The sequence below is a fragment of the Carya illinoinensis genome, chromosome 14, assembly GCF_018687715.1.
Source record: "Carya illinoinensis cultivar Pawnee chromosome 14, C.illinoinensisPawnee_v1, whole genome shotgun sequence".
Lineage (NCBI taxonomy): Eukaryota > Viridiplantae > Streptophyta > Magnoliopsida > Fagales > Juglandaceae > Carya > Carya illinoinensis.
This window is the reverse complement of record NC_056765.1, coordinates 8088080-8139840: the sequence shown is the minus strand read 5'-3', so window position 1 is coordinate 8139840 and position 51761 is coordinate 8088080. Positions and strand designations below refer to the sequence as shown.

General features: G+C 34.6%; 1 protein-coding gene across 1 annotated transcript; it reads left to right on the top strand.

The window, feature by feature from the left end:
• Positions 1-23248: 23248 nt before the first annotated feature.
• LOC122294420 (peroxidase 4-like) lies at positions 23249-25830 on the top strand. Its single transcript, XM_043103152.1, has 4 exons — positions 23249-23536; positions 24231-24422; positions 24817-24982; positions 25171-25830. Exons 1-4 carry the CDS (start codon positions 23306-23308, stop codon positions 25557-25559), a joined length of 978 nt encoding a protein of 325 aa, XP_042959086.1. The 5' UTR covers positions 23249-23305; the 3' UTR covers positions 25560-25830.
• The last annotated feature ends 25931 nt before the right edge of the window (positions 25831-51761 follow it).

Sequence of the window (51761 nt, the reverse complement as noted above, 5' to 3'; positions counted from 1 at the left end):
ATGGGTATATTTTTGTTCGAATGGGAATTTATTGGTTCGAATGGATATGTTTTTGTTCGAATGTATGCAGAAATGGTAATTTACCATTCAAACGGCATTGATCAAACAAAATGAAATTGATACTAATACAAATTGTAATCTATATACATCAATTGTTCAAATGTTTACAAACATCGTAAATATTAAAGGCTATTAAAAAAAAACAAATGAATTATGATTGTGGTGGTGGTGGTGGTATAAGGTTTTGGGACATCATTAATTGAAATTGTTCAAACATTTTTTGATTATTTAATTGTAGCCTCTCTTCTAATCTTGCTTCTAAATCTGCTGCTTGATCTAATCGGGTCAACAACTCTTTTTCCTTCGATCTCAATCGTTCTATCTCAAGTGCAGCTTCCTCTAATTTTTTAGTGTTGTCGTCATTCAATCTGGCTTTAGAAGATGATGAAGATGTTGAGGATGGCTTCACGCAACGTCCTAAGCCCCTCAAATATCCAGAACGTGATCCAAGAACTTGAGAAAAGATTTGAGCATCGTTGACAGATGATTCATCAGATGAATCCGCAACATTGTCTTTAAGAGATATCATCTTGTCCTGGAAAAAGAAAAACATTAAAATTAGTATATGTAACAAAAATATATTTAGACAATGAAATTAAATAAACTTAAACTTACATAATTTGTCTCTGCCTTAGGATTGCTCCAAACACCATCACGATTTTTATGTGCTTTAGCATACAATTGGGTCAGATCATAATCAGTAGGATTTTCTTCTTACTGCAAAATGAAAATTAATATCATAATTTATACGAAAAAAGTGTATATATTAAGATTTATTGGAGACAATAAGAACTAACCATTTTTTTTTACAAGCGATGAAAAGATCGAGAACCCGCGTGATGGTGTATCGTTAAATTTGATCTATTTGTTTTGTTCACTGTACTCCATTTCTAAAAAAAAGAAGTATAATTTTTATTTAATACATCTATTATATATTATTAAAAAAAAGATAGTAGTGAAATTACCTGATAAGCAGAATTTTCAAACAGATCACAAACTTTCTCCCATTCGTTTGGTGGCATTGCTTGGAATGGATTTTGGTGCGCCTCTGTCGTAGTACTGAACTTCTGGTAGTGTGCATGGCATCGACCTTTGTACCTCCGAAATGCATTCGACATGAGTTCTTCAATCGTTAGTCGATCCTCCCGCCGACCAAAATTTAATTCAAACTCGTCCTTCAAAGAATTATAAACAATTAGTATAATTTCAAACATTCGCATTTAAATAAAAATGTTATACAAAGTAACTTATTACCAGACATCGATTTTTGATGTGGTCTTTCACATCTTGGGGAACTTTAGCCCAGGATGATGTAGCCATCGGTGCATACGTGCGAGTAAGTGTACCAACATAAGAAGCAGACCAAGCTGCCGATTTCCCAGAGCCACCGATGTGATCATCAGATATATCAACTTTAATTTTACCCACTTTCCTTACTTTTTCTATGCAGACACCCCTCGTAATGCCTCTAACTCGGCGCTGGTTTATAACAGCTATATATACAAATGGCTTAGAATATATTTTAATTAAATTAATCCTATTTGAAAGATATACATTGAAAAAATACCTTGTTCTGGTTCTAGTGACGATGGCCCACCATTGTTGGCAGGTGAAGCACACGGGGATTCGCTAAGTGGTGGGGATGGCTCACGTGTTCTTTTGCGTTTAGGAGGCATATCTGTTTGAAATTATAATTAATTATTATTCGAACAAAATATATGAAATATTTTTATAAGAATTTTACCTACACGCATATCTGTTTGAAAATCATTCGGTATCAGTATTGCTGGACCAATCGCTCTCATCCTCAGTAGACATTTCAGTTGATTCATGTTCTTTCGACATTTCACCTTCAATTACTTCGGGTTGAACATCTTCTCTGCGCAATGGGACCATGTCATAATGGCTTAGATCAACAAATAGATTGATGCCTGATTCATTTTCTTGATATGTTTCTTCATGGTCTGGACTATCAACTTCTTCATGTGGTTTGTCTAGCTCTGGAATATAATCATACACATTTCTTGGCGCAAATTTCTCGACTATTCTCCATGGATTTCCGAACTCCGGATCATCTAAATAAAAAACTTGATTTGCTTGGCATGCGAGAACAAATGGGTCGTCCTCATACCATTTGCGAGATGTATTGACACTTACAAAATATTTATCCTTACGCACTCCCAATCTAGGATTCGAGACATCCCACCAATTATATTTAAATAACCAGACCATATATCCCCCCACATACTTTAATGCTATGATATTCTCCACAATTCCGTAAAAATCAATATTTTCATCCCCATGGCTTCCTTCGACAACAATCCCATAATTTTGAGTTTTCCTATATCGTTCTGTCTGCTGTGTGAAATCTATATCCACGCACCAAACATCCTAAATATTGGATAGCCCGCTTAGACGGACCACATGCCAAAGCATATACTTCTGGTGAGATTTCACCTGAATGTTCATTATATTTCGATGCAACCTACATAAATAAATTTTATTCTACTTATATCAATATCATATATAAATATGATGACACCTACAAATTAAATAAAGTTTAAAATACTTTCAAGTATAATTTTTTTCCGAATAATACCGTATGTTCAAACCATGAGGCAAATTCTTCTTCATGCGTCTTTTCTACGTCAGTCACACCATTCGTGCGAAGTAGTTGTATATATTCGTTGCATATGTTAATGTGAGTTATTAATTTGTATCAATATATACTATATTATTAGAAATGCACTTAATACTACTACCAAATTAGATGATCATCACGAACCTCAAATACTGTTCAATCTCTTCACAATTATTTAAGACATACCATCGAGCTCTTTCAACTCTCGCCCACATAGGTCATAGCCCCCTTGTGCACCTATATGTCGTACTTTCTGGGAAAACACGGTAAATGCTGACGAAACTCCCATTTGTCCACCTTCATAATTTCGATCCGGTCTCGTAAATCTAGTATCAACCCCACGAAAATACATTGAACAAAATGTATGCCACTCATTATGAATATATGACTCTGCAATCGATCCTTCCGAACGAGCCTTATTCCCCACAGATCGCTTAAGTTTTCCCAAAAACCGTTCAATAGGATACATCCATATATACTGAACGGGACCAGCAACTAAAGCCTCACGAGGGAGATACACAGCCAAATGAACCATTATATCAAAGAATGAAGGCGGGTACAAACTCTCCAATTTACACAATATCAATGCAATGTCAGCTTCCATTTTTAATAAGGCATCAACTTTCAACGTTCTGCTGCAAATATTTCTGAAAAATCGCCCTAATTCTGTGATAGCTGTACGAACATCTGGAGTAAGCTTTCCGCGCACACCAACTGGCAACAATCGCTGTAAAAATATATGGCAGTCGTGACTTTTTAGGCCAGTTATCTTCCAATCATGAGGTCGGACACATCTTGACATGTTCGAAGCATAACCATCGGGTAATTTGATTGTCATAAACCAATCACAGAATTTCTTTCTCTCATCACTTGAAAGTGTATACCATCCAATGGGCATATAAGCTGATGATCCAGTATCTTGCAAATGCAACTCTGATCTGATTCCCAACTCTTTCAAATCTTTACGAGAGTTGACTGTATCTTTTGTTTTTCCTTGTATTGACATCAGGGTACCCAAAATATTCTCACATATATTTTTTTCAATGTCCATTACGTCTAGATTGTGACGCAGTGTTAAGGTAGACCAGTATGGCAACTCAAAAAAAAAATACTTTTTTTGGTCCAATTCAATTCCACTGCTTGTCTTTTCCTCATTCGGCATCTTGCATTCTTTCCAAATCTATTGTCTGAGACATCTGCCAATTGAGTGAGAATATCACTGCCAGAATACTCTGGCGATGATGACCTACGATCAACCGTTCCATCAAACATTACCTTATTGTTTTGCCATCTATGATCATGAGGTAGATATCGACGGTGTCCCATGAAACATAATTTCCGGCCATTCACTAACCACTGAGACTGTGTATCTTTGTTACAAACAGGACAAACCATTTTTCCCTTTGTGCTCCACCCAGACAAGTTCCCATATGCCGGAAAATCATTAATTGTCCAAAGTATTGCAGCATGCATTTTGAATTCACCCCTTGCGACCACATCATATGTATTGACACCCTGTTCCCACAACTCTTTCAACTCTTCCATCATTGGCTGCAAATATACATCTATTTCATTTCCTGGTGACCTTGGCCCTGGAATCAATAGAGTCATCATAAAATAAGGATCCTTCATACACTTCCATGGTGGCAAATTATAAGGCATTACTATGACAGGCCAAGTGCTATGAGAAGTGCTCATGTTGCCAAATGGATTAAGCCCATCAGTTGCTAAACCAAAACGTACATTGCGAGGTTCTTCAGCAAACCATGGATACTCGTCATCAAATTTCTTCCATTGTAAGGAATCTGCAGGATGAGTGAGAAATTGATCATTTTGAACTCTTTCTGTGTGATGCCAAGTCATATCTTTCGCAGTCATCCGGGAAGTAAATAATCTTTGAAGTCGAGGAATAAGCGGAAAATATCTTAACACTTTCTGGGGTACATTACGCTTATCTAATGTCCATCTTGACTCAAGACACACTGGACATGATTCACATTCTGCATATTGCTTCCAGAAGAGAACACAATCATTCTTACATGCATGGATGATATTATAATCAAATCCTAACCCTCGCTTCAATTTCTTCGCTTCATAAAAATTTCGAGGTACTACGTTATCCTCTGGCAGAGCCTCTTTAAATAATTCAAGCAGCATATCGATAGCCTTTGCAGAAATACGACAAATAGACTTTATATGGAGCAACCTGACAGTGAATGACAACTTGCTATGACGGGTGCACCCTTCGTACAATTCTCGTTGTGCATCCTCCCACAATGATCCAAAGTCTTCATTTCCCCCAAATGACTGGGTAGATGTTCCTTCTCCAACCCTGACACCAAATATGCCTGCACCAAGATCTCCTAACATTTCAGTCATATCTTCTCCATTATCATAACCATCATCAGAAATATCAACATTTATGTCCTCCGTGTCGATCTCGTTACATTCATCCATCTGGTTGGTGTGACTGCCAAATCTAACTCCTTGGGGAAATGGTTCTCCATGTAAAACCCAATGTGAATATTTACCATCAATTCCATTTACGAATAAATGATCCTCCACAGCCGTCATATTATAAGAACTAAGGTTTTTGCACTTCTTACATGGGCATCTTATAAATCCTCGACTATCAACACTCCCACAAGCAAATTCTAAGAAAGACTTCACCCCTTGTGCATATTGCTTATAGTCTCGACCAAGTCTATCTCCCAACAACATCCAACTTTTATCCATCTATAAAGGAAAACCACAATCATGAGATAAACACTATCATTCAACTATTACAATACATGTGTTTAATTACCCTGTACTTTTAAGGTAGTTGGTCTTATCCCATTTGAGAGACTATCATCTATATCGCATATATACTCAGTCTAAAACTCGTATGTTAGTAAAAATTTCGACAGCATTTCCCTACAATTCTCCAAGTATGCTAGTCATGATAAGCCGTCGACCCTATTCATGAGCCGAGAAACTTATGAACTACATACTCGAAGAATGTAGAAAAATGCTAAACCAAAATTTAAATTGACTAACACAGGAGTTATAACTAAGTATATATGCCATATAGATGATAGAATCCCAAACTGTCCACTTTGGACAATTCAAGAGTTATACCCAAATATTCTTTAAGAGAATATTTGGCCACAACTCTCGAACGGGTCTAAGGTTTAACTGCATGTAAAATAACTACAAAATCCAAACACTCAGTAGTAAACATAACAAGCATACATCACAAATACATGGGAAGATTACATTACAAGTATACATGATGGGCCATTAAAGATTTTGAAATATTTAATACTTGAGTACTTACTTATGTTCAAATATTTAATAATAATTTTTGCCATAAATATCTTATTATTATATTTGGAGTATTAAGCTATTTAATTAGTGTACTTAGATATAATTAATTATACATTATGTATTAATCATCTTATTAGTTGAGTACTTAAATATATTCACATATTTAATTATAATTTTTTAATTAAATATCTTATTATTATATTTGGAGTATTAAGCTATTTAATTAGTGTACTTAGATATAATTAATTATACATTATGTATTAATCATCTTATTACTTGAGTACTTAAATATCTTCACATATTTAATTATAATTTTTTAATTAAATATCTTATTATTATATTTGGAGTATTAAGCTATTTAATTAGTGTACTTAGATATAATTAATTATACATTATGTATTAATCATCATAATTAATACTTGAGTACTTACTTATGTTCAAATATTTAATTATAATTTTTTAATTAACTATCTTATTATTATATTTGGAGTATTAACTGCTATTTAATTATCACTGCAAATAATAAGTATTTAATTGATATTGTTCGAACAAACACTCTATAAGTTCAAATGGAACGCTGGTCGAGTTATATTCTGTTCGAACAAATAAAAATTAATTCGAACGGTATTCAGAGCGTTCGAATTAAACCAACCCAGAAACCAGTCACGAAACAGAGCACAAAACTGATAAACAAAACACAATTTTCACATTCATGATGTCATATTTCAATACAACACATTGAAAACTATATGAATATCTCTAAATATGATTATTAAACAACTTAGAAAACTAATAAAACTTACCTCTTGTACTAGCAATTCAAATTTCAGTCAATCCACAATACCTATATTGTGACTAAATATATTGTCAAAAGTTTTCTTAGTAAGCCAGCGAGATTAACTGTAGATTGTCCCTATTTTTCTAGTAAACGATGAACCTCTGCTGTTATCTGCCGATGTTGACCTTGTATCTGAACCCTTTCTCGTTCCAGCTCCTCTATTCGTGGTTGCATATCATGAGCATACCAATCTGTAAATTTTTTCAACTCTTGGTTTTCTTGCTTTAGCCTTTTATTCTCACTATCCTTATTAGCAAGCTTATGTCGTAACTCAAATATTTGTATATTAAGATGATCAATCTCACTCACCCTTGCCATTAACCTTCGAGACATGATCGTAACAGAGGCAGCATATTGACTACTGAGCATTCTTGATTCTGCAATAATCTCAGAATCAGCCTTACTAGAAAAACGGTTCACTGCTCCTATCATGGTATTGACGGCCTCAGGCAAGAAGATTGATGATTGATGCGTCAAGGGTTCCTGATTCAAGTCTGGAACATTAGTGGAAGAGAATTGCTCAGCCATTCTATCGTTGTGGAAAAACAGAACTCAGGTCAAGAAGCGATTATTTTTTTGGCATCCGATAGATGAAAATGATCATTTTTTATAGCAACTTAGAGCCTTCAATCATGTTTGTCAACAACATCAGGCGATTGTTTAAATCTCCAGCCGCACTAAATTCATAGAGTTAGGCCTCGAGACTTTGCAACATTTGTCGGGTTACGGACGGCTCCTTTTTCAACTATCTACAGTGACTATTAAACGCATCATTTTCTTCAGTCCATTTACTTGCTGCCGATCCTTTTTAATGATGCCAAAAGGGGGAGAAGTTTTAGACTAGAACATTAACATTGTTTAAATTGCTAAACTTGTTATATATGCTTGGAATTATATTTATACTTTTGCTTGAAAAACTAACGCATATTTTCAGGAGGAGCTTAAGTATTAATACAGGTTTCAAGTTCTATCAAGTATTTGTCATCATCAAGTATTTGTCTCTTACCCTTACTCTTTATATTTATTGTTATTTCATATTTTGTTTATATTTTATATTATATATTTGATTTATAATTGTTATTTTTTTAATACAACTCAATTCATCCCCCTCTTGTGTTAGTCATTTGAGCAACATAAACAATAAGTATTGCAAGACTCATTTTATTTATATGTCTGTCCCATTCAAGATTAACAAATTAAATATGAAAAAACCTTAATCATTGAGTATGATTAAATGAATCAATAATCCAAAGTTTAACTTTCACTCACTAATGAACAAAGTGCTTAAGATATTTGTACGAGACATGACGTCCCAACTTGTGCTCAACCAAATGGGGTTTGATTGGCCAATATTGCAGAGAATATATTCTTTTCTTCATCCAATTTTGTTGGAATCGCATCAAGTGGAATTAATGAGAGAGTTGGCAATTCAATAGACTTGCAGAGTTGGAAATCATTTGTTCTTTTCTTCTCAAGGCCATGGCGTACAACGCACTGCAGAAGGCCGACCTTCGTAAAAGCTATATTCGCGGCACATCAAGAAAGTAACTCAAATCGTCAAAAATCAAATAAAGACATTATATTACAATCTGAGATGCCTTGTTGCTATCATCTACATCATTCATTGTGTCAAATTGATGGTAATAGTTGAATATAATTATCTAATTATATTTTAAAGAGCAATTAATGTTATATACCATTTTTTTTATGTGAATCTCAAATTCGCTCATTTTTTTCAAAAGTAGTGCACGTCGATGCTTGATAATAACATTTCTCTATTCTAAAACTCCCTTCACATGTAGTCTAGACTCTCATTGATATGTGAACCTAACACATATAATGGGAGGCAAAATATAAAGTTAAACTCAAGATTTTTATTTTGACACTTTGGGGATTTAACCTAGGGAAGTGATAGCCTTACAATTCAACTACAATTTATTTACACCTTATTAATAAAAAAATATTTTTTAAAATTTCAAACACATCAAATCAAAATCAAAATCAAAATCAATTTTTTTAAAAATATTATTTTTTTGGAAGGTCGTAGAAAAATTGTAAATAAATAGTTATTTTATCATTTTCCTTTAACCTAATATGAAGATTGCCGAAGTTGTTTGAACTAGATGGCATAAGGTATGGTTTCTAAAAGAGAGAATCATGTTTAAACTCCTTCCACACCCTTTAAAAACCGTGTGTCAACTTTCTTAGTTTGGTTCCTAATTCTAGGACTACGTAGCAGGTCCCCCTGACCTAGCCCACCTATGACCTGTCCAAACTACTCGGCCCATTGGATAATAGGACAACAACCTGCCCAGTACCATGAATTTGGCGAATAAGCTAATATATTAAATTTTTTCAAGAAAATAAATTACTAAACATTTTTATTTTTATATCGCTTTAGATTTCATCATCCTCTTCTATATATTCGTTTCAGTATGCTCTAACCATGATTTTAGTATGGAATGTGATCAGTGGCATTTTTAATTGTAGGTTTTTTTAACCCCCAATGATCTTTTTGTACTTTTGAATCTGAATCGCATGATTCGATCTATAATATATATATATACATATATAAAATATATTAGGGGAAAGAAATATTTACTTTTTTGGTATTCCACAAAAGGAAGAAATAGGTGTTAGTGGTTAATTGGAGAAAAAACAATTATGCATTAATCTACACATCAATTTAATATAATTGGTCAAAAAGTAGATTTTATTGAAAATAATATTAATTTAAATTTTAAGTATGAAAGAATCAGTATTGATCTATAGATTAATATATAATTTTATTTATATGTAGCAAAACTCTTAAAATAAAATCACTAGCGTATCCCATCTGATTGTCGTTGTGGCCCTTCCACAGACTAGGTACTATTTGACCACGTGAAATTTTCATCTCAAATATAAAATTTTCATCTCATCATTATAACTTTTTAAAATCTTTATATAAAATATAATAAACAATTCAATTTTTTCTTAACTTTTTTAAATCTTAAAATAATAATAATATTAAAGTATAATATTTTAATATTTAATCTTAAAATTTAAAATTTTTATCTGAAAAATTTCAATGACCAAGCAGAAAATAAAGGTCGTTGGATGATGAAATCAACTCCGTGTGTCCCCAAACCAACTTCGTTTTCAACCAAATTAAGGACACTTCTCTTGTTGATAGATGAATGGTTAAAGGGTCGATTTCCTATTCCGTCAGCCAATATTGATGAACGGACGATATATAACCGAAGAAGTTAACCGATAAATGCAAATATTTTTTTTTATATATTTTTTTCTTCTTTTATTTTAATATTTGTTATATAGTTTTAAATATTTTTATAAATTTTTTAAAAAAATACTAATTTATTAATATTTACTTTTTTAATCATTAAATAAGAAATTAAAAATAAAAATAAAACATTTAATCGATCATTTTTATTAATTCAACTAATATTTTTCATTGATGATTCGCACCAAGAGAGAAAAAGTTAGGGACATTTTTCCTCTTCTGCATGTGAGTTTGGACATATCTAATTAAAAACTTTGGCAACTAAGGATTCTCGATCAATTGTTTCTTTATTTTATTCTTTAAAATATATCAATTTTTTTAATTTTATATAATAACTTTTACAATATATCATACATTAATGTATTTATTTTTTCTTCATATCATTTAAATTATTTTTATTAATTTTAAATATTTCCTTTCTACCAATAAATTTATATGTACAATATCCATATATTTTTTTATGGATATTAAAAATAAAATTAAAAGATATGAAAATTTTGGTTTAAAAATAATTACAAGATATTTTTTAGAAGAAAATGAAAAATATGTGGTTTTAAATAATGAATAATAAAAAGAAATTTACTTATATGGTAAAAATCAAAATAAAAGAAAATGAGGGAGTAATGAAACAAAAATAATAATAAAATTTTACAGGATGAACAGTACCCACTATATATAGCGGGTTACTGTAGCTAATTCATGTATTTTACAATTCCTTTTGCATAATCGGATAGAACTCATTTTTAGAACATTTTTTGAAATAATTTATATATTTTGTATAATATAAAAGTCATTGAGAATACTCTAAACAAAATGAGCCATTTTGAGTAATAGAATGCATGCAATTTTGTTATATTCATTTTGAGTAATATATGTTCTTGTTCGATAGTCTTATTATTGTCATGTTTAGTGGTATTAACAATGTGACATCTGTTAAATAAATATTATTTAAAGATAAATGCTTTAATTATAAAGAAATTGATCGATCTCATAAAATTAAATTTATAAATTAACGCAACTTGATGTAGTATGTTATATTATAAACTTATTTTTATTGTAAAATATAAAAACTTCTTATATTTTATCATTTGTTCTAATGATCTCCCTCGCAAATTTTTTAGTCCTCTCTAGTCTTAGTATTCAAGTTGTGGAATACTTGATTATTATTTTGGTCTTACCAAATAATACATTTCACAATCGATATGATGATTACGAATCAACAATAATTTTGAGAAATTTATCAAACAACTATATCAAATTTGAAATTTGCTAATTCATGTAAATAATTCTGTTATATATTCTAACATAAAATTTTTAACATAATATATTATATAAAATTATATTAATTTATAAATTTATTTTTACGAAATTTTAATAGTTAATTATGGGAGAGATACCTAGAAAATCTGTCGCATATCCCGATATGTGATTTATTTTGGTGGGGATATATAGGCTGACTTTTCAACTCGATCGTGCATGGTATAAATACACCACGTACGTTGCTTTCGAACCGAGATCGGAATCCTAAACCGGGGGACCGCCCTCCTTCCCATAATAATGTTCTAGTTTTCTGCAACTAAATAATGCATTAGAAAGTAGCTAGCCTCGATTAATGCATGGCTGGCCCCCTTTTTCTATAGGAAGAGTTTAATACTTTCTGTTGAACGCTACTGACATTAGGAGCCGAATGAATCTATCAACTTTTGACTATTCTTGATGAAAAAGTCTTCTTAATTAAAATGATAAAGTAGGAATATTTCTATAGAAAGAAATATATAGTACTTTGTGGTGGATAAAGCTTATCCTTTAGCAGCATATTCTCTTTTCGTGGAGGAAGCAAATTAATTAGTTAATTAGGAGGAAGCATTCTTGGCTGATTGCAATATTGTCTATATATCTTTGCTAGCTGGAGTGGGGACTACATATATATATATATATATGCGCAGCTAGCCGGCCCCATCCTATCTAGCTAGAGAAAAGTAGTACCGTGCGAGGAAAAGGCAAATTAAACTGATGGGAACCACAAAATAGCGATTCTAGCTACGTACGTACTCAACGGCCAAATGGATAATCATGTACTTCTTGGCATGGCCTAGAAACTAAAAGTTAAAAGAAAATCATGATGATTAATGGAAAATAATTAAGTTTTTTTTCTTTGTCACCACACTCATGGTAAACTTTGGTTAGCTAGCTCATCAATGAGTAAATGACCCAATAAAATAAAATAAGAGAAATCTCGTGCATATATATACATCATCTTTTAATCTGTATTAAATAATTAAAAAATTATTTATCATTTAATGATCATTAGATGCCATGTAAAAGAATGGCGAGAGATCAATGTAGATTAAAAGAATTGTAGATAGAATTAGGACTATTTATCCTGGTTTCAACTCTGAAAATATACATTAGCTGTCACATATAAAGAATAAAAAATATTCAATGTAACATTATAAATATTTTCAGTAACTCTACAAAAATCTGTATTTTTTTCAATCATCACTAGTGGGGTTCACGAATGCATTATCCACATACATATAATAACATTCAAAGGCTAATTTGTATTTTATAGCGGTGCTTAACATCAAATATGTAGAGTTTCATCTAGTAGAAACATTCAAGTAAAGCATCATTCCGTTAATATTTCCCTCTATTGCACAAGCCTTAAACTTGAAAAATCTTGATGGTGAAGACTTCATCTATTTGACTGCTTCTCTAATTGTTGATATTAACTGATTAACCTCTCTCAAACCATCATTAACAATCAAATTCAATATATTGGCACGCCGCATGTGACGGAACTCACCACCCAATATAGTACAATCACTATCATTTATCTTCCTCCTCATATAATCAACAACAACATCATTAGAGGAGGCGTTATCAACTATGATGGTCAAAATCTTATTAATCTCCCAATCATACAACCCCAAGTCTAACATCCTTCCAATAGTTTCGCCCCAGTATATGATTGGGAATTTGGCAAAATTTTATTATTTTCTTATGCAATCTCCAATTGCAATCAATAAAATATGCAGTAACGTACATGTAGTTCATGTTTTGCACCGATGTTCATGTATCAGTGGTTAGAAAATTTTTTTGACCATCTAATAATTTCTTTAGCTGTATCTTCTCTTCGTTATATAGCTTAATACAATCCATTGTTAGAGTGAGTCGGGATGACAATGTAAATCGAGGTTCTAAATTAGCCACATACTCAATAAGCCTGGCCCAAGTGCTCCACTAGCATAAAAGGCAATTCACACCTAATAAAAACTTAGCGATTGACACCCTAAATTTTTCAGCATCATACTTTACTACACCTTATGGGCTACATACTCTTTCATCCACATCCCTTTTACCATTAGAGGATTTACTTTTTCCAGCTCCTTTAATTCTGAGAGGAGAGTTTTCACATACATTATAAAGGTGGTGATTCATAGAAGAAGTTTCATTCCTATAGTGGCAGCTATACTACTTACCACAATGATTGCACTTAGCTTTTGAGCTATTGGAGTCAATACGCAGCACTTGCTCAAAATGTTCCCAAACCGCTGATTGGTTATTAGGTGTTTTCTTGGGTCTTTTAGGTAAAGGTGAGATAGAATGGATAGGCTGTTGTGTATATGTGGATAAAGGAGTTGGAAAATTTCTATACTCCTCCACATCAACTGAAAGAGAAAAGGAGTCACTACCAACCCCTTGAGTTGTACTGACATTACAACTCACAAAATCTTCTTCCATCTGTTATTGAGTAACAAACACAGTAGAATAAAAAATCAAACATAGCAAACAAATAACCAAACATATATATAAAAAAAGTTATAACATCATTAATTTAGAAACTTATTACATAATCAGCTATTACAAAAGATACTTTTAATTTGTTTCAAGCATTAATTATGAAATTTTCCACGCAATTTTACCTAATAAATAACCTCATCTTCCAACATATTAGCATTATATAGACTGACCCATTCTTCATTGAATTGGTAAATTGGTAATATATCATTGTATTGCAATGTTGCATTACCAAATAGAAGAAATAGATGTATAACATTAAAACGAAAGAAATAAAAAATGAGTACTTGATAAGAAAGCAAGCTGATCAAAACTAAGTCGATCAGCTAATTTTTTATTGGTACACATCATATATATCAAGATGCATATTTTACATATTTGTATTTTACATACTTTCACCAAGCCATAATAGGTAGTACTGATTCAAGTTCTTGGAGGTAGCTGGCAACGGCCAAATATGGTTTTTTTATCACACCTAATGGGTTTTTGCATGTAAAGATACTAATTAATTTTATAATATGGTTATGACTAATGGAAGGTTCCAAAGTGTAAGACACAGGGTTTTGGCAAACAGCTGCTGTTTAACAGCATGAAATCTAGAGTTTCAATGATATATTTTGGTGGACCACCTTAGAGTGAGAAAATAACTCCATTACCCTCACTCATGAAAGGAGAAAGAAGCTTATACAAAGAGTTTACATAAAAAAAATCTTCCATCTAATCTATTTCGAATGCAAAAACAACCCAAACAAACTAGAGCGATTCTGAACAAAGCACAGGTAACATAGTAGAAAAGTATTTAAGCAAGACCTAGAGAGAAGAGAAAAACTGATCGAATGGCACATGCACAAGAGGATGAAGACGACAGAGCAAAGTGATGAAGACGATGGCGCGACGTGGGGAAGAAGACTGCACTAGGATGATGACGAGGCATGCGGATGAAGATAATGGCTAGGGTTTCAGAGAGACTGAGAAAGGGTTTTCGACATAGTTTGTGTAGAGAGAGAGAGAGAGAGAGAGAGAGAGAGAGAGAGAGAAGCGGTTTATATATGTATACAAACCTAGTTAACCGGGTTATAATACGGAACTCAAGTTTCATACCGGGTCTGAACTGGGAATATGCAATTTAATAAATGCAGGTTTCGGCCCAGGTCAAACCCGGGCCGAAAACTACAACCGGAAACTCGGTTATCCAGGTTCCAGGCTAGGCTGGATAAAAGGGCCCAGATGAATAGTCCTAGATAGAATTCTTCATAAAATGATAAGGCATGTGCATCTGAGGCTATGAGCAAGCATCATCTATCGAAGGATATACTAGAAGGCTAGAGTATATTCCAAAAGCCTTATACATTGCCACCTAAGGGAATATTTTGTAATAGAAAAGATGAGTTGTCATGTGTATTTTGTTGAGGCAATATGCCTATAAATACTGATATACGTGTATGAGAAATCAATGAGAAACTGAGCTAAACATTCTCATTCCATATTTTCTTTTGTGCATTCTTTCTGTCATTTAGTGTTCTTCTACCTTTATCATGGTATCAAGAGCCTAACAAGACCTTCGTCCTTTTTTTTTTCTTCACTCAATTTCTCAACACCATTCCAATGGCGTCTGCAAAAACTCCTCCTACTCTTAATACCTCCATTGTATCCACTGCCCCGCAATTTGTTATAATCAAACTTAACATTGATAACTACTTGCTTTGGAATGCACAAATAGTGTCATTCCTACAGGGACATCACCTTCTTAGTTTGTCGATGGCTCATCTTCTCCTCCACCAAAACTGCTTAATGACAAACTCAATTTGTAGTACACTCATTGGTTACAACAAGATAGTCTAATTATCTTTACCCTGTATTCGTCCCTTTCGAAAAGTGTCTTAGCTCAGGTGCTTGATTTTACCTCCTCTGCCCAACTTTGGTCTACTCTTTAAAATTTATTTTCAGCCAAATCTAGCGCTCTTGTTGTCCATACACAGTTTCAATTAGCCACACTCAAAAAGGGTTCCGAGACCATTACTGAGTAGTTTGACAAATTTAAATCACTCGCATCCTCTCTTGGTGCCGCTGGACATCCTCTCTCTGACTTAGAGTTCCTGGTTTATCTTTTAGGTGGTCTCGGTACTGAATATAAGTCGTTGATCACATCTCTCACCACACGTCCCGGCCCAATTTCTCCTCATCAACTTTATAGCTTTTTTCTTAACCACGAGTCCCGACTCACTCATCAAAATCACTCCCTTCTCTCTAATGCTACTTTTGCTGCTAATAGCACTACTACTCCCCATTCTCCTTCTAATTTTTCAAATGGTCGTGGAAATTTTAGAGGTGGGCATGGGCGTAATAGTTCTCGTGGATCCTCCTCTGGTCCTCGTGGTCAACCTCCAAATTCATCTCGTCTTTTATGTTAAATCTGCAGGAAACCTGGGCATTATGTAACTATTTGCTATTATCAACTTGATCAATCGTATCAAGCTCCTCCCCCACCATTTTTTTTGGCAAATTATACCTCTATTCCACCCTCACCTCCCATCAACAATCTATGGTTTTCTGATATGGCAGCTATGCATCACTTTACCTCAGATTCCAATAATCTCAACCTGGATTCAATGTCATATCAAGGACCTGATCAAGTAAGCATCGGTGATGGCTCGACTTTGCCCATCCACAACAACGGCTTTGCTCAACTGAACACTTATTCTGGCAAATTCTTTCTCAACTCTATTCTCCATGTTCCATCAATTTCTTGTAATCTGCTATATGTTCATCAATTTTGTCATGACAATAATGTGTTTTTTGAATTTCATTCTACTTTTGTTCTTGTGAAGGATGCATTTTCCCAGGCAACTCTTCTTCAAGGTAGCATTAAAGATGGACTGTATGCCTTGCTGATTGCAACTCAGTCAGTTCCTTCCTCCACTCCTCAAGCTTTCATTGGCACCTGTACAACCCCTCAACTTTGGCACTCTCGACTAGGACACCAGTCGTTTCACACCACCAACTTGATTCTTTGTCATTTTCAATTACCTGTAGCGTCTCCTTCTTCGTTTCAACAATCCTCGGCCTGCTTACATTCCAAAGCCTATGTACTTCCCCACCCTATCTCTCCTTCTCATTCCCCAGGCCCATTTCATCTTCTGTTTTTGGATGTTTGGGGCCTAGCGCCTTTACTTTCCTCAAATAGTTCTAGATTTTACTTTTCTATAATGGATGATTACTTCAAGTATCTCTGGCTGTTTCCTATCTAATCTAAATCAAATGTTACCTCTCTTATGTTGGCTTTTATGCGGTTTGTTCAGAATACATTTTCTCAAAAAACTATTGTTGTGCAATCGGACTGGGGGGAGAATTTCGTCCCCTCCGTCTCATTTTTTAACAACAAGGCATTATGCGCGCATCGCATTACTTATCCTTATTCTCATCCCCAAAATGGAAGCATTGAGCATCATTATCGACACATTATCGAGATTGGTCTCTCCCTTTTGTCCCATGCTTCGGTTCCTCAAAAGTACTGGGCCGAAGCTTTCCAAGTTGCCACATATCTCATAAATCGAATGCTACTCCCATCTTATAAGATAAATCACCATTTGAAATCTTAATGGGCCGGATTCCAGACTACACCTTCTTAAAAGTTTGTGGCTCTGCTTGTTGGCTCAATCTTTGTCCTTACAATAAACACAAATTGGATTATCGTTCCAAGCAATGTGTCTTTGTGAGCTATAGCCCTGATCACAAAGGATATCTCTGCCTTCACATTGAGACAAGCCGCACTTATATTTCTCGAGATGTCACATTTGATGAGATTACTTTTCCCTTTCAAACTCTATCCAAATCTGTTAATCCTGGCCCAATCCACAATTCGGTATCTCCTTCCCCTGGACCTCTCCTTCTCGTCACTTCCCTTAAGTTAAGCCCAAATTCTGTTTCTATTCCTAGGCCCACTACAACTCTGTCAACTTCATCACCACCTCACAATTCCTCTGGCCCGTCTCCTTCTTCCAATTCACTGGTTCCTGAATCTTCTAGGGCTCTCTCGTCTGCTTCGATTTCAAGCTCTCATTCATCTTCTCCGGTTTCCTCCTCTTCGTCTTCTAAGGTTTCACAGGCTTCCCTATTATCTTCTCCAATTATACCCCACCAGCCCTCTCATCGTATGCTCATTGGATCAAAAGCTAATATTTGGTGTCCCAAAATTCGACAAGATGGAACCATTCCCTGGCCTGTCATCAAACCCTCTACCTCTCTCACTGAAACATCATCTCTACCCATTATCCTTGAAGAGCCCACTTCCTTTTCTGAAGCCAATAAACAACCTGAATGGAGGGCGGCCATGAACTCTGAGCTTACAGCCCTTCTTCTCAACCACACATGGGATTTAGTCCCATTTTCTCTATCCTATAATGTACTTGGTTCGAAATGGGTGCTTAAGTCTCAACGTCGCGCTGATGGTTCTCTTGAGCGACGAAAAGCTCGTCTAGTTGCTCAAAGATTTCATCGGCAATCGGGTATTGACTATACAGAGACTTTTAGTCTTGTTGTCAAGCTGGTCACCATTTGACTTTTACTTTCCCTTGCAGTTTCTTCTGACTAGCCGTTGCATCAGCTTGATATACAGAATGCTTTTTTGCATGAAGACCTTGAGGAAGATGTATATATGAAATAGCCCCTTGGGTTCATGCATCCTGATCTTCCTAATCACATCTATAAGTTGCGAAAATCAATTTATGGTTTAAAGCAGGCTCCTTGAGCTTGGTTTGCAAAATTAAGTGATAGATTAATATCTCTTGGTTTTCGGTGCTTTGCTTTTGACTCTTCCCTGTTTATTCTTCATACTGATTCTATTTGTTTGTTTACTTTGGTTTACGTCGATGATATAATAGTTACAAGGTCTAGTTCACAGTCAATCTCTGATTTCATAAATTTTCTTGCTTCTTATTTTCCGGTTAAAGATTTAGGACCTCTTCATTTCTTCTTAGGCATAAAAGTTACTCGTAATAATGCTGGTCTGTTTCTTTCTCAGAATAAATATATCAGTGATCTACTTCTCAAAACCAATATGCATAACTGTATATCGATCTCTACTCCAATGTATGTCTCTAAATATTTTTTTGCTATTGATGGTAACGCTTTTGAGGATCCACAATGGTATCGTAGTGTTGTTGGTAGTCTACAATACTTAGCATTTACAAGACTTGATATTTCCTTTGCTGTAAATTGTGTTTGTCAGTTTATGCGCAATCCTCATCTTACCCACTGGAAGGCCATAAAAAGAATTCTGTGTTATCTCAATCACACCTGTCATTTTGGTCTACATTTTACTTCTTCTTCAGCGTGTTCCTTGTCAGCCTTTTCTGATGTGGACTGGGCAGGGTGTCCAGATGATCGTCGATCCACGAGTGGTTATTGTTTATATTTTGGCAGTCATTTAATTTATTGAGGCTCTAAGAAGCAACCCACGGTTGCTAGATCCTCCATGGAAGTTGCATATAAATCTGTGGCTGATACAACTTGTGAGCTTCTTTGGTTGCAGTCTCTCTTGAGTGAGCTTGGTGTGTTTCTTTCTTTCCCTCCTGCCTTATGGTGTGATAACATTAGTGCTACCTATTTGTCACTCAATCCGGTCTTGCATTCTTGCACCAAGCACGTGGAGCTGGATTATCACTTTGTTAGAGAACGGGTTGCTGCTAAAATCTTAAAAGTATCATTCATTTCCAGCAAGGAGCAAATTGCAGATATTTTGACCAGGTCATTATCAGCCTCCCACTTTGCTCAACTTAGCTCAAGTCTCACTATTGGTCCAACGTCGCTTGAATCGAGGGGGATGATAAGGCATGTGCATCTGAGACTGTGAGCAATCATCATCTATAGATCAAGGAAATACTATAAGGCTAGAGCATATTCTAGAAGCCTCGTACATCACTACCTAAGGAAATATTTTGTAACAGAAAAGATGAGCTGTCATGTGTACTTTGTTGAGGTCATATGCCTATAAATACTTCTATACTGTATATGAGAAATTAATGAGAAACTGAGCTAAACATTCTCATTCCATATTTTCCTTCGTGCATTCTTTTAGTCATTTAGTATTCTTCTACCTTTATCATAAAATAATCGGTCGATTGAACTAATTATCGCAATATTTAGCAGCCTATATATTAGTGATTTATTTATTTTGAAAATTACATATATGTGCTTTTGGCGTAAAAAAGAAGCAACTCCAATCTCATTTATTCAGCTATTTGGCAACATCATTATATATAATTAATTAATCTCAAGCACTTGTTAAGATTTCGTCAACATGTTATGATTATTCAAAGTAAGCTAGCGAGCTAGTTATTTTCTTGAAAGCAACGTCGTTTCATCCCAATCTATACGGGATACATATGGTGGAAATTGCGAGAAGATTATTAATAAATGGATAGATTTTTCTCATGATGTCTTAATTGCGGCCGACAGACCTAGTCTAAAGGATAAGGAACTAACCCTAACGTGTGTACGCATGCCAAGAAATGGTCCGACAAGGACATAACCATACAAGTAAGTCCTGTTTGTCATGTCAAATATCAATGCATGCATGACTAGATCCCATTAATTCCTCTAACTAATTTTGATTTTTAGACAACGTCTTGACTCACTCAAGTCATGTTATGGCCTAATTTTGATTTTTAGACAACGTCTTGACTCACTCAAGTCATGTTATGGCCTTAAGAGTCTTGTTTGTCGTGTCAAATATCAATGCATGCATGACTAGATCCCATTAATTCCTCTAACCAATTTTGATTTTTAGACAACGTCTTGACTCACTCAAGTCATGTTATGGCCTAATTTTGATTTTTAGACAACGTCTTGACTCACTCAAGTCATGTTATGGCCTTAAGTGTCTTGTTTGTCGTGTCAAATATCAATGCATGCATGACTAGATCCCATTAAGTCCTCGGATGAAGATAGCCTTATAATTCACTTATAATTTATTTACAATTTATCAATTAAATAATATTTTTTTAAATTTCAAACACATCAAATCAAAATCAAAATCAAAATCAAAATTAATATATAAAATAATATTATTTTTTTACAAGATTGTAGAAGAATAATAAATGAGTAGTTATTTTATCATTTTCCTAATTCCTCTAACTAATTTTGATTTTTAGACAACGTCATGACTCACTCAAGTCATGTTCTGGCCTCGTTTGAATAGTTAGATCCAGATCAAATTTGATAATTTGTAAAATGATTTTTAAATAATAATAAAATAATTTAAATTGAAATGTTTAATAAGTTTTAAAAATATGAGAAAAAAATTAAATAAAAATATTATAAAGTTGAAATATAGTTAGAATATAATTTCTTAATATTTTTTTAAAATTTAAAAATTTTGAATTATTTTCTATATTTTATTTAAAAATTTAGAAAAATTATAATGATCAGGTAATGATTAGATAAAAAAATTTAAAATTAAAAAATATTTCTATTTATAATATTTAGATATTAAGATAATTAAATAAGATGAGATGAAATAAGATAAGATAAAAAACTAGCATAACCTAAATCATATGCTGTTTTAAAAACTTTAGAAAGAAACTTTAACCAAAAAAAAGTTTCTAAAAGAGGCATATCATCTGATCATTTCATTAATTACTCTTATAAGTTTTACTCGAAAGAATAATGAAATAATAATGATTAATAGACAATAATTGCAACAAAAAAAAATAATAATAATTTGCTTCATCTACCCTGTAAATTATTGCATCAATATATATATTGCCCTAGCTATGATCTTTCTATATACTCCCACTCACAGATGAATCTATGATCATCCAACTACTCAGCTTCGATCTTAAATCTGCAGGAACTGTCGTGTTACGTACTTGTTCATTGAATTATTAAAGGGATATTAAATTATTTTAAGCTTTCAGTCTCCCAAATAATGAGATATACGGGGACTGCATGCGTAGAGTAGTACGTAACTCTTTCTCCTTCTTCAGTACTACTTTATGGAGAACACTGACCACAAATCAGCCACAGACATGCAATTTATAAGACCCATTGTCTTTGTACGTAGTAGAGTAATACGTACGTGCATGGGAAAGTATAATTCGTCGTAGGTTTAAGTAACTTTTTCGTGTTAGATCATTACGATTTTTGGCGATGATAAGTACTACATGCATATTTGTAGTTGTCAAAGCAAAAAACAAACATGTTTTCTAATTCTTTTTGCCATGTTCTGACTAATCATGCATGCATGCGGTGTGGGGAACTTGTTACATTTCTGATCGAGGAGATAGTTAAGACTTAAGTATCTATGACGTACGACTAGTTCATCTAATATTCTGATTAGTTCCCAGATCTCTCCTAAATTTGTTCGAAAATTCGTTCATACGTTCTTTCAAGAGAAAAAGGCCAAATATTAAAGAGCTGAAAGGTCGCTTTCTGCTGCGACATTAAAGAAAGATGGGATTGGTCTGATGGCGTAGGGAAGGGAGCAAAGTGAACAAATTATAGCTTTTCTATTGTCTGTTTTGTGAGTCGGCGATTCTCTCACGCCATCTTTTTCCGGCTGAGTGTAATTTCAATTTTCTGAGCACTGTAATTATTAACTTCATTCTCAGATACCCTTTTGCACTATTAGCTGTTCTGGAGTACTGTGAACTGTGACAACGCCGGGCCTGAGAATCTAAGCTCCAATACCTTGGAATATACGTTTTAAAAGTGAAGGAGTACGTATATACTTATTTCTTGCATGCGCACTAATTATCACGCCGTTGGGACCGGTAATTAAGATCATTATGTCCCATTCCATATATATATATATATATGAGAATCAAATCATTAATTGTACTTTACAACTGCCCATGTTGAATCGTCAACTTTGTAGCTTAGTTTTCAATTGTCTGAGAACAACGTATTATAACCTCGATCGAGGTGTCTATTTATCTATATATCCAGCTAATTCTTTTTAATATGGCGTGGTCTTCAAAAACTTTAATCGATGGATGTTTCGGATACCCCACATTTCTGACAAATTTGACGCAAGCATCTATTATCTGTACCCACCACTTCAATTCATGTAAACGTGTTTCTATTCTGGCGTGCACTACTTTTTATCATTATCAGACATTTATAATTTATAAAACGTCAAATCCTGTTAGCTGTTGCTTTTAAAATATATATTTTCTTTTTAATTAATTAATTTTTAGGGTTATAGACCAAATATTCCATGTGACCATGCAATATTACTGAGTTTCCCAATTATTTATCTCGTTATGATCTGTCTAGATAAGGGCAACGGCCCGACATGTGGTCTCGACACATGCAGCCGACTACCGACTACCTTTAAATATTCCCAATGTTGTCTAGCTGATCAACAGAGAAAATGGCCTCCTGCATTTCTACCTCTTCCTTCACCGTCAATGTTATCGTCGCATTAGCCCTACTTGTGGTTTTCACGGGGAGCTCCTCTGCTCAACTCTCTACAAGTTTCTACTCTAAAAGTTGTCCCAAGGTCTTCAGCGCGGTGCGGCCTGTTCTCATAAATGCCATTTCAAAGGCACCTCGCCTGGGTGCTTCTCTCCTTCGTCTCCACTTCCATGACTGTTTTGTCAATGTAAATTCCTTCTTCTGTCCATATATATCTACCCGGTTCTAGTTTGCAGTGAATTACAGTAAACCATAAATTAGCTAGATCCAATTAAGTTGTTAATTAGATACGCTTGCTAACTTTTATTATATATATATATATATATGTATGTATGTATCAGTTGATTGGGGTCGTGCTCTTCTCAATTAATCAGGTTTAGCGTGACTGATTAAGTTGGCAAGTAGAAGACTAAACTTAATGGTACAGCATTTATAATTTAGTAAAATGCAGTCTATGAAGAAAGAAGAAGAAGAAGAAGAAGATAAAGTGTGCGATGCACAATTGAATGGCACTTTCTTGTACGTGACTGATCATAGTACATAAACAGAGCTTTAGCACATCCATATGGCATGCAAAATTTAAGCGAGGTGATGGGGAAGAGAGTCTTTTATGATACCCACGTAATTGGCAACATTGTCAGCTTATTTGGTGGGTTTGGGTCCATCCATTCCAGTTTTTAGATGAATTAATCCAGTCATGTTACAAAGATTCATGAAACGACATAAACATTACACAACCGTATTTTTCATTTTACAGCAAAGAAAATCTAGGAAGCTTGCTAATAAAGAAATTAGGTGCAGAGAGAAAACAATCTAGGAAGTTTCATGGTATTTTACCGGGTTGTCTCATGCATATATGCTAATTCGTGACACTCTTGCAGGGTTGTGACGGCTCGGTACTCCTGGATGACACGGCTACCTTCCAAGGCGAGAAGACAGCAGCTCAAAACAACAGATCCATCAGGGGTTTCAAGATTGTCGATGACATAAAAACCGCTGTAGAGGAAGTATGCCCAGGAGTGGTGTCTTGTGCCGATATCTTAGCCATTGCTGCTCGTGACTCTGTTGTAATTGTGAGTTAATTCTCCTCCTTTATCATCGTGTCTACGAACTACAAGAGAAGACTAATTTTTCACTCGTTGGAACTACAGATTCGAACATTTTTATTTATTATTTGCTTTGATTGTCACGTTTGTGTGGGACAGATAAATAGTTTTAAGTAGTAGCTAGACAATAATTGAAATAAGAGGTACAATAATAGAGACATGCTTACAAAACCACATATTTTGATAACATGTTAAAATCTGAGTACTGGTTGTATAATAGCTTAGTAAACAATTCTTTTTCTTTTTTTTTTTTTATGAAAAAAGGAGGAATATTAATAATCCTTTACATCGCGACAAAAATATCTACAGATATCTTTCTGATTAATCTGATCATTGGTAACGTAGTGAAATTTTTCTGCAGCTTGGCGGGCCTAATTGGGCTGTTAAAGTGGGAAGAAGAGACTCGAAGACAGCCAGCTTTACTGATGCCGGAAATGACCTCCCTTTCGGCATATCTAACTTATCCGTCCTCATCAGCAATTTCCGAAACAAAGGTCTCTCTGCCCAGGATATGGTTGCCTTGTCTGGTATGCCTCTCTCTCTCTCTCTCTCTCTCAGGCTGGCATCTAGACTTCTGTTTTTCAACAAATATATATGGAAAAAATCCCCTCAACCAAGAACTGGGGGGCCTTTCTCGTCTCTTTGTAAATGTTTTGGACAAATTTAAATGCCAAATAAATATTTCAGTATAACTTTGTTGTCAACCTGATCCCAGGAGCTCACACGATCGGGCAAGCAAGATGTATAACTTTCAGACCCCACATATATAACGACACAAACATCGATAGTTCATTTGCCAAGCTCAGACAGAGCACATGCCCATTTAACACCGGCGGCCGCAAGAACCTTGCCCCTATGGACATCCAAACGCCTAATCATTTTGATAACAAGTACTTCGAAAACCTCCTCAGCCAAAAGGGTCTTCTACACTCTGATCAAGAACTGTACAATGGCGGGTCGACCGATTCACTGGTTAAAACCTACGTCAACTATCCTAAGACCTTCAACGATGACTTCGTCACTGCAATGGTCAAAATGGGAGACATCGAACCCCTCACTGGATCCAGTGGTGAGATTAGAAGGAACTGCAGAAGGCCGAACTAAGGTAGATCGTGTGCATGAAGTCATGGAATATTTATTATAATTGAAATACAGAAAATATATGTGTTCCCTAAATAATGGTGGGTAGCAATAAAGAGTATTCTCACGTACACAGAGATATACAAATCGTGAACAGTTATCACCATATCTAAAGGTAATATTGTAGTAAACTGTAAATTATAGATAAAAAAGATAAGCCATTGGAAGGAGCTTTAGAGCTCATTTCTTTAAATTTTACATAAATATGAATTTTACATAATGCATTAGGAGTGCTCGTATCGATGTGTATTTATTTTTCAAGTATTTAGAGTGTCCTTTTTACTTTAAAGCTTACCTCTTTTTATATTTTTTCACCCTGGAGGGACGGTGGGGCCTGGGGGATTGGGCCATTGGCTACTTTAAAGTTTAAAAGCTTTATTACACCTCTTCTGAAGACGAGAATCGATAATTTTATTGCGAATAATATATTATGAGCGGTGCTGCTCAGCCGCAGCTCAACCTTACCGGTAGTTGGTTTCGAAATTTTTTTTATAATTTTTTAATATATTTAAATATTTAAAAAAAATAAAAAATATATCATTATATTTAAAATCATTTCATTAATCATTAATTAAAAAATAAAAAATATTGATGAGCGCTCAAACTAGAGAGGTAACAATAAGGAGGTATAGTAGATTTATCTATATATTTTATAGCTAAAAGTACTTTTAATGGATTCTTTTATCTTATTATTAAAATTTATTTTTTTTATTTTATATATTAATTTTTACAATATATCATATATCAGTTTATCTATTTTTTCTTTATAATACTTACATATTATACTTTTTAATCTCTTTTATTCATTTTAAATATTTTCTCTATCTACTAATAATATCTTTATATTTTTTTTATATTTGTAATATTTTTGTATATACAATATTATATAATTATGTATTATTTTAAATTAATCTAAAATTTTAAGTTAAACTAAAATATAAATTAATTCAAAAATTAAAAATAAACTTATATGAATTAAAAATAAAATTATATAATAAAAATATATATTAAAATATAAAATACCACTAACCAAATAATTGATACTCTATTATATGTAACATTTCATTTAAGTGATGTGTATAGTGTATTTTACACACTAATTTGATAATAGAATAACTCCTTAAGAAAATGTTACATTTGAATCATTTGGGTACTTCTAAGCCGAAAGAGATACGAGCACTGTCAATTGAGACTATTTGGATGTTGAGGTGATTTTAAATGATCTATATTAATATGTGAATAGTAATATTTTATGGTTCCTATTGAAATGTATAAAATATGTTAAAATATATATTCGAATGATAAAATAAATTGAGATGAATTTAACTTTTTATAAAAATTAAAAAAGTAGTTAATTAATCCCAAACATAACATGAGACTTTGAGTACTTGGCCAGCCAAAGCCGGCTTGGCTTCTTATTTTTTTGAAAGTTGGCTTGGCTTCTTAATTACAAGATTCAATGCTCAAGTGTTCATATCTTTTTTTGGTTTTTTGGTCGTAGAATTGAACTTGAAGTTATTCTAAAGGTAGGACATGTTAAAATCGGGAAGAAATAGAATATGCACTTTATACACCCTTCAGATTCGATAGCTTTTCTTTATTCCTTGTGTAGTTGTGTTGTGATTTTGGTGGTCCCTAATTGAAATTTGAAGTTATTCTAAAGAGAAATACTTTAGTCATGAATAAATTCTAGAAAAATAAATTCATAAATAGATGTGATTTAATGAAGTAATTAGTATGTTATATTGTAAAATTATTTTTATTATAAAATAGATCTAACACATCATATAAAATTATATCAATTTATAAGTTTACTTTTATATAATATATTCGTGGCTGTAATACTTGATTGCTATTCTAAAAGGTTTACAACCAATCTTATCATGAACCGTCAAGTTCAGTATTTATTGATTAACACTTTTCTATTCCAAAAGATTAACACTATCTATTCGAATTTGATGATCTCCCAAAGAGGAGATAAACACATAAGAAGTTGGTCATTCAGTATTTATTGATTTTTGCATAAATATGTTATGTAGTATTAAATAAACAATAAGTATTGCAAGAATCATTTTATTTATATGTCGCTCCCATTCGAGACTAACAAAATATAAAAAAACATTAAGACTTTTGTTATGTATAAGAAAAGTCGTGTACTGATCTGCGTAATAATACTAATTCTTTCATATTCAAACTTTAAATTAATATTATTTTCAATAAAATATATTTTTTAACCAATCACATTAGATTGATGCACATATTAATACACAATTGTATTTACAACTAGATTTTTTCAAACCTTAATAACTGAGTATGATTAAGGCAGCGTTTCGTTGCCAAGCCTAACCCAACTCAACTCAATTCATCCCATCTCATTTTATTTAATTATTACCATTTTTCTGACTTCCAATATAAAATATAATGAATAATTCAAATTTTTCAAATCTCAAAATAATAATAATATTAAAAAATAATATTCAAATAATATTTTATTTAATTTTTTACTTTCAACTCATCTCAACTTAACTCAATTCATTATCCAAATTGTAAATGAATCAATCCAAGTTGAACTTTAACTCACTAATGAACAAAGTGCTTAAAAAATATAGAACGGAGGATAAGATATTTCATGTACGAGATATGACCCAAGTTGTGTTCAACCAAATGGGGTTTGATTGGCCAATGTTGCAGAGAATATATTCTTTGCTTCATCCAATAGACTTGCAGAGTTGGAAAATCATGATCTGTTCTTTTCTTCTCAAGGCCATGGCGTACAACGCACTGCAGAAGGCCGACCTGCCTAAAAGCTATGTTCGCGGGACATCAAGAAAGTAATTGTTTATTATATTACAATCTGATATGCCTTGTTGCTACACTTCTGCTAGGTATAGTTGCCGGGTATAGTCAGTATGCAATCGGCTGTCAACTGGTATTAAAATTAAAAAGAAAAAAAAAATGGAGTGCATTTCAAGTCCTGCTTCTCTTGCGTTGGTTCTCTGGTAGTCTTCAAGCTCGTTTTCGGAAACTCATTTTGGAACTGGTTTGGAATTGGTGTGGTTTTTGGCAACTTGAGCTCGTCTGTTTTTAAGTGGATCTGTGCTCTCTTTTCAAGTGGTTGAGTTCATAAGCAGCCATTGATTTCGAAGGTAGATATTTGGCATAATTTCTACTTGGTCATCTTCGTGTGATTTCTAAATAATATTAATGATAATGATAGCAATGAAGGCTTAGGCAAGAAGTTCCTTGCCTAAGAAGCAAATAGAATTCTCCACATCTTTTTCTTGTCACCCAGCATGAGCCTCCTTTGTGATCTTGTAGTTGTCTGTGTTTAACAGTCTTGCAACTGCTGCATTCTCTGCAGTCTAGTTATTTCTCGAAGTGTTCTTTTAAGATTCTTCCCACCCATTCCCGTACGCTTTGAAACTCTCATATCTAGTCCTTTCTCTTTTTTCCCTTCAATCACTGTGTGCTTCAACTAAATTTGATTCATTTGACGAGAGATTTTATAGTGTTGCAAGCATTGTTGCAAGTTGCAACTATGATTCTATCTTCAAATTGGTTAGTTGCTCCTCATCGGTAATTTTTATTGTCCCATGATCCTATGTATACTGTTCATTGACTTATAAACTTCAAACTTTCAGGGATCAAAGACTTGCACTTCCTAAGAGCTTTCCTTTGCAAATCTTTATTCAATAAAGAAATATGAATTCTGAGATCATCAAACAAACTGCATGCCTTGAAGCATGCAATCAACATCGCGAGATTTGTGCATTGAGAGATAACCTTGTGAAAGAAGCTAATGCTCAAGAAAGGCATAAAATTTATGGTATTGTGGGTGTTTATTTTTTCACGCGTTGATTGTTATCCATTTTATGCTTACAATGCCATATGTAAGACAGGAAGAATTCTATGTCCCTTGTGTTTTTTCATCCCTGTCGTTTTTTAAACCTTTTGATGATTGCCACTTATACTTGTATCTGTAACCATTAAATCTACAGGGAACGAACCTTATATTAATGAGCAACTCAGTTATTTCCCACCTGAACTGGTCAGTCATATTCCAAAGAATTCGAATATATTGTATCATTAGTACTTAATGGAGCTGGAGCAGAAATTTGCTTACGATATTCTAGTTCATGATATTGTGCTTGTCCTGAGATATAAACTAGAAGCTAAACTTGGAAGGTTGCATTTTGATAGTGAACTTTAAATATGTAGGAGTGATTAATCTTAACATAGAGCAAGTCACTTTTCTCTCTCTCTCTCTCTCTCTCTCTCTCTCTCTCTCTCTCTCTCTCTCTCTCTCTCTCTCTCTCTCTCTCTCTCTCTCTCTCTCTCTCGCTCTGTTTTTTTACTTTGCTTTACTTTGTTAGTTTAAGTGATATATTAAATAATAAAGCAGTTTGTTTGCAAGTCCTTTGGTGTAGAAGGTTTCAGAAAACTTTATCAAGATTTGAAAATTTTAAACAAGCGTATGAATGGAGATATTTTGAGAGCTGAGCTGAGACTCGCCGTCGAGGAAGGGTGGCGCTTCGTGGAAGGATCGAGAGAGGAAATGAGTGGAGAGAGGGAGTTCTTGAGGAAGGAAACTGAGGACCTCAATTGAAAATGTTTTTTTTTTTAAATGAGATGGTTTTATTAAAGCCACGTGGGACCCCGACTGCACCACAATTGCATAGAGGGACTGCATTTAGCTTCTTCTTTTTTTTTTTTTTTTTTTTTTTTTTTTGTTTCTATCATCTACATCATTCATTGTCTCAAATTGATGGTAATAGTTGAATATAATTATCTAATTATATTTTAAAGAATAATATCATTTTTCTATTCTAAAACTCCCTTCACATGTAGTCTAGATTCTCATTGATAAGTGAACCTAACACATATAATAATATATTTAGTTATGTAAATGAGATGAAATGAGATGATTTTTTAAAAGTTGAATAAAATATTATTATAATTTAATTTTTTAATGTTAATTTTAGTTTTGGGATTTGAAAAAGTTAAATTATTTATTATATTTTGTGTAAGAATTTGTAAAAGTTGTAATGATGAGATGAGATATTTTGGATAAACAAACGAATTAATTAGACAAATTATAAAGTTAAACTCGAGATTTTTATTTTGGCACTTTATTTTGGGGATTTAACCTAGGGAAGTGATGGCCTTACAATTCAACTACAATTTATTAACACTTTATCAATAACATAATATTTTTTTAAAAATTTCAAGTACATCAAATCAAAATCAAAATCAAAATCAATTTTTTTAAAAATATTATTTTTTTGAAAGGTTATAGAAAAATTGTAAATAAGTAGTTATTTTATCATTTTCATTTAACCTAATATCAAGATTGCCGAAGTTGTTCGAACTAGATGCCATAAGGTTTTCTAAACGAGATAATCATGTTTAAACTCCTCCCACTCCCTTTAAAAATCCTCAATGTCAACTTTCTTAGTTTGATTCCTAATTCTAGGACTAGGTAGCAGGTCCCTCTGACCTAGCCCACCCATGACCACCCAAACTACTCGGCCCATTGGATAATAGGACATCAACCTGCCCAGTGCCATGAATTGGGCGAATAAGTTAATTTATTAAAAATTTTCAAGAAAATAAATTACTGAGCATATTTTTATTTTTATGTCAAATATAAGAATAAAAATAAAAATAAAAATAAAAAATTCCTAAAAATTGGGAGAATAAGCTACTAGTGCCACTTTTTTATTTTTATTTTTTTTCACATTTTTTTAAACCTTCTAAACATTTAAAAATAAATTAAAAATACTTTATTAATCATTAAGTAAAAAAACAAAAAGCAAAAAAAGAATCGGAGAATTGTCGGTAGCATTTTCATATTTGATAGTACTCCATCATTAGAGATGAATTCCATGAAAAAATAAAAAAGATTCAGAAGATTCGGTTCTGGGCCTCGAATGACAAGGGAGAGGAAGCACAACATTAATGGTGGTGGTCCAAACGACCAAAACCAATTTACTTTTAATCCATGCATGACAGATGGCTACTCATGTGTTGCACAAGGGAAAAAACTCTCTTCGAAAAGAAAACGCATGTACTACAGAAAGAAATTAACAATGTGATGGATAACATAGAAAAGAAACGACGAGACGGAGAAGAGAGGAATTTGCAGAAGAAGAAAAAAACTCTTTAGAGAAAGAAACGCATGTACTGTTGAATGAAACAAATGTATTAAAAGAGAGAGAGAGGATTGTAAATTCTGTAGGGTAAAAAGAGATTGTAAAGTTTTTTTTTTTTTTTTAAAATAAAAAATAAAATTGGATTCGGATTTAATTAAACCCATAACCCATATACTGTATCGTACCCGTCTCTAGGCATATTGTGGTAGATAAATCCAGTTAAAACTCGATAACAGCCCGGAAAATTTGGTTATCTAAGTTTTGGGCCGGATAGGAAAGAATTCGACCTGCCTAAACAGTACAACTTTGAGCATAGATGATGGAATGGAGAACATGCACGTGTTGAAACCAAGTTACCTAGGAAGCATCTTGGTTCATGCACAAATATACATGAACATGCATTTGACTCAGTTAATTATTCATTGAATCTAATAGGGACTGAGAAGAGGGAAAAAGGGAGATGATAACTACGTATTATCATTTGAAATAAAGATAAACTTATGTTAACATTGGCAATTGACATAGCCGTAGGTGGCTGGTATTTCTTCACGTGTGGGTTTCTCCATTAACGTCAACCGGCCTTGATCACTATGCTAATATAAACGACAAATGTAAGGCAACAAGGACGAGAAATTAACACTTTTTCCTCAAATCACAACTAACCTTTTATATCAAAGGAAAAACTATGACATTCTTTGTTCACATGTTTTCATTTATAGGATTTTTGTCCTATGAAGAGAATTGTATAAATTTACAAATTGATATAATTTTATATGATATATGAGTTTCGTTTGTTTATCCAAAACATTTCATCTCATCTCATTTTATCATTATTATTTTCACAAATTTCCACACAAAATATATAAAAAATTTAACTTTTTTAAATCCCAAAACAAAACTAACATTAAAGAATTATATTATAACAATATTTTATTTAATTTTTAAAAAATATCTCATTTCATATAATATCATCTGTGTAATCAAATGGGACAAATCTACTTCACAATAAAAATAAATATATAATCTAACGTATCACATCAAACTACATTAGTATATGAGTTTATTTTTATATAATCTCCCTTGACTTAAAATATTCATCTTCTTTAAAACCGTAGTTGTTGTTACAAACAACTACGACTTACTTGTGCGTTGTCGACATGTCCAACACATCAGGATAGAAGCAAAGGTCCCTTAGAGAATCCATATCCTCTTCTCTAAAATTTTCCCTAAATTTTACCTAAAAAGTACACTTCCTAAAAATTTATCCTAAATTTTACTTATCTTTAAAAAACTTTATACATCTCATTTCCTATCATTTCTATATTATATTTAAATAGTATTCTTACATTCTTTCTTTATTATTTTTTTCTTTCACTTTCATTTCCGTTCATAACTACTAACTATTTTTTCTTATTCTCCTCTTTTAAAATATCATATTCTAAATTGATTTATAAATATTAATATGATTTTTTTTTTCCTCGGATACAATATTATATTTCAAACCAACATCAATATTAAAAATAATACTTTAATAAAATATATGAATTTTACAATACGGTGGTGTTTTTTTTTATTTGATTTTGTCTGCATATACTCGAGTAATATTTGATTTGCATTTGTCTAATTGTAACATTTTTTTCATTTTCATATGATGGGGTAATATTTTTACCGCGATTCTCTAAAGGCACAATGCATCCGTGTATTGTCTTCTAAATTTTTTGTTCTTTCTCAAATGGTAACATTCTTTGTCCTCTCTCTATCAACGGTAACATTTCTTTTCATTTCTCCAACAGTAACATTTTCAATTTTGGCCTCCAACGGTAACCTGTTTTGTTGTTTTTCTAACAGTAATTTGTTTTGTCTTTTTACCAACAATAACATCATTTGTCCTATATGTAACAATAAATTTTTACTCTATAAATCCACTTTCCGGTAGCATTCACATTCTCACAACTCCAAGTCTCATTTGATATAAGAACTGAAATTTAACATTCCCCCTCATCTCCAATTCCCTTTCATCAAATGGTTTGTTCATTCTTTTTCAAATTACTCACATACTTGTCATCTGAAGATGAGTTGGAGGCTGTTCTTAATGTCGAGGCCGATGGAGAGTTATCAAGGCATCGTGGAAATCGTCAATGTCGTAAATTTATTTGGCGTAATCATATTTAAGGACACGTGCGCCTATTCCGCGATTATTTCATAGAAAATCCAGTATATTCCTTGAGCCTATTTCGAATGAGATTTCGGATAAGTCATCCTCTATTTTTCCGTATTCTAAATTATGTAGATGCTTACGAGCCGTATTTCGTCCAGAAAAGAGATAATGCCGAAAGACTAGGGTTATCTTCTATGCAAAATATAACTATAGCCCTTAGAATGCTGGCATATAGGGTTACTGTAAATTTTATAGATGAATACATATGTACTTGTGAAAGTACCGCAATGGAGAGACTAAAGAAATTTTGCAAGAAAATGGTAAGTGTTTTTTAGATGAATATTTTCAGTCTCCAAATGCCGATGATATGGCTTGGATGCTTGCGGTTGGTGAGCAACAGTGATTCCCATGAATGCTCGTATGCATTGATTGTATGTATTGGAAGTGAAAAAAATGTCTCACTGCCTGGAAATGTATGTACTCCGGCCACATTTGTGAACCAACTATTATTTTAGAAGCACTTGCTTCATATCATCTTTGAATATGGCATGCATTTTTTGGTATGCCGAATTACATAACGATATTAATGTGCTAGAGAGATATTTTATTTTCACGGAACTTGCTTAAGGGCGTGCTTCTCAAGTCAATTATACAATAAACGGCAACGCGTACACTATGGGGTACTATCTTATGGATGGTAATTATCCCAAGTGGGCAACGTTTGTGAATACGATTCCACAACACCAAGGAAATAAGAAGAAAAATTTTGCCGCAACACAAGAATCTGCAAGAAAGTCAAGCGTGTATTCAGAACACTTCAACAATGATTTGCAATCATCCGTGGACCTTCTCGAATTTTTAAAGTCAATGAGTTTACAAATATAATGAAAGCATGTGTTATTCTACATAACATGTTCGTTGAGGACGAACGTGATGATACTAGGGGTTTGAAGATGGAGTACGATCAAGTTGATGATCAAATTCTAGAACTGTCGTGCAATCCAACCTTAGAATTTATGAACTTCATTCAACGCCAACATCAAATTAGAGACAGCTCGGCACATCATCATCTGCAAGCAGATTTAATTGAACATCAATGAGAGATTTATTCCCAACAGTAGAAGGGAATTTCCTATTACTGGATTCTCTATCTTTTCATTAGTTGCGACTATGTATTCTTGTTTCAACATCTATCCAGTTTAATATGCCTGCATTATTTGTAATATTTCCATTATATGTTTTCTTAAGTCTAAAGGGTCATGTAATATTGAAATTAATGACGAGTAACATCTATCCATTTATGCAGTCTCAATTGCATATTTGCTAAACATACAAATTGTAAAATAGAACAAATGCCAAATGTCCCCATGTTAATCATCAACATGCAGTTTTAATATCTATCTATTCAACCAGTTATAGAAACAATAAAATTACAAGTTGTACAAATATCCTTGTCAAAAAAAAAAAAAAAAAATTACAAAATACCTAGAAATCATCCATCCAAACCAGCTCGTCTCGCCAGTATCTCCCTCTAAAGTTGTTGGAAATATATCCGCTGAGCGTTGGGCAATGTACTCACATCGATCAATATTATTCGCTCCTCCTGCTCCCACCGGGCGATTTCCACCTTCTCTTTTTCCAAATGCACTCTCGTCCTCTTGTCTACTTTTATTTTCCTCTCTCTCTCTCTCTCTTGATCATATGCCATCTCAGCCTTGAGTCGGAGAAGCTCTTTCTCCTGATCACATGACTCCTCCAGGAGAGTAAACTTACACTTGCTCAGCTCCAGAATTTCATCTGATGACCTTCCTTGGGCCTTACACTTTCTTTTGTTAGCTTTCTTCCAATTGGCCTATCCAATTCGATGACATTATTTTCAACAACATTCTTGGCCTCTGTACCATCGGGTGAATTAGCTGCAACTGCTCAGGTACGCGAATATGTCGGGGACATCGTGGACCTTCGCTTGATCTTGTCCTTTGTGCCACGCTGCATCCATTTCGGTTGGTCTTTCAACAGCTCCCAACAATACTTGAACTGAAATGAAGTTTTCTCAAACGATTGGAACATGATCTTAGCTTTCTCGAACTTCCAATTGAAGCATAAAATAAAATAATTAATATCAATCAAAGGTAAATCCAACAGAACACATAAATATCATAATAAGAGTAAATAATAAAAGTGGAAGCTTATACCTTGTATGGCTCAGTTATGCCACTTTGATTCAAGGGTTAACCTTGGGCGAGTCTGGCACAAAATTTGTTCATTGCCTTTTGAATGGCAGACCACCAATGGGTTAAGGACCCAAAAGTTCGCTCATTTGTACTTTCTTTGTACTTTTGGAAGTATTGACTAATTTTTTTCCAAAGTTGGGAATATTTTCGGTCCGTTCATACAATGGCATCAACGCTACTATTCAGCCATGCAAAGACGAGTAACATGTCTTCTTCGGGTATGAAGTTTGCCCCCTGGTTGATTTTTTTTGGGAGGGAGGGTTGGGAGGACGGGTGGAGAGTCATCCAAAGTGATGGGATGTTCTTCACTTTAACCACCATAAATGTAATCAAATTCAGGCTCCTGAGTCAAGAGGCTTGTGAAGAACATATTTTGATAGTTGGATGAATCCATCTCTAAAAAAATGTAGATATAGAAGAATTGGTACACATGTTAGACAACGGAGATCAATATCTAGAAGTCATTTTGGTAGCTGACTCAGGAATCCTATGGTAACATATGACCATATTTTCTGAACATCCTTCCTCGCTAATTGGCTGCAACAATTAGTTGCCAGAATTTATTGGCCATTTGGGTTGCCATGCCATGGAGGTGTGTGCCAGGGTGCCAAATGTCCCTACGAGAATTTCTCATCATCACAACCGCGGGGTTAAATAACTTAAATGAAATTGTAATCAGTTTACAAAATGAATAAGAACATAAGTACATATCATAGAAAATAAGAGCATTCTCATCCGTTTCCATAAACACTAGTGCATTTTTTAATGTGACTCAGAATGGTACACAAAATTTACATCATGTGTGAGAATGGAGCTGCACTATGAAAATGGCTGCAAAACCATTTAACCATGGTTGCCTTTTGTAAAAAGAATCACAAAATAGTTGGTAGCCATCCTGGGTAAATCAGATTACCCTGCCACTTTCGTTGAAGCCCCATTAAAAACACTTGTAAATTAACCTCCTCCCATGGAATCATTTCAACCATCATCACAACTTTATATCTATTCAAGCAGTACCAAACAGCCCATTCATGAATGCATACAAATGCATTAAGTAGAAATCAATATAAGAGCAGCAAGTTTAGTCCAAACTAATTAATTGAAACAAACAACAACTAAGTCCATTGTAACAATAGATACTATAAACAAACTGATGCATATACTTGATGTCTTAATAAGTTGATGCCAACAAACAAGTTAGTCTAGCTCACAAGTAATAGAGAAGTACGAGAACTGATGCATATACTTGATGTGTTAATAATTTCATGCCAACATACAAGTCAGTCTAGCTCATAAGTAATAGAGAGAAGTATGAAAACTGATGCATGCACTTGATGTGTTAATACTTGATGCGTGTGCTATTTGTCATGTGAAGAACATGTGCATTTTCATAAAATGCTTATGGAGATCTACTCAAGAAGTCCCCCCTCAACACAACAATTACCAACAGACCACAAAAGAGAGAAATTTTCAATAATTTCTCATCTCCAACAATCTACTTACACCAATAGCCCCTTTATCACATTTAATAGGTATCGAAATGCCTAATGTTTATAATCAATAGCCCTTTCATATAATAGAACATGTACAAGCTCTAACCAACAGCCCCTTAATAAAAAACAAGCAATCGAAATGGCTACAAATAGTACTAATCAAACATTTGATTCATAAACTACTTGCAATTGAAATGCCAAAGAAGGGTTGTAATCAAACAGCCTCTTCATCACACCAGAACCTTAGATATAAACACATATTCTTCACAACCAATGTGACCAAAATACCAACAGCTCCAAACTCACTAATAGCCCATCAAAATGGCAAACTGCCTCAATAAATCAACAGCTTAAGAATCCAAACAAGCAATCAAAAATGAAAGTACAGGAATAACCAACATATCATATTCATCACAACAAGCCCTTCGATTCATGCCAAGCAATTCCCAGTTCCAATCTAACGAAAATGATGACAAAAGCCTCAAAATCACAAATTTGGCAAGCGGTGGATTCAAATCACATCCCCAAAATTACAAACAAACTCATGAAATGACATAGTCCCGATAATAGAAAACCAATTGTAAAAGTTTGGCACATCAAAATGGCAAAACCTAGAGTACAAATTAAATATCGTAAATATCACAATCAAAGATTTCAGAGGCCAAAGTTAGACCCAAAGGTAAGGAAAAAAATTCTCAAGAAATATGCATAAGAGATTCAGCCATCGGAGTCCAAAAATCATACGACAGAGACTACGGAATCCAACCATGGGAGGGTGCTTCAGTAGTAAAAATTGACGCTGAAGATGAGAAATACTTATAAAGTTTTCGATCCGATGAAGAGAAAGCACTGTCAATTGTGTGTGTGTTGTGAGAGAGAGGAACGTCGAAGAAGATGGCAACTAAAAATGAAAAGAGAGGGAACACACAAGAGCAACAGTGAAATATTACTTTGGGGATGAACAATCGTTTCCCATATATGGGGAATCACTGTTTGTTCCTAATAGCAAAACCCTAAAATAAGGAATCAGATGGTAGGGGATTTTCAGCTTTGCCCTAAAATTTTTTTTCATAATTTAGGGATAACAGTGAAATAGGGAAGAAGATGAGAATACACTTAGTAATCAAAGATTTCTATTCTTGCTCAATGTTAGTATATAATATGGATGATTTTCCAGCACATCAAAAGAACAACAGCCATCCACTGCTTGAAACATCCCACAGTTTCAAACAATACCCATCAAATAAAAGAGGATCGATGGATTGATCAACAATATGCTAACCAAGAATGAATGGTGGAATTGTAATGGGTTTAATTGTTTTGAATGATAGTGTGCTAAGAGATTGGCCTGTGTGGCTTGGTTAGTTGGGCTGGCCTTTTATTTGTCAATGGCCCATCAATTCAATCCAGTTGCTGGAATCAGTTAAGCCCATTAAAGTGATAAATAGTACCGAAGCCCTGCAAGAAATGGATTCTGAAGATTTTTACGACAGAAATTATGCATATATATCATGACATGAGAAAACGAACTAATGTACACTTAAAAATCGGGATTTTGTAATAGGAATTAAATGCTCATGATAATTTGCTAATTTCACTTTTATATTTTTCTAGGATATATAAAAGAGAATTATAATATAGGGAAATTATCTCTGGTGCATGTAGCACTACTCATGGTATAGAAAAATACTGAATATATTTAAGAAAAAATTACTTCTTCACGTATCAGTTATTAATATACTAAAAATTACAAAATTTAAATTTAAAAAAAGTAGAAAAATAAATTTTGTGAGTAAAATTTATTTAAGTGCATGTAATACTACTATAATATCGCACATATAGCATTACGCACGGCCTTAGATTTGGGGTTTAGAATCTTTAGATAATAGATTGGAAAATACAAAACAAAACACAGCAATATGCGCGCGGCTGAAGCTGTGGGCAGTAGCTAGGTGGTATATTTGCGAGGAAAGGAGATTATGGTTTTTGTTCGGAACAAGATTCCTTTCAGTTCATGCATGAACTTGAAGACCTCGGGAGAGTGGTTAAGATTGGAACATGCATGAACTGAAATTTTATATTCAGTCATTTTTTTATTCTATTTATTTACTATACTAATGTGTCTAGTTTTGTCACTTTTTTTTACTATGAGATAACTATGTTGATCAGTCATATTAAGTGAAATGTGTAAAAAATAACTGTATATACAAGAAAAATAACATATCATATTCTTGCCCAACTTTGAGGAGATATTCTTTTTTTTTTTTGTCAAGACCGCATCGTCTTTTGCGAATTCAAATCGATGCGTTATGGGACATCTACACGTATCAAGCTAATGGGTTCTTTTTTCTTTCTTTTTCTTTTTTCTTTTTTGGATCCTATTGAATAACGTGGGATCTAGAATATACTATTAAGCTCAAAAGTTGGGGCCAATTTAAAAAAAACCTATCCAATTTATTTCCATGTTTAATTTCAAATATCTCATTTTGAAGCAAATAAATGAAGCATTAGGAGTTAGGAGGGAGGGATGCACGATATATTTTGTATAATTAAGACCGCACAAACTACGTACAAGTTTCTCTATTTTATGCCAACGTTATATGCCAAACAATGATAATGAATACCACAAAAGTCAAGGATCTATATGATGTCTCCCAATTTAAAAGTTAAAAAGTAATTAGAGTATTATCTCTAGGAGACAAATGATTGAAAACAAGTATTTATATATATATATATATATATATATCCTAAATATAAGGCAAATCTACAAAGCGTTCCTGAATAAATAGTAATAATAAAAACATGATCGATTATTCAAATCTTTAAATCGAGTATAGGCACTACAAGAAAATACGTCTTTTCCAGCGCCACGTATAGTCGCAAATAACCCCAAAAAACGCTGGTAATAATTATTCGCAGCGTTTTTTACAACGCCGGCTGTTAGTCGCAATTGTATACTCACTTATAAATTAATCCAGCGATAGACCAAAAACGCTGAAACTAATCCATTATTTACAGCGTTTTCTCACGCTGCAAAAAATCAAAAAAACGCTGCTAATATCAGTCTGCCTATGGCCATAAAACGTTGAGAAAAAAAAACTGCAGCGTAGCTTCAATGTCGCAAATAATACTAAAATCGCTGCAAATTAACTGGACTCTTGCAGCGATGTCGAACAACGCTGCTACTATCAGTACACTATTAACAGCGTTTGAAAATTACGCTGTAAATAGGTTTTTTAAGAGCGCTATAAAACGCTGCAAAAGACAACTAGAACGCTACAAATATCCGAGTTTCTTTGTAGCGTTTTAATATAACGTTGAGAATATATTTTTAGCAGCGTTTGTAACGTTGCAAAATCTAATAACATTTCCGTTACAAATTAGTCCCAGCGGGATGTAAAACGCTGCAAATAACATTCATAAACCAAATTTTTTTTCACAGCGCAACATTCAACGCCGCGAATGACCTTGTTTTTAGACATACCCAGTACGTAATTGTTACGTACTGTTTGGTACCTAATTCAATCCAACTCAGTCCACAATCCAAGAGAAGCATATTTGCCTTTTAACAACCATAACATTTTCAATATAATATAAATGAAGAGAATCCAATACAACATTGTTACAATCTTTTAGTAATCAATACATTAGCTTGGTGCATTAATGGAAGGGAATTTTAACTACTATGTTTCGGAGCCAAGCTAACAGGAAATACATGTGTAAATTTCAAGTTCTCTCCATAAATACAGCCCAATACAGCAGGGAATAAGTGTTCATGGAACTGGAGATGATGAAGCTTCTACCCCAAGAGCTGCTGGAACATCTACAGCACCCCCCCATGCATGAAATTTTACCATAGGTTACGTACCCCTTCAATGTTAGTTGTTGCAAACAAAGATCCAGCTGCAAATGTACAAAATTAATCCAATGCTTCAACTCTTTGGCATTCCCAGCCTGTGCATATGAAAACAGTCCACTTGAAACAAAGTCTGGATCTTCTGACAGCAGTACACCAATGTGCAAAGATGGGTTACACATAGATCTACTTATCTGCATATAATATATACATATATATCAAATAAAACCATGATTAACTACTTTGCATTTAAGATCTAATTAAAAACATCCAGACTCTATATATATACACATTTCAAACTCATGGTGTTATTATGGAGATTCAGATTGGGGTGTATGTTTGAACTGACAATAGAATTTAGAGATGGAAGGCCTTTATTAATGAGGTGATGGAGGATTGATTGAACAGGACATTGAGGCTTTTAAGCTGCTGCATACAGGTTCTTTAAACAATTAATAGACTCTTCCCAGCATAATGAAAATTAGATCTATAATTTAAACTACACCAAATGTGAAGTATACCTAATTACTGGCTGCATGGGCCTAATTTTTCTGTATCGTCATTCTCTTGTATGTCTTTTGTAGAATTGAGCAAGGTTTTACTTGCAAATGGTTGTTGCACGTGTTAGATAAATTGCTATTTATTCCTGAATCCCTACTCTTTTTCTTTTTTTTACTTTTATAGCATATGTTCCTTCAAGTTGTAGGCTACCAAAGAAAATCCTGGAAGCTTAAGACTTAATGGGCTACAATCTAGTGATAAAAGAGAACACAGAAAGAATATACTTTAAGGCCTTCTACTGCTCTTGTACCAGAGGTTCAAAACTTATGCAGAATCTCTAGTTCATTTAAAAAAAAAAAATCTGCACCAGTCATTTCTTTCTCTCTGGATGAATCGCATCAAACAGATCAAAGCATTATCATATCAACTATATCTAGAATACTATATCGTGTCCATCATGTCAAGTAGACCCATCATGTCAACTATATCATGCCGATTAGCAACAATATCTAGTGCTGATGATCCTATCAAACACCATAGTCAGTAATTGCCGATTAGAAATTCCTTAAAAACAACCCATTTTAAAATGCACACCTTCCTTTGGTTTCAGCATTACAAGCGTGAGTAAATAACCACCCTAATAAATTCCCCAATAACCTGAACTAGCAGAAAACACCAAGTTCAGCCCCAATAATTGACATCTACAAGAATCGACCTGAGATCAATGATTATGGTGACTAGATCAGCAATCTTTTATAGTATATTCATAATTTTTCATAGACCAATACATGAGGCTAATAACAAGTGTAGATGTTTGACAAATGAAACTTTTCCTTTCCTTTCCATTACATGTAGCAACATTTGTTTTAACAATCACAGCTCAAATGATGTGGCCTGTTACTAATGATGTTATCATGGTGTTTATTTATTTATCCTTGCAACTTGTCTTGTAACGTAGGTATCTTTTGGTAACATCCGACGCAACAAAATGATAAGCAACCGTTAGGTTCTACACAATTATGTTTAAAGTGCTTCCATAATATATATAGAGAACTCTGAAAAACATTCTAAGATAGGTGCATAAATGCAGTAATCACTTCGACCACCCATACATGAATCCCAAGAAGGGAAATAGATTTTTGTTTCATACGTGAAATTATCATATATAGAAAATTATCATACTAGTGTTTTCCACACAATTATAATCACTGCCACCTAAAAGCTATCTCAGTCAATTAAAATATAAGTCATCCCTTTTATTGAGAAAATGTTGGATGCATAATCAGTGGGTGGAAGAAAAGATGGGGAATGAAGACATCACCTGAATCAACAGCTTCCTCTTTTGATGTAGTCCAAAGTTCATGCATCCTCTATTTTGGCACTCATCACACAGGCCCACACCTTACCAATCTACTTATCCAAGCATGCCCATCATAGTACAATGCCAATTGCAAAAAATTCCCAGTCCCATTCAGACCTTTCCATGGTTTGGTATTATGCATATCCTGTACATAATGTTGTCAAGCCCAACAGAAATTTTACCATTAGTTGTCAAAGTCTTCAATAAGTAATAAGTGACTTATTAGCTAGCAACTACAATATGTTTAAATTTATAAAGATAATGGTGGCTTAGATATTTACCTTTATGATATTACCACATTGCATAATCTCATGGATTGTTGGTTGCCCAAACTGAACACATATATATTCAAGGATATCTCACAGGGCCCAAAAAAAAGTTTTACCCAACCCAGCTTGCTCCCACAAAACATATACATATAGCCTTCCATTGGATATATATATCGACTGGCCATAACACCATCGGCCCAACAAAAAATGCACCCAAAATTCCACAAAAAACCAAACCCTTATCTTCTCAGATGTCCCCACTCATTGAGTCTCTCGCTGAGACTCACTAAGCGGGGTCGGGTTAGCAGCGAAGAAAGCCCTCAATAAGCGGTCGGTTTCCGCTTGTCTCTCCAACAGAAGCTGCATGTTTGCCTTCATTGCCTCCATCTCACTCTTGGATGATTCAGCCTCCTTCTTATGTTTCTCAATCAAATCTAGGTACTCTTTCTCTCGTGCCAATGTCTTTTGTCTCGTAGACTCTGGGATTACCATCTCTCCCAATCCTCTTGCATAACCTGGTCTATGACCAAGTACTTCTCTGAAGACACCCGCTATCCTTTCGTCAGTTCGTTGCTCTGGTTCTAGTTCATCCAGCTTCGAAACCATTTCCTTCTGAAATACAACATTATAAATCCATTAACTAAAATGATGTCTACTTAAGTTAGCATTTTTGTTATTCAATCAAAAATCAAAGGACTATCAATAAGTTAGGCAAATATTTGAATTCTACAAATTTACTCACATATTTGTCTTCAGTGGCAGGTATTAAAAAGTCATTTTTCTTCTTTGACCAGTGGGTTTCCTTGAAGAAGTCTACCATATTCGCCGATTCAGCCCTCTACCAAATGTGTGGAATGTGGCATGGTATAACACACAGTCAGGAACCAGACGTCGACATATTGATACCCCGGGATTGGTAGCTTAATCCCGGTATTTATTAGAATAACAAATAATATGCTATACGTTGAGTAGGGACAAGATGCTTTGTCCCTACTCAGAATATTCTTTACTACGGAATTCTATTAGGCAAGTGTAATAGCCTAAACCTAGTACCTTCTCTTCAAGAATCCGTACAAAGGATTTGCGACCTGCTGTGTGGTTAATAACCAGCCTCTTCCTACTCTCCCGATTTTTAGTAGATATTTCCTGCCATGAAATTACCATTAAATGTTATCAATTTTCACGCATATGTTGAGTAACATCCAATCAAGGCCGTGATACATTAACTAACTAAATAATAAGTTTGTATTGACCACGCTTGATGCATACCTTGAAGGCCTCGCTACCCCATCTACCACATAGCTTCACCCAAACAAGGGGGCTGACCAAAACTGTGCCGTTAGCCAATGCTTCGTCATGGCTGGCATATGATAAATATATCCTATGCAATTCATGGTGGAAAGCATTAAATCGCTTCCGAAGTTGTTTCGTTACAGTCAATCGATGGTTCTCCAATTCCCAATCAAGTTCAAAATCCCCTTGCATATATAATCAAATGTATTACAGATCTTTCATTTATACGACGACCACTTTCAACCTACCAACAATAAAGTGGAAAAGTCTTACCCGAACACGATCGATTAACTCATCCTTATGTGCTTGGGGTACATCGCTCCATCTTGCATAACTCATGTCACAATGATGTTTGACTATCCATGTTAATCGTGTTGTAAACATGTTGGCATTTGAGCAGCATGGTGCTGTTTCTCCATTATTTATCTTCAACAGCACCTTTCCATGCTTCCGCAATTTTTCAAATTCAGTGCACTTGGCTGGGCCAGGTCCACGTCTCCTCTGAGCCTGGTTTGGTACAGGCTCCATGGGGATGTCCTCACCTGTATGTTCATAAATACCATCAAATATATATGGTTACATTATTTGATGTTATATAAAACCGAGCATATGGAGCATGATAAAATATGTCATTACAGTTAATAAAACTGGTTATGTGAGCATTACCGATCTGAGGAACTGCTGGCTCTGCCTCTATATCATGTGAGGTCACTTGAGCTGGCTCCTTGGGGACGTCCACACCTGTATATCATAATAACAATAATGTCATGCGAAGTTCTGATGGAATTTACAAATATATGCCAAAACCATTTTTGTGTAAATGGTTAAGAAAATACATAAAAAACAGCCAGCATATGTGGACTGTACCAATTTCAACTCTTGCAGGCTCTGCCTCTATATTGGGTGCGCTCACTCTGTTAGGCTCTGTTGGGGCATCCACACCAGAGACACATAATAGTGTTAATATGTAGTCAGGGTGAATTCAAATTTACACAGTATATAGAAGTCTATGATATTTATATTGAGAATATGAAAAAACTCATAAACATGTTAACTATACCGATTTGAACTCTATTTGTCTCCGGCACTATACTGGGTGAGGTGACTCTGTTAGGCTCTGCCTCCAGTGTTGTGGTCGCACATGGTGGCTCCCATGGATGGCTTGGGGGTTGGGTAGAGTCATCCGAGCTGGCCTCATCGACATTATCAGGACTATGATATGAACTAATTCGAGCACCTCGTGGCCGGCGGGCTCGGCATGAGTAAGGCACCATTCTTCTACCACGGAATCCTCGGCCTCTGGGCCGACCTCGGCCACTATATCCCACTGGCTTGCCTGCATTTCCAACGACATATCATTTGTGTTAGGATCATAATTTACAAAAATCAATATAAAGCGAAAAAGAAGTTTGAATATCAACCTGAGCCGTTCATGCTCCTCGAGTGTGAATTCCTTCAGATGGGATTGCAATGGATTCTTTACTAACACTATAGGAATATGTGAACCCTTCTTCACCCGACCTGAGATCATAATTAAATTAGTCTCTTATCTCTAACCTCAAGTGTAGTTTACAAATATAACTGCACACTCCAATTTGCATAATGCATTAAACTAATAAGAATTGTCGAGTATCGAAATACTATGTATCTTTTGGTAAGATATGAGAATTCACCTAATATCATTATGTTGTTAGTTGGTTATTCTGAGTCAGACTCTTCCTCGGTGGATGGGTCATCATCATCTGAATATTCCCAATCACCATAAGCATCTCCGGAACTAGATGGAGCCATAGCGTCATCAATAAAATCTCCCAAAATTCTGCTATTACCACCCGACTCCATCTGGTCTCGTGGCTCAATAAGGGAAGGTTCTATATCAGTCCTACTAAGTGGAGTTGACACTGGACATGCATCACAATGCAAAAGGGGATAGTCATATGCAGACTCATTCTCTTAATAGGCATCATCGTCACTGGATTCGCCATCAATGCTTTCTAAAACCCTCGGCACTGGTGGAATATCATACACATTCCTATTATTGTACTTCTGCACAACATACCAATTCCCTTTCTCCCTTAGATCCCTAATGTAAAAACACTGGGAAGCCTGGCATGCCAACACATATGGTTCGTCTTTATACCAAGTCCTATTCATATTGAGACTAGTTAAATATCGTCTACTCGTACCCCCCGTTTTTTGTCACCAACATCAAACCAATCACAGCTGAACAAGTATACTCTACGACCCCCCATGTAGTGTAACTCCACAACATCATTGATAACACCATAAAAGTCTACATTATCAGTATCTTGGTCACCAGTTACCAACACCCCAAAATTTTGTGAACGTCGGCGAAGTTCACGGGACTTCGTATGGAACCGTTTACCATTTATAACACAAGCCGCATATGATGCAATCCACCGATCAGGTCCGCAAGCTAACGCATACAAATCTGGGGACACATCAAGTGGATTCTTGCTACGCTGGTCCAGAACCTACATTCAATCGGGGTAATGAGTGAACGTGTAAGTTTCAGTGACATCATAATATAAGCGTCGGGTAAAAAACGTGAATTAGTGTCTAAATAGGTTTCTTAACTTACCCATTGCTTGAACCAAATGGGAAACTCAGTTTGTTGGGTGCGCTCTATAGAATTCGGGTTTGACACCTTGCATTTCTCATAGTGTTCCCTGCATTTGTAGAACAAAAAATGGGGAAACAGATTGTGATCAGTGACATGTAATTTAAATGACAAATGGTAGTAGATTGTTTCGAGATAGCACGAAAGGAAGTAATGATTGCTTACTCTAAATAGGGTCCGATCTATACAGTTGTTTAGCACGTACCAAATGGTTGCTGTGTGGAGTTTATCTTCTAATTGCACATTATTAGCTATACCCAAGGGACGAAGTTTCTGGTTGAAAATTTTGAACCCATCTATACTCTCCTCTTCAACACCATCAATGTTGCGATCTGGTCGATTAAACTTCGTCTCCACATCTTGGAGATACATGGAGCAAAATGTCAAACACTCAATGTGAACCCAGGCTTCCGCTATTGAACCCTCTGGACGGGCTTTATTCTTAACATACCGTTTGAATTTCCCGAGAAACCTCTCAAACGGGTACATCCACCGATATTGAACTGGACCTCCGATAATGGCCTCATGGGGTAAGTGTACAGCTAGGTGGACCATAACATCGAAAAAAGATGGAGGAAATATCATCTCCAATTTGCATAAAATGGTGACGATATCAAGTTGAAGCTTTGATAGACGATTCACATCTAGTGTTCGGGCACACAACTCTTTGAAGAAACTACTAAGTTCAGTCAAAGCCAACGCAATATCCCTCTTTAAGAACCCCCCCACAGCAGTAGGAAGTAGTGATTGCAACAAAACATGATGGTCATGGCTTTTGAGCCCTGAGATTTTGGAATCCCGTACAGATACACAATGAGTGATATTGGCAGCGAACCCATCTGGATATTTAACCTCAGCAAGCCATGCACAAAATTTATTCCTTTCATCTCCATGTAATGTGTATGCTGCATGTGGCATTGTAACACGCTCACCTTCACGTTTCAAATGTAATTCCTTTCTGAAGCCCAAGATCTCTAGATCACGCCGTGAATTAATGTTATCTTTTGTCTTGCCAGGAATGTTCATAAGAGTGCCCAAAATGTTCTTGGAAATATTCTTCTCAATATGCATAACATCTAGATTATGTCTAAGCCGCAAAGTTGACCAATAAGGTAGTTTGAAGAAGATGCTTTTCTTAGTCCAGTTCAACTCCTCTGCAGTGCGTTTCCTCTTCCTACAAGATTTTCCAAATTGAATATCTCCAAGCATTTGTAATTGAGTTAAAAGATCCGCTCCTTCAACCATTGTTGGGGGCATGCGAAGATCTTCTTTACCGTTAAACAACCATTTTCTCGTTCGCCAAATGTGATCTCTCGGTAAGAGACGTCGATGTCCCATGTAACAATGCTTCCTACCATACTTCAACCAGTTGGAATCTGTTTGTGCATTGCAAGACGGACATGCCATTTTCCCTTTTGTTGACCACCCAGATAGATTTCCATAGGCGGGAAAGTCATTGATTGTCCACAATAAGACAGCATGTAACATGAACATTTCCTTAGTAGATGCATCATATGTAGGTATCCCATGTGACCAGAGTTCAAGTAACTCATCAATTAACGGTTGCAAATAAACATCAATATCATTTCTTGGTGATTTTGGACCAGGGATAATGAAGGATGTCATGAAGAATATGTCTTTCATGCATAACCACGGCGGTAAGTTATACGGGACAAGAATCACTGGCCAAATGCTATAAGGTTTAGCCAGATTGTTGAATGGATTAAATCCGTCGCTTGCCAAACCGAGCCGCACATTGCGAGCATCCCTAGCAAATCTGGGGTGAGCTTGATCAAATGTCTTCCAAGTCTCAGAGTCAGCAGGATGTCTCATACTAGTGTCATCGGTGACCCGCTGCTCCTTATGCCATCTCATGTCACCTGCTATCTTGCTTGACACAAAGAGACGCTGCAATCTTGGCTTCAAAGGAAAATGACGAAGCACTTTTTGAGGGATCACTCGTGACCCGTGTGTATTTGGCATCCATTGCGAAGCCTTACAGATAGGGCACTCATTAAGATTAGCATTTTCCTTCCAAAATAAGATGCAGTCATTAGGGCATGCATGAATTTTGTGGTACGTGAATCCCAAACTTCGCTCCAAAGTCCTGGCCTCCTCATATGATTGTGGCAATTCAGCATTAGGAAAGGCTGACCGCAAAAGGCTTAGGAGCATATCAAAAGACTTGATTGACCACCCACCAAGTGTTTTAATGTGTAACAACTTCACAACGAAAGAGAGCTTTGAGAATTTTGTGCAGCCGTCAAAAAGAGGACGTCTAGCATTATCTAGTAATTGGTCAAAAGTTGGGTTTGGGGAGGACTGTGGTATTGCTGAGTGAGTTGGTGATGTAGTGTTGTCATCAGGAGCATCTCCGCATGTGGCTGCCCGTATGTCATCAAACATACGGTCCATGTCATCAATGTAGACGTCTCCACTTTCAACTTCGGGATCATCATCATCATCAATGATGGGGAGAGTTTCCTCCTCCCCATGAAATATCCACTGGGTGTAGTTTGGATCTATCCCTTTTATGAACAAGTGAGACTCCACCTCAAATATTGGCAAGAAGAGATTATTACAGCATATACGGCACGGACACCGAATGCGATCACTTCCCATGGAATGGGTTCGTGCCATTGTTAGGAAATTTTTAACCCCTTCAGCGTAAATAGGTGATAAAAGTCTATCACCTTCACTCATCCAACTTTTGTCCATCTAATAAAAAGAAGAAGGCATGAGTGGTTTTGTCAAGGTGAGTCATAATAATAAAAGCGGTAGATTCTAGAACAAACTAGCATGTGGTGCATGATACAAGTAGGACGAAATTGCTAGTTTAACACACACAATGATAAATATTTTAAATCCGTCGTATTATTTAAACTTATGTTTAAATTAAGAAGTAGTATCATTTTGGAGGTGATACTAAACATTATCCATAATAACTATCAATAAGAGAAATATACCAAGTGCATTATTAATTATAATACACTTGAAAGGTAAATTAAAAAAAAAAAAACAAGAGGTAGACACGATATCACCTCGACAACAAAAGCATAGAACAAGATATGAACGTATTCATTTCTTGGATCCATTCTGTTATAGTGTTTATTTCAGGCCATGGTAGGCGTTTGGACACAAACAGTATCATATAAATGAAGAATCGGATTTTAAGTGCGGAAGAAATTACATGATGACTTGCAAAAATTATGATAGGCTAATAAGAATAACCACCGGTTTGAGGCATGGAAGTAGTGTCACATTTTGAATATTTTCATGGATATGTGAAGAAGGGAGGTTTAATATATAGACTGAGGGGGTTTAAAATCTGTACATTATTTTAAAAAAGTATATGATACGCTTGGAATTTAAACTGGATATTATTACACAGTATTTAAATAATAAGCGTGATACATTATTCATGGAAAACAGTTTTAAAAGTTGGAATACTCACTTTTAAATTTAGGATATTCCCTGACTCACTATGTTATGATTTTAGAATGTAAAATGTTATCATGGTGTTATAGTACAATGCAACATGTAGAACCATGATAATAACATGAGTTTGACACGCTGTGTGGAATGTTGAAGCTGGACTTGCAAAATGACAAAGAAGAACAGAAGGGGCTGAAAGTAGTTTCCAGCCTTATAGGGCAACACTATCTCACAGATTTTTGGCATGGTTTCTGATATTGAGAAGGAACTCTATTCAATTTTCGTCGTTATAGTGTGTTTCGTCATTTCAGTATAAGATTAATTGCATTGGAATCAGGTGAAGTATAACTACTTGCACTACTAGTGTTTTTCCAGCATATATCTACTCTCAATTAGAGCTATCAGGCCTAGAACCAAACTAGCATTGGGTTAAATCTTGAACAAACACTTAGCCAATCACTTTCTACCCATAACTGATACAATTCTGAAATTATCACAACATTTGCAGACATTGATTCAAGGATCCATCAATTAGTCTTTGGCAAGCAGAGAAATTACAAAAAAACCAGTAGGAATTATTATAGTATATAGGGCTCGGCATGAGCATGCAAAGGTGTATGACATGTATAATATTGTCCTTGAGTATTAAAAGATTATTCTATCCCAGTAGCTGAGGAAGACATTAGCTAGCTGAGAGATACCTGTGGTGCAGAAAACAGAGTCCCAAGCTAATCTTATTTGGCTATTAGTGCTGATGATGGAATGCCCGTGCCA

What these genes read in the sequence shown, in the direction of transcription:
- LOC122294420 (XM_043103152.1), top strand. Translation starts at nt 23,306, where the DNA reads ATGGCCTCCTGCATTTCTACCTCTTCCTTCACCGTCAATGTTATCGTC. An exon ending in CTCGTGACTCTGTTGTAATT is followed by an intron (nt 24,423 to 24,816) that starts GTGAGTTAATTC and finishes ATTTTTCTGCAG; the next exon opens with CTTGGCGGGCCTAATTGGGC. An exon ending in GGATATGGTTGCCTTGTCTG is followed by an intron (nt 24,983 to 25,170) that starts GTATGCCTCTCT and finishes ACCTGATCCCAG; the next exon opens with GAGCTCACACGATCGGGCAA.